The 68,038-nt window shown below is 35.2% G+C and overlaps 1 protein-coding gene across 1 annotated transcript; it reads left to right on the top strand.

The window, feature by feature from the left end:
• Positions 1-9,224: 9,224 nt before the first annotated feature.
• On the top strand, positions 9,225-54,565 carry LOC134856016 (annetocin receptor-like; the record flags this gene model as incomplete). The annotated part of the gene is given in 6 exon segments (XM_063872388.1): positions 9,225-9,274; positions 20,909-21,070; positions 51,637-51,937; positions 52,275-52,421; positions 53,231-53,413; positions 54,378-54,565. Coding segments are annotated over 6 exon segments (1,031 nt in total), but the record flags the coding sequence as incomplete, so codon positions are not given.
• Between the last annotated feature and the right edge of the window lie 13,473 nt (positions 54,566-68,038).

Raw genomic sequence — 68,038 nt, 5'->3', positions numbered from 1 at the left:
CAGAAGCTGAAACGATTAGTCGGAATTTTCATGACTTCGTCCGGATTTTGTGTGTTGAATGTTGTTGATGAGCTTCTGCTGCCCTATCTAATTTGATTTCAGCTTAACCGCGGTAATTTTTCTGTTTCAATGTTTGATGTGCGTGATTTACTTCTGATTTTGACTCCATAAGGACAAAGCAATTTATTAATAATACAACTGCTTGTATCAGGGCAAAGCCTTGAATGTCCCACAGCCCTTTAATTGGTCTCGGATAGTTTTTAGTAAATTAAACATTGGCAAGGGTATGAATTTAGCTGATAATATAAAAACTTAATTGTTGCAATTTGAGTCGTGTATGGAGTTAATAAAACCAACTAGATGCCTAAATTTCAATTTGAAAAAACTTGGTTGTGCGTGATTATAAAACAAGCAGTTTTAGGCATAAGCATGGCAGGTTACTATATTGTTGAGACAAACTCGACTGGGCCCATGCAGATCAAGAGATCGATCCCCCGAGGTACCAGAGCTTGGTAAAAGTAGTCTGAATATAACACCGCCCAGGGACTTATATTCCTAACTTTCTCCGAAAATCGGAACAAAAAGAGACAGACATCGATACGTGTATATGTTTTTGTAAAATGAGACAGACATCAATAAATGTTTTTGTATTTGTTGTGCTTATTGTTCCGACTTTCGATACGAAAGTAACGGAATATTTGTGCTCGGGGTGGGTTTTTTTTTCTTCAGACAAATTTCGACTTTTTAACTAGCCATTTTTGACGGAGTTTTTTTTATATCATTCAAATGGTATTGTTGCCTTGAGCTTAAATTTGAAAAGATACTTCACTTGTGATCATTTTTCGTAAAGTTATGAGGGTTTAAAGATTGCCATTTTGGGCATTTTGACCAATTTGAGACAATTAACGCGCTATTAACGCATAAGCGGAAATTTAATCCGTCTTATAAATCGTTCCAAATAGTTGAACGAAGCTTATTTGCCATAATTGATTTGTTACAAGGAACGAAGTCTCTCTTTTTGTACTTTAAATGGCGTGAGGGGGGATGCTTTTCAAAAAAAAATTCAAATTTAAGAAGAAAAAAAATTTTATTTCATTTTTTTTCATTTAATTTTTTAAATGTTATTACTGCTGCTCCATAAACCTTAAAAGGCAGTCGGGATATTCATGGCTTCGCTCCGCTCTGATACGAGCAGTCTTGTATTCTGTATATAAGGTTTATTGTTCCGACTTTCGGAACGAAAGTAATAGAATATTTGTGCTCGGGGTGGGTTTTTTTTTCTTCAGACAAAATTCGAATTTTAACTTATCTTTTTTGGCAAGGTTTGTTTATATCATTCGAAAAGTACTGCTATCTGAGATTGAATTTAGAAAACTGTTTTACCTGTGATCATTTTTCGTAAAATTATTGGGTTGAAAGTTTTGGGTGCTTAAATCCGTCTTAGAAACAGGTACAAATTGGCTGAACGAACCTTATTTGCCATAATTCATTTGCTACTAAGAGCAAAATTTTGTACTTTGTACTTTATATGGCGTGTGGGGGGGATGATTTTTACAAAAAATCTCACATTTAAAAAAATAATAATTTCATTTTTTGAGCAGATATGAGCAGTCTTGTTTAATATGCAGATTATTGATAGAATAGTTTCAAACCAGAAACGAAATTAAAAATTGAAGTTTGAATAATGGTTAATTTGATAGTATTTAATGTAATCCTTTTTCATGTATTTGATAATAATTGAAAACTTTTTCAGTATATAGTATATAAGAACTGTTCCTGATTATCTGTATTTTCGACGAACATCGATGGCTGCTGTGCAAGTAGCACAAAATAATACTCGCAAACTTTTAAAAAAACAAAAAATAACAACAATTTAATTTTTCACCTTGTTCGCAGTGTGATGAAAAGATCTGAACGAACGCCTAGAACTTAGGCGCACTCGATAGTAATAGTAATTTAAGAATGTTAAAAGCAGTATTCCTCGAGAAATGAATAGAAAATTACACACAAGTTTCCATGAAGAAGGCGCTTGAAAAACTTCGGGAACTATTTTTGATAATGTACAACTGACATTTCACGGCTGAGCTAGAATTAAAAGAATTCGACGATTATAATCATAATGCCTTTTTAATTGCTTGAAGTGCCCAAAATTAGATTGAAACTCAAAAGTTCAAACCGGCTGTTTGTCGAGACTGAAAATGCTTTTATATCACTCGATCCATTCCGATTATTGTTTGTTGTATCTGATTTTGCCTGAAAAAAATTAAACTTAAACGCATCCGACGATAAAATTATTTTCCAAATTTTGTTTGTCGGAACAAAATTTTTTCTTAATCTTAGTCTTAGAAAAAAATTTTCAGCAAGTTCACTAAAGCTTGCATTTAGAAGGTACTTGAAAAAAGGATCTTGTCTATTTGTGGTTTCATCTAGACTCCATTAGCGAAGTTATCATTTTGAAAGGAACTCAATGTAATAATGAAATTGAATAAAGATGCGTTGGTTGGCCACCTTGCTTAAGTATAAACAATCTTTTCTTCAATGGGCGAACGGCAATTTGATTTATTGCAATTTCGGAGGAACGAGTCTTGAAAAAAATGTATGCAGAACAACTCAAATGATTTAGCAATGCCATTTAGCTAAATCAATTGGCTGACTCGACCAATATATTTAAATACTAACAAATACTTGTTTTTCAATGTACAGTGCGATACTTTTAAGCAAATCTTAAATCCATTCCGATTATTGTTTGTTGTATCTGATTTTGCCTGGGAAAAAAATTAAACTTAAACGCATCCGAAGATAAAATTGGCAATATCATTTGAGGTTGCTTAGCTCACCAGGAAGTTCAACTTCAAATTGAATTTTCATCATTGGTTTTCGTAAGAGAGATAAATTTTTGTTCATATTTTGTGATTGGCGTGTTTTTCTTTCGGTTTTGAAATAACAAATTTTTGTTGGTTATGTTTGTACCATCAGAAAAAATTATTTATCTTGAGCTTATAGATAAACATTTTACTAATTTCATAGGCCTCTTACGAGTAAACAATTTTTTCGAAGATATCAGGAACTGAAAATTACCATTTTATGACAATTAACCGCAATAGACCTGTGTTATAAAGAGTAGGCGAGCATTTGATGGGCTCAGAAATCATTCCAGTATGAAATGAGGGGAACTAATTAACCTATTAATGTGTTTCTAGACGCTAAATACAAAAATGTAGGCTAATTATAGCACGTAGCGGGAATATTAAAAAAAGTTAAACCAATTTTAGACAAAAGTATAAAAAATGGCTAGCCATGAAATATTTAGTTCCTAAACTGATACAGTCAGACCTACAAAAAAAATCTACATAAGTTTTCTGAAAAAAAATCCAAAAATCACAAATCGAGTTTTTGCAAATCCATATTGCGTTTTGTAAAATGTCATTCAATTTTTTTTTATGGAAAGCGGATCTTGTCTGCTTTTCAGTTCTTCTAGACTCCAATGGCAGTTTAGTTTTTTTGAAAGGATTTCATTGAAGTAATGAGTTTTTTGTTCTTTGATTTCCGTTTGCCATGCTTCCTGATTGATGATGATATCAAAAAAGGGGCAAAAACTGATGGGCAACGTAAAATTGGAAGAACTTCTCCTAGGTTATTCTTATTTAGATCAACTTAATCAATTAAACAGGCTCTTTTCAGCAGCACTTCCAGTAATTGAGTGGTTTCTTCGACCGAATGCTATAAAGCTCAAGCAAAACAGAGCAAAAATAGAGAAATATTTGTGCTGGAGTGGTTTTTTTTCTTTTAACAAAATTCGACTTTTTAACTAGCTATTTTTGACGGAAAATTTTTATATTATTCGGAAGGTATAGCTGTCCAGAGCTTAAATTTGAAAAGATGTTTTCATAAAGTTAAAATAAGATTTTTCGTAAAGTTATGAGGGTTTAAAAAGTGCCATTTTGGCCAACCGGGGACAATTAATGCGCGATATAGTTCGCGCTTTTAACGCGTAAGCGGAGGCTCAATCCATCTTAAAAATGGTTCCAAATTGGTTGAAGGAAGCTTATTTGCCAGAATTGATTTGTTACCAAGAGCGAAATCTATCACTTCGTACTTTATATGGCGCGTGGGGGATAAATTTCACAACAAAATCTCAAGTTTAAAAAAAGTTCGTTTTATTTTATAAGAGTTGTTTTTGCATGTTATTACTGCTCCATAAACCTTAAAAGGCAGTCGGAACATTCAGAGCTTCACCCTGATACGAGCAGTCTTGTTAATTTACATCCCAAACACTCGTGGTTAGGATCATGGCTTCAGTGATTCTTGGTCAAAGGACCTTAAAACGTTCCTACACACGGAATTTAATGGATTTCAGCAACTGTTTATTTTTAGCCGTAAATTTTGCGTTGTGCTCCTAAAAAAGATACTTCCCAACAACATTATTGTTCTCTTACATTGTCTCACGATTGCTCATCGCTCCGTTGATCTGCTAAAAAATTCAGGAAAATGATCAATTTTTTGTTGTTGAACAGTCGATATTTCCATCATCTACACGTAAATCACGGATGCTTTGATCAAAAGCATTCAAAAATCAGGAATTTTACTTTGCAAAAATAGACAAATCTGAAGAAATCTGACAACAGATAATTGTATTAACTCTTAAGTTTTGTTTTTGTTCAACTGTTTTCGAAGAAATTAGATAATTTTTTATTAAAATTATGAGGGTTTAAAGGTTGCCAATTTTGCCAATTTTGCCAATTTTGATTGAGCAGTCTTGTTGTTCCGACTTTCAAAAGAATATTTATGCTAGGGCTTTTTTCGGTCAATTTTCGGCAATCAAAAAAATAGTTTTTAACAAAAAAAATTTTGCCCCATTGTAAATATCGACTCCTTTAAATTTTGCCCCATTGTAAATATCGACCCATTGTAAATATCGACTCCTTTAAATTTTGAGAATTTGAAAATGATTAAATTTGGAAGTGCTCTGGATTAGTTTATGCGCACTTTCTAGACTTTGTCCATAATAGTAGAAGCCTTAACGCGAATTATCCCGCAAAAAAACTGTTTCAAATTGAATTGAGGCTAGCTAATTGTCCTTTTATTTTGGTACGACTCAAATTTTCACTCTTGATCTTTAATATTGTCCAAAATTTATAGTTTTTAAATATTTTGTTTCCCAAAAACTATTAGATATGGATTATGGGGCGGTCTGAATATTCAGGGCCTGGCCCTGATGTACAAGCAGTCTTGTTTCGTTTTGAGTTTGTTTTAATAGTCCTGCAAAAAAAATTTTTTAGTGCTGAATGGTTTATTGTGAGTTCGCATGAAAGTTACAACAATCCCTGAGGAATTCACTCCATTGATCAATTTAAGGTTCCACTTTTAGTATTGTTTTACATTAATTTTCGTCAACCAGACCCAAAAGTTTTTCGAAAGGCAGTTTTGGCGCCAGTAAAACTTAATTTTGGGGATCTGCTCAAAAACTGAGTTTTTTTTTATTTTAAAAAATTCATCAAAACGCCTAAAAAATGATCTTTTTAAGTCAATTGTCTGCTGATGCTCAAATCTAAACATATTCGTTAATTATTTTGAGACTAGTTTCAAAGGACAAAATTGAAAGACATACGAGATGTCTAAAAAAAGAAACCATTTGTCTAATAGCAACAATCTCAAAAAAAAAGTTTTCTAAATTAAATGAAAAACCAACTCGAAAGACCAAATTTGGCGATATACTGCAAACAACTTATTTTTTACATTTGAAACAATTTTTTGTTTTTTAATACAGTCTCAAAATTAAAATAACTTTTTAATCTATTTTAAATAACATAAATGAGCTTTTAAACTTTGACGAGAAAGCATTTTTTATTGTATGCACTTATTCAACTTCGCAATTTTTTTGCTGACTTTTTCAGGAAACAGGAACGTAGGTTCATCAGCTTTAGAGATAATTATCGTTGATTCGGTTAAAACTCAATGAAGTACATCAATGATTCAAGTACGTTTAATTGCCAATTGATGATTAGCGTTGTTTTATTCATCGCTGCTTCATCGATAAATCATCATTTAATCATCACATCTATGAAGAACTATGGTATTTTTCGGCAGAACTTTGCATGGAGCAGCAATCACTTCAAGATTATGTATTTCGCAAGCCATAAAATTTATGGTAATCCCTTTCAATTTTCATATCTTATGGCTCCTCTGGTAAGAAAGATTTAAATTCAGCTTTTCTTTCAAACCCCCCTATATTTTAGTTCACATTTTTAGAGCACTTTAGAAAAAAAATTGTGTGCATCAAATAAAAAATCTTATTTGTTTCCTTGTTTTCCGTGTGTCCAGCTTTCTAATAGCTTAGTTTTTTACTCGCAGACTGTTCCAGTTTTTATCATTTCAAATCCTAGCTACACAATCTTTTATAACAGGTTTTGTCATTTTAAATAAACAGAAAATTTCTACGAACCCAAACTTTTGCAGCAGCTTTTTACACAGTGTCTCCGCCTCTGCGGTTTTGTCTCAATAACCCGGCAACCGTGGCATACATGAGCATTCATGATGAATATGTACGTTAGATTCTAAAAGTTGTTGATGTTCATTTGATATTCTAGTTGTTCAATATCAAATGATTCGGCTAGTGACTGATGTCCTTCACATCGTCGTTGAATAATTTTAAGCAATAAGTTATGCTTACATCTTCCACAAAATCTAAAAATACAACTGTTCTTATAAACTGTACTCAGCAATTTTCCAAATAACTCTGACCACATGGCCAAAACTGACTGAACAGTTACGATAAGCTTATCGGGACCACGATACTTGTTTGAAATGGGAAAATCTTAAGCACTTTATGATGTAACATAAGCCATTTTTGTCACATGGCAAACTGGAGTTTGCATGGCGAAAAATTCAACATTATCCGGGTCGGGTTTGCTTGATTGGTTACTCAAGGGGAAAGCGCTTGCAACGAACAATGGGCCACACAGGTTTGAATCTAGAAACAGCGCTTTTTGCGTTGCTTTACAAATGATCCCATTGACTAGTACCACCGATGCTAATATTGGGTCCCTTTAGATATCAATTTTTTGGTGTTTTATCAATAAAATACCTCAAATGGGTTTTAACAGCCTGCTCTGTCCATAAACCATGCAAAATTATTTTCAAACTAGCTGTTAGTGATATCATTTTCTCTGATTCATAATTCAATGGCAGTCCTTGGGCGAGTATTTCAATGTCCCCGGCAGCGGCGTGCTCAGAAATGTTTTTAGGAAGGTGGTTTTTCGAAAAAAAAAAACAATTCTTAGGCCGATCAATTTGATTTACTGAGCTCTCCGAAAATACTAAAAAGACCCTACAAAAAATTTTCTTTGCTGCTGGCAATCTTTAGAAAAAAGTGGCTAAAAATGACGTTTTGAGCTTTTTTGAAAAATATTTGACCAAAAAATTGCGTTTTTTTCGGCGCGCGCTCCGCCCTCAAATTTAGTTATATTGGCGCCCAAGGCGCCTTTTGACAATTTTTGATGTTTGCCGGCCAAAAATTGATCTCAGAAACTTGTACCTAAGGGGGGACCAGGATATGTAGAGTTGAAGTTCATTAATAAGCATTACATTGACTAAAAGTTCATTGACTTTTTTTACTTTTTAACGTTAAATTCTAATTGGGCTTCATGTATCTTTAAATATAGTGAGCGCTACATAAAGCGGGTGAAGAACATCATCGCCCAACCCCCCCTCCCACGGTAAATTGCTGATATAGAATATTGGTCTAGTCCTGTGTTAATTTAGGGCGTTTTCCAATTCGAAGAACCAAGATCTAATCAAGTTCGTGTTAGGTAATTTCCATGGTCTAATTCTTGTTGAGTGTATTTTGTGACGTCCTAGAGTTCCCCTTCTGCCGGTACTAAGTTTGTACAACTGAAACAATGAAAATCTTTTTTTTTAACAGAGTCGTACAAACACCATCAAAAGCGTACCTAATCTGGGGCAAGTGCTATTCAGGTTTAATATCATAATTGCTTCCTAAGAGAATAGGATAATTAGCGTAGTTTTTCATCTTTCTGTTATTTTTAGGGATAAAAAGCTAAGAAGGGAATAAAGTATTAGTTGATTTTTGATCTTTTCACGTCACGAAGTGACGAGAAGGAACAATGGAATTGGCAAAGAAGAATAAGAAAAAGAAAGAAACGAAGAAGAAGATTTTATTTATCTATCAGTTCCAACAAATTTTTTCACTAATTTGGAGACGACAGCATTAACTCACACAAAACCATTGCGCTATTTTTACTCTAAATTTAACTTCCTTGCAAATTTGTTACCTATTCAATTGCCATTTACGGTAAAAGAATTCAAGAGAAAACAAGGATAGCCGGGTACTGTGTAAGTAGCACAGAATGTTCCGATCATAGTCTATAGAAAATTACGGTTTAGGAAGTCTTTTTTCCAAATAAATGTAGTTTTTTTCTGCTTGGTGTGATAAAAGGATATGACATAAAAATATAATTTAGGCATATTAGACAGTCATAGTAATACAGGCAGAATGGACAAAAATTTTTGTCAGAAAAATGTCTAAATAAATTTAAAAAATTTTAAAATTTTTTAAAAGTTTTAAGTTCTTAAATTAGGCATAATTTAGCTGTTGTAAGCCTGCTCGCTGGCTTTATTCGCTTGAATTAAGACGAAAAATAAAAAGTTTCAAACCGGTTTTTCTCGACACTGGGAAAATTTTTGGAAATTTTTAAATTTGGTTCGAATCACAATTGAAAGGGCCTTAATATGATATATCACTCAACTTAATCCGATGATTGTTTGTGATACCCGGTTTTTCTTGAAAACAAAAAGAAAAAAAACTATAACACACCCGAGTACAAAATTCCTCCTCATTTTCAATGGTCGGAACAATTATAAAATGAAAAAAAAACAACAATTTTTTGAATTTTTTCGAAAGACTTTTTCGATTTTTTTATTTTCCTCATTTTTGAAATTGTAGTTGAAATATTGAGATCGGAAAATTATATGCTATACGGACAGCATCTGGCTATCCTTGATTAAATCTTCGGCAAAGTTTTGAACAAACGAGGAGAAAAAACTTTTTGTTCTGCGAGATTTTTCAATAGATTTATTAGAAGAAATTGGATGCAGAGTAAAACGACAAATGGGCCATACATGGTACAAGCTATATCACCTAGATTATCCTCAAAGTGAAAAACCGATGAAAGTAACGTGTAATATTCTCCAATCTTTTGTTTCAGTGGAGTGGAAGGGAGGAACGCTGCTCTGCAAAGGGTTCATGATGGTCAAGGTAAATACAACTAGCAACTTAATCAAAAAAAAACATTTGACCCAATCTAATACACAAGGCCGTTTGATTTCAATTCACGTCTCATAATAGTTTCTCTTAGATAGAAAAAAGCGGCTAACAACAGGGGTAGAAAAATGAAAAAAAAAAAGGCAGTAGCTGAATGGTTTTTAGAGAGAGGAGGAAAGTAGTCGACGAGGAGGTCAAGTGAGTCACATCAAGTCAAAAACATAACCATTTTTGATTCAGAAAATTTGTCTTAATTTTTTTGAGCGATGGATTAGGCGCCATTTCAAGCTTTGAGAACTTGTTATTATCAGTTTCGTACTTGGAGGTGGCCGTGTAAATTAATCACCGCGTGATGATTTCAATTGTTTTAATTTTTTAAGCTGATAAGCTCAAGTTTTCGAAAAGTAAATTAGTGTTGACTCCACCAAAACCTCCCCCCCCCAAAAAAAAAGCAGAAAATGAGTATATTTTTTCTATTTTTTGAAAAGAGCGCTCAAAAGACCTGAACTACCACATTGGTGAAAATTAAAAGTCTCAACTAGTGCCAAAATGGCAAAAATTTAGAATTCTAATTACTTTCGCTCTAGCTGATAGTGCGTGAAAAGGAACATCCAAGCACAAAAATTTCTTCCACTTTTCAGTATCCGTATCGAGGCGTGCGATTTACTTTTAAACTTTCAAAGTTGCGCCGATTTTAATTCCTTGACCGAAAATTCATAGTCTGGACATGTTTGTATAGTCGCAAGCCTAATCTAAAATTGTCGAATTTTGGTTTCGATAGACTAAAAAAAAAGATGGCGGTAAGCTTTTGGCGGAGCCGAGCCCAGTTCTATTGCAACAAAAGAAAATCTCGCCGCTATATTTTCTCAGACTGATAAATTGTGACTTTTACTCTAATCAGTTCGAGCTGATTGCTTCGCGCAGTAACTATCGGATTCATTTATGCTCCGGCTGCGGAGAAAGTTCATCGGTCCCGTCGGTTGCAGATAACTTTTCCTGGATCGCGTCGTTCGCGGACGCACCTCCTCGATCTGCATAATCTAAAAACATCAATTTTCAGTCTCGACAGTCTAGAAATTTTAAGACTAGGTCGCAAGGGTGTAATCGAAAACCACAAACTCGGCTCGGAGCGTCAAAACATCAATTATTTTCAAATCTCTACGTTTTGTTGGAACTCATGCAATCTTATACACTAAAACGACTCATCATTTTTCCAGAGAAGCAGCATATTTACACAATCACGCGTCATGATGAATTGAGAAAAAAATGAACACTAAATAAAGACTAAATAAAATAAAGACTAAAGAACACTAAATCAAAACGAACATTAAATTTGATGAGATCCATGAATCCAAATCGATTAAATTTGAGTTTTCTTATCAGTGTATATGGTAGTAAAACATAATCGATTATAGTTAAACGATGTATTTATTTTTGAATTTTTGAATCCATTGCAAATCAACTATCTTCTACTCATTTTTTCACTTTTACAGATAAGAACAAAAAAACTCCATTATAATTGATTATCCTTATTTTTGATACGCTAGTTTCAGCGCGCATTTAGGCTATGAACTACAGTTGGTTGTTGGTTACTTGTTGATCAATTGCAACTTTTTTCTTCGCAACTTTACTGTTTTTATGTTACTCAATTTCCCATTTTTAATGCTTTCAACAACATTCTTAGATTATTTATAATAAAGTATTCTGTTGATCTACGACTTACGTACAACTAATGTACAATTACTTAAGAAGCTAAAACAGATAAAATAGAGTGTGTGAATTTAAAACCTTCTAAAAGAATAACGGAACGATCACTCTATGATCGACCGATGGTCGTATCGATCAAAGTTGACCGGTATTTAATTAATACCGAAGGTCATTTAAATCAGCTAAAAACAAATCACAACATTTACCACCGGAAAAAAATAAAACTACAATTTCACTGACTAATTCTACATACACCCATTTTTCCCTTCAAAGTAGGAACGAATTTTACAAACTGCGCCAAAAAGAAGTACAGCAAGCAAAATAGCATCTACGAATGAAATAGGAAAGTACAAATGTACAGGGGAATACACAGAGTTTACAGTTATACAGAAGATATGATAAAAACAAATTAACTAAAACTATAAAAAAAACAGCACTAGTCTACAAGATGTACAGTTAACATGTACAACGTTATCTACAATAAAAGGATCGATTAAGTGTGTTCAATATAAAATGAAATAAAAGAAAAGTTTCTGCTAGTTTTAGGCAGATCAGTTAAAATTTGCGTCAAAATCATCTAGTCTGGTTTTTACATCTGGGTCGATAGTCGAAGTTATGTCGCTAGTTTTGTCTTCTTCGTCAAATGAGTCATTGATGGTAGGTTGAATTGATGAGTAGGATCCGGAGGTGGTATTTTTTGAAATTGATATAATCGGTGTATAATTTGCTCTTTCAGATGGGCAGGATTTCTTTGAAGACCAGGTCAACGCAGTTTCTGCGACCAGGGTAGGTATTCGTGGTGCCTCCGCTAACCGCAAATGGTGTTAACAGGTCTGAAGGTGAGGGTATGGAGATGTTTGTTCTGTTTTGGTTGAAATTGTAGTCCTGCACTGTAACTGACTCTGTAGTCCGGTAGTCTTTTTCCAAAACCACATCTATAAATCGCCGATCTCCGAAGAATTGAGGGGATCCAACGTTCCTGCGCAGTTTGGAGTGTATTGGTTGGGAAATCAATGGGGCCACACCTTCTGGGGCCTTGTCCAACAAGATTGGACTGTTCTCCAAGCCTTCTATCTCAGTAGAGTCTGGCACTTCTATGATCGCCGGTTGGTCTGTGTTGACGGACAGGTTGGGTCTAGTTTGAGGAGAGTGAGCATCACCTGTAACACTTAACCAGTTGTTAGACTCGGCTGGGTGGCTGAGAGGTAAGTTATTGTTGGTCATGTCGTCAAAATAGTCGTCTATTATCCCGTCCCAAGAGTTTAAGCTTAAAGAGGACGAAGACCCTGAGGAAATATTGATGAGGTCTTGAGTTGTCTCTGCGTCTATTGGCGAATCAGACGTCTGAGTTGGCTTGCCCGCTCCTGAGGTGCCTTGCCTTAGCTGGAGGTTGTCTGTCACTATAGTCTTCTTTGGCGGAGATAGCTTACTCTTACCGGCTAAACTCGAACGTACATGTGAATTGTGCCCGATGGATGGTTGGTTGACCGAAATTTTTTTGGGACCGGGGAGTAGTTTTCCTTTGATAGCCATGTCCGATTTTTGTAAAATATTACCGTTATCGAGAGTTATTGTGTGATCGGATGAGTCAACGATGTCCTTCTTTACTAAGTTAAAATAAGGTTCCCCATTTTTTCAGTTGGTAGCCCTTGTATATAGTTTACCTCCAGCAACTAATTTCTTCGATTTTCTTGGGCCTCTGTACTGGTTGTGAACCTCTGGTGTAAGTGTGCTCGGGATTATCTGAGCTAGCGGTAGGTTGTCTTCCGGGTCCGATGGGCTGTTTTTGTCCTCGTCAAAATAACCGTCTTCCGCACCATCGTGCAATTCCCAGTTTCTGCCCCGTCGGTTAGATAGAATCGATTTCCCTTTATCTAAACGGTTATCAAAGGAAATCAGATTTTTTTGTCTAGTGTTAGCCGTTCGATTAAAGTGTTTCTCGAACGGAGTACAACCGGTTGAAGCTTGTTTTTTGATTCTAAGGTTCCAGATAATTTTTTCGATCAAGGAGTTTAAAGAAGGTTTTGGTAAATAAATGAAATTGCTAATAACTTAGACTTTATCGTATAAACCATTCGTTCTACAAGCCCATTAGATCGATGGTCGCCGACTGTACAATAAATGATCTCGATATTGTATTTTTCGCATAGAAAACCTATGGTCGACTCTAACCTTCCTTGGTTATCCGTGAAGGTGACAATAGTCGTTTAAAAATAAAATAACCGTGTTCGAGGAAGTATTATTTACTATCATGGCCGATAGGAATTTAAAGAATTGGTCAATACATGAGAGAATGTATTTTTGTGTTCCCCAAAACGCGTCCAAAGGTCCTGCGAAATCCAGATTTATTTCTTCGTCAGCAAAAGTCAGAGTCGGCAGTTTTGTAATGTTGCCGGCTTTCAGGCATTGACTACAAATCTTACCGTGATAGTAAATCTCTCGATAAATGTAAAGCCACCAACTGTATTCCGCGAGAGACTTCATCCCAAACTGGCTTTTGGGTGGGGTTCGTGTAGCATTGCGCTGAAAGTTCCCCTGATAGTAGCCGGTACGACTATATTGTTGTCTAGAAAGAGTAGGTCGACTTTTATTGGAGGTCCTTTGAAAAGTTTCTCATATACGTTCCATGAATGCCCATTGGTCATTTCGTCTTTATTGTCTCAATCAAGTCCCAAATAACTTTGTCTTCTCTCGTCATCAATTGTAGAAGTTTCTTAGATCAGTGATTGTCGGGGAATATCGGAGACGTGGGTAAGTTTAAGTGCCTCCGTGGGTAAGTGCCTCCGCTAATGGTGTTAACAGGTCTGAAGGTGAGGGTATGGAGATGTTTGTTCTGTTTTGGTTGAAATTGTAGTCGTGCACTGTAACTGACTCTGTAGTCCGGTAGTTTTTTTCCAAAACCACATCTATAAATCGCCGATCTCCGAAGAATTGAGGGGATCCAACGTTCCTGCGCAGTTTGGAGTGTATTGGTTGGGAAATCAATGGGGCCACACCTTCTGGGGCATTGTCCAACAAGATTGGACTGTTCTCCAAGCCTTCTATCTCAGTAGAGTCTGGCACTTCTATGATCGCCGGTTGGTCTGTGTTGAGGGACAGGTTGGGTCTTGTTTGAGGAGAGTGAGCATCACCTGTAACACTTAACCAGTTGTTAGACTCGGCTGGGTGGCTGAGAGGTAAGTTATTGTTGGTCATGTCGTCAAAATAGTCGTCTATTATCCCGTCCCAATAGTTTAAGCTTAAAGAGGACGAAGACTCTGAGGAAATATTGATGAGGTCTTGAGTTGTCTCTGCGTCTATTGGCGAATCAGACGTCTGAGTTGGCTTGCCCGCTCCTGAGGTGCCTTGCCTTAGCTGGAGGTTGTCTGTCACTATAGTCTTCTTTGGCGGAGATAGCTTACTCTTACCGGCTAAACTCGAACGTACATGTGAATTGTGCCCGATGGATGGTTGGTTGACCGAAATTTTTTTGGGACCGGGGAGTAGTTTTCCTTTGATAGCCATGTCCGATTTTTGTAAAATATTACCGTTATCGAGAGTTATTGTGTGATCGGATGAGTCAACGATGTCCTTCTTTACTAAGTTAAAATAAGGTTCCCCATTTTTTCAGGTGGTAGCCCTTGTATATAGTTTACCTCCAGCAACTAATTTCTTCGATTTTCTTGGGCCTCTGTACTGGTTGTGAACCTCTGGTGTAAGTGTGCTCGGGATTATCTGAGCTAGCGGTAGGTTGTCTTGCGGGTCCGATGGGCTGTTTTTGTCCTCGTCAAGATAACCGTCTTCCGCACCATCGTGCAATTCCCAGTTTCTGCCCCGTCGGTTAGATAGAATCGATTTCCCTTTTATCTAAACGGTTATCAAAGGAAATCAGATTTTTTTGTCTAGTGTTAGCCGTTCGATTAAAGTGTTTCTCGAACGGAGTACAACCGGTTGAAGCTTGTTTTTTGATTCTAAGGTTCCAGATAATTTTTTCGATCAAGGAGTTTAAAGAAGGTTTTGGTAAATTAAATGAAATTGCTAATAACTTAGACTTTATCGTATAAACCATTCGTTCTACAAGCCCATTAGATCGATGGTCGCCGACTGTACAAAAATTGATCTCGATATTGTATTTTTCGCATAGCAAGGCCTATGGTCGACTCTAACCTTCCTTGGTTATCCGTAAAGGTGACAATAGTCGTTTAAAAATAAAATAACCGTGTTCGAGGAAGTATTATTTACTATCATGGCCGATAGGAATTTAAAGAATTGGTCAATACATGAGAGAATGTATTTTTGTGTTCCCCAAAACGCGTCCAAAGGTCCTGCGAAATCCAGATTTATTTCTTCGTCAGCAAAATTCAGAGTCGGCAGTTTTGTAATGTTGTCGGTTCCTAACAAAACTTTGAGGTTGTTGCCGGCTTTCAGGCATTGACTACAAATCTTACCGTGATAGTAAATCTCTCGATAAATGTAAAGCCACCAACTGTATTCCGCGAGAGACTTCATCCCAAACTGGCTTTTGGGTGGGGTTCGTGTAGCATTGCGCTGAAAGTTCCCCTGATAGTAGCCGGTGCGACTATATTGTTGTCTAGAAAGAGTAGGTCGACTTTTATTGGAGGTCCTTTGAAAAGTTTCTCATATACGTTCCATGAATGCCCATTGGTCATTTCGTCTTTATTGTCTCGATCAAGTCCCAAATCACTTTGTCTTCTCTCGTCATCAATTGTAGAAGTTTCTTAGATCAGTGATTTTCGGGGAATATCGGAGACGTGGGTAAGTTTAAATCTGCTTTGTAACTCTTAACTAGGCTTGCATGATCGTCTGGGAGGTGGTCATCTTTCACTTTCAGGGCGATATTGTGTTCTTCGGGAATTATGAGTAAAGGGCCAGTAATATCCTCCATCTTCGTAATTTCGAATTTCTTTTTCTTTTGAGGTATGAACTGTATATTTTTAAAAATGAAATGTAAAAGGACCTTGTCCGAGAAAGTGATGCTCCTGAAGTTAAATTTACAACTATCGATAGGTTAACACTTGGAAGTACAATTGTCTGCTCGTATGGGGTATTTATCGCAAACTTTTATTGACTGAGCTATTCAAGATATAATAGCGACAAAAAATTTGAGTTTCAAATTAGCTACAGAGCTATTCGAAAAACTTTGACCAATCACGTCACTTGAATTTTCTACTCCCGGCTGGATATTACTATTCACGACAAGATTAGTATTTATTGCGACCGACGGTCTATCTACAAAATTAACATATACAGAACTAAAATTTGATCTATAAGATAAAATATTCTGAATTTTGTCGATTGAAGCGACAAAAAATTCTTCGTCGTAGTGAGAAGGTGGGAAAATTCTTCGTCGTAACCCAAATTTTTTCCTGGGATATGGGAAATTTTAAAATTAAAAGATATTGTCTGTTTAACCACGTTTAACCACGGGTAAATTGGTTATGCATAGTCTTATTTCCGTGGTTTGCCGAAAGTGCAGAGAGTAAGGCTTTTTGGTCCGTGACAATTTCGAATTCTGTCCCGTAAAGCTAACTTCTCGAGTGTTCTGAGGCCCACACCACACCCAGTAATTCTAGTTCGTTCGTAGAATACTTCATTTCATGGTTATTTAAAAAAACGTTGAGGCGAAGGCAATCGTTTTCCACTGGCCCCCTTGTAATTGTTCTAGAGTTGCGCCTAGTCCGCTATGCGAAGCATCCGGTTTTAACCTGGTTTAAGTGGCTATTTTCTGTGATATTTACAATTTCGGATTTTACTTTTTCGAAGGCTGAGGAATGAACAATATCCCATTTATCTACAGATTTTTTTGTTCAACAGTAGACGTAGTGGGGAACATAAAGTTGAAAAGTTCGGGACGAATTGCACATACTGATTTATCGAGCCGAAAAACGATCGCAATTCCGAAATGTTCTTGGGGATTGGTAAATTTTTGATGGCGTCCATTTTACCGACCAACGGTCGTACTCCGTTGGTCGGTAGGAATTGTGCTACTTTGCTACTTTGCTACTAAACGTGTGCTACTTTGTGGTCGTTAGAAACTTTTTCCCTCTCTGGTGAATAGTTCTTTGAACTCGCTAAAAATTTTGTCATTTGATGAGTGCAAATTTATACACCTACTCTCAAATGGTGGTTGGTTGACCATGGTTGACCATGGGGCGTTTCTTCTGTTTTACTTTGATGCTTAACTTAGGTAAGTTGTTATTCCCCAGAATGTTGCGTTCATATCCTCTAGTTATAAAGAACGGAGTTTCTTCGCTGATCCACCAGTTGGATTGTGTCCTAACGATGATCTTTCCTAAGATGTTGGTAGTACCGTCAGTGAAACCACAATACAAGTTACAAGTCTTTAATCCGCTTCTCCACGAGGTAGATTTTCAGGTTGGTGTATCTTAGCTTGAGCTGGTGCATCGCGTTTTGTTTCAAAAAGCTTACAGGGCTTGCTGAGTCTATCGGGATATTCATATTCACGATTATCTCCCATATCAAGCCTATGTTTTGCAGTTTCTTGGTTTCCAGCCCGTTTTCGTCATAAATCGTTCTCACGCTAAGTACTGAGAAGTCGTCGTCGTCGCTCTGCCCGTATTTGTTCCAGCCGTTTATCACATCGCAAGATTCTTGATTTTCGCCCCACGAGCTTTCCGGTGAGGCGTATGTACAATTCTCAGTATTTACATAGTTATCAATTACAGTATATACAGTGGGTCGTTTGTTACGAGATTTACATTGTTTGGCGAAGTGTCCTTTGTAATTACAATTTTTACATGTTATATCCTTCGCTGGGCATACGTTTAGGTGTCCTTTCGTAAATGGGTTCCCACATTTCATGCACGCGTTGCTTCTTTCTATGTTGAAACTTGGTTCCTTCTTGATCTGATTGTGATTGTTAAAAGATTCAAAAAATGGCCCATTGGTCGGCGATTTTGCCATATTTGTCATTTTTGGTGGTCAAAATATACTTTTTCGTCGATCAAGGCCTGGTTGAGTGCTTCTGTCGGACTTATCGTTGCTGATTGAAGTTTCTTTTGGGTATCTGTGGTTCTCATGTTACAAATGAAAACATCTCTTATCCATTCGGCTTCGTCGTTCTCTCTTATTTTACAAGTACTCGCCAAGTCATTAGTGCTCCCCAGAATTGTTCATATGATTCCCGGTCTTTCTGTTTGCGGTTTAGTAATTTATACCTCTCGAACGTTGTGTTAGGAGTTTTGTTGAATGCTGCGTCAAGTAAGGTCCAAAACTCTGTGAAGGAGATTGCTAAAATCTTGAACCTCGGGTTTTTTTGAGTGAAGACCCCCTTTTTCTTTTGCTCCCTAGAGCTAAAAAATAAGACTGAACGCAGTTTCTTATACGCTTCCGTCCGTCTCATTCCGTTGATTTTTCTTTTCTCTTCATTGATCCGCTTTTCTTTGGCGGCTTGGTTTTGTTTCATTGCGTTCTTATTTCTCGTCTCTCTACTGGCTCTGTCCGTGTCCGACTCGCTTCCTGTTACTTGTTCCAAAATGGGGATTTGCGTTTCTGGTACCTCCGGTCCTTTTAGGCTCTCTATGTCCAGATTTTCTTTTGCAATTATCGCCAATTGAATTGGTCGCTCCATTGAGTCCAGGCATGCGGTGGCTCTAGAGTGTGGTTTGGCCAGAAGGGGGGATTCCACGTACGTTCGAATCATTAGACTGACTCATAATAAAGTATTCTGTTAATCTACGATTTATGTACAACTAATGTACAATTACTTAAAAAGATAAAACAGATAAAATAGAGTGTGTGAATTTAAAACGTTCTAAAACAATAACTGAACGATCACTCTACGATCGACCGATGGTCATATCGAACAACATTAACCGGTATTTAATTAATACCGAAGGTCATTTAAAACAGCAAAAGACAAATCACAGCAATTTAGAATTCTTAGGGGGTAGTAAAGTTGTAGGTTGACTGTTTTGCAAGGGTTTGCGAGCCCAAAAATTGAATTTGATCAAATCTTTCCAAAAATGTCTTTTCTGACCGAAAAAAAAGAAGAAAAAAAATAAATGACCGGTGAAACGCTTGGGGAGAGAAGGAGGATCAAGATTAAAAACCGCGTGGGAGAAGGGTTAGGTTTTCGCGGGGGTATTGGTTTAGGTTGGTGTGTTGGTTTAGGTGGGGGTGTGGACAAAGGGACAAAAGTTGGGGTTGGATGGGGTGAGGTTAACGAAATTGTTTTTCAATTTAAAAAAGTTTAGGCGTAGAAATCTCGCTTTGCAAATTTTCTGCATTGCTCATTTAATAAATGTAGAATTTATGGCAAATTTTGCGGAAACTATTAAAAAGTGGAAAAAATCCATTTTAATTCATTTTAACTGGATTATAATTGATCCATTTTGTTGTCTGCAACATGCAATCGATTAGACTGATAAATTTTTACAGAAAAAACGTCTGTTAAAATTATTTCTCATCATTTTTGTTAGATGCGGGGAAGCCAAGCACAAGAAACTGTTCTGAAAGAGGATATAGCTCCTGTAAGCAGCATCCTGTAATCGAATCAATAGTTCCCAACAAACGTTTTGCATTTTTATCAAAATTACAAATTTATAAACCGGAATATGTTCTTTGTAGAGGACCTAGAATGTGATTGAAAATTGATGATCTTTTCTGTAAAAAATGCAGCATTTTTAAGGGGGTCAGAAAAACTGAGTGAGAAAATTGCAAATTTGTGTCGACAAAAGTTTACAACTTAAATTGAAGCCAGTGTCTCATTATTCTTAGTATTGAAAACGGGGAGGAAATTTGTATTCGGGTGTGATTTAGATTTTTTTCTTTTTGCTTTCCGCGCAAAATCAGGTACCACAAATAATCATCGGACTATGCCTACTTTAAGAGGTTAAAACTTATATTTAAGCAAGTAAAACGAGTTTTTTTAGCTTCATTTTGGAAACCAAAAACTTCAAAAAATTCAAAAACTTTCTCCAAAGAGTTTTTTTTTATTTAAATTTTTTTTAGTCATTTTTATAATTAATAAAAATTTGTGTCCTGTTTGCATGTGTTGCTATGATTGTCTAATATGCCTAAATTATTTTTACTTCAGATCCTTTTATCACACCAAGCAGAGAAAACTACACTAAATTGGGAAAAAAATTCAAAGCGTAGTTCTCTAAAAACTATGGTCGGAAAAAATCTGTGCTACTTGCACAGTAACCAGCCATCCTTGTTTCGTTTTGGTTTTTTTTGTAAATTTTCAAAATTCAACTATTTTGAAAACAAAAATAAACGGGTAACACTCTTAAGGATTTATATTCCTGGAACAACTTTTTCTTTTTTTCCAAGTTATGAAGACCTAGTTTTCTCCAACAATTGCGATGACGACAAGTGTTTTTTTTTTAATTTGCTACGTGTTTTATAGAAAAAAAAGTAAAAAAATATTATTAGCAATCGGAATGTTTTTCTCAGGCAAACAAAGTCTTAAAACAAACAATTTTTGTTTTCGACGCTTTTTTGCACCATCTTAAGATTTTGACGTTTTGGGCTCAAATTTACTAAGAAGTATCACCTAGAGCATTTTCCGCATAAAGCCACGTGGGTTGGAAAACATGCCGGAAAAAACTTTAAATTTTTTGAATGACCTTTTTAAGGTTTCTTTCTAATTTGATTTGGTAAATTGGAAAGAGAGTTGGCTTAGCAGATGTCAATTTTAAGCCAGCCCTGACAGTTCCCTGATGAAGTTTTTAATTTGTCTAATGAAGACTAAAAAAGCATGAATATGATCGCATTCAATTGCAGCATTGGTCAAGAGAAAACTCACTACAATAACTACTTCTTAACAATAGAATCTACACTGCTATATATGAAAATAGTCAGAGAAAAATATGTTGCGTTTGATGATGAGAGGAGAGTCATCTCTTACTAGGTAGATATCTTGATTTATTAACATTCTGTGGTTCCACTCTACAGGTGTTCCTGGATCTTCTGTCGACCTTTCTCATCCTCAGCCTATCAGTGGACAGATGTCTCAACCTCTCCTTCCCCCTCACACAGAGACTGTCCAACCCCTTCAAGCTCCGATTCCTCATCATCGGCAGCGTCGCAGTCGCCCTCGTCTCTTCCATTCCACAGGTATCACAACAGAATTCACTAATTAAAATATTGATTAGAAAAAATCTCGGCCAAAACCCTTTTTAGTGTTCAAAAGTCTGAAGAAAAATAGCGTAGAAAGTTCTACAAGTCCTTGATGTATTGTGCTTTAAATTAAATTGATTTTTCGTCTTTGCAAACGTAAGAAGGGTCGAAATTGCAATTTTATTGGATCAATTTACGCGTGCTTAGTATCCAATTAACCCAGTGCGCTCTCTTAAGCAACTGGAATCCAACAATTATAAATGTATTAGGGCAAAATTTTGAAGGGTTTCAACGTATAAAATAATGTTTGATCTGAAAAACCAATGAAGACTTCAAATACGTGTAAATTGTTGAGCTTTCTCCCTGATTTATATTGAAAGTTTTCCCCGACACGCTATGCTAAGTGCTAAGTGATATATTTTGCACGAGGCCTGGGAAATTAGACGATATGCAAATTAGACGGATGCTACAAAAACTAATTTAGACGACATTTTTTTTCAGATCTGGCATTTTAGACGTCACTGCTATGAAAAGGAAAAAGCCAACAAAATTTTTTCTTAAGAGTCAAGTTTCACAAGTACAAAATGAACATGAAATGTCAACTCCGAAAATTGCAGGAGAGTTTTGAATTGAATAAGTTATGCATGATTGACATGTAAAATTTTTAGCCACCAAAACTTAACTGCTATCTGCAAACAATTTTATTTTTTTCACTCAATTTGTCTGTAAAGCAATTTTAATCTCTCTCACTTTCATCTATTCTCTCATAATTGCAGTTTTACAAAATCGTCTAATTTCCTTTTAAGTGCTTCCGTCTAATTTGCTTATCGTTTAATTTCTCAACCCCTATTTTGCACCTATCAATCTAAAAAACAATTGGTTGACGAATTTGATTGGAACCCGGGTCGAGGTCCGCGAGTTAAGAAAAGACTGGCGCGACCCAAATTTGGCCTTTCCAGACCGGCGCGACTTTATATTGGCAGTTCCGAACCGGCGCGACTTTATATTGGCAATTCCAGACCGGCGGAACCGAAACTTGGCAATTGAAAACCGGCGCGACTGAAAAAACTACCGCGACCGGCGCGACTCAAAACACCGTCGGAAACGGCGCGACTCAAAACACCGTCGGAACCGGCGCGACCTAAGGTAATGGCTCGACCGGCGCGACTGAAAACTTTCAAAACCAGACCGGCTTGACTGAGAATTAACCGCCGCGACATGAGCGACTGAACAAAATAGTAAAAGTATTTTCTTAAATCGCGGCATCGGTCTTTTTTTAAGTCGCCGCGCTTCAGTCTTTTCTTAAGTCCCGCCTTTTAGGTCTTTTTTTAAGTCGCGCCGATTGAGTCTTTTCTTGAGTCGCGCCGTCGGTCTTATCTTAAAGCGCGCCGCTTAAGTCTTTTCTTAAGTCGTGCCGTCATTCTTTTCTTAAGTCGCGCCGCTTAAGTCTTTTCTTTAGGTGGTGAGAAAAGTCCGCTTAAGTCGTCAGAAAAGACTGACGGCGCGACTTAAGAAAAGACTTAAGCGGCGCGACTTTAAAAAAATACTTAAGCGGTGCCAATTAAGAAAAGACTTAAAGGGCACGACTTAAGAAAAGACCGACGGCCCGATTAAGAAAAGGCTTAAGCGGCACGACTTACAAAAATACCTAAAAGGCGCGACTTAAGAAAAGACTGAAGCCGCGCGACTTAAGAAAAGAAGCAGCGAACATAGCAGTATCTGCAACTGAGGTTCAGGGGGCTATTGGCAGTGCTCAATCGCTCTGGGGAACAGAAATGTCTGTACAGAGTGTCAAGTTACGTGTCGAACCAATATTGCAGCGGCGAAAGCTACTTTATTCGAGTTTCCCATTTTTATGACTGGATTGAACAAAACATGTAGAAAACTGACTCAAAATAAAACATTTAGTAACTAAGTTGATATGAACAAACTATAATATTTTTAAGTTGCCGCCAGCATGAGTTGTCGCGCCGATGAGGTCAAAAATTCGAAAGCCACTCATTTTGCGTTATAGTAGTTTTTTTGCGTACGGAGGTCTTTCTGGAATCAAATAAACTGTCAATGGTCACAACAATCGGAGTATAAAAATCAATAGTTTCAGCAGAGAAACCGCGATTGTTTTTCCGGCTTTTTTCCAATCGCCTAACTTTGAATTTCCATTATGAAAAACTACTTATACTTGGCGATTATGCAATTAAAGTTGAACAAACTAGCAACCGAACAAAACTAGCAACCGTGAACAGATTTATGTTTCATACCTTACATCCCAACATTATGCGTTCAGCCATAGTTACATTCAAATCAACTATGAAAACAGAAAACTCAAAAATTGGGGGTAGAAAGCCATTTTCTAAAAACAAACTTTCCAATTCTGAGCTCCAGAAGACAAAAACTTTACGTCAAGTAAATCATATACAATTTTTGCTCTTTTCACTCCCCCCCCCCCCACATTTGAATTTAAATTTTAGAAACTATTTTGAAGTCGCCACAATGTAATAATTTTGCACGGTGAACACACTAATTATTGTGAACAGATTTTAAATTCATACATTAAATCGTTACATCACTCATTTAGCCGTAATCACACGTAAAAAAAACTAAGAAAAATGAAAAATGAAACGTGGGGTTGAAAGAAGAAAAGAGCCAATTTTTCATACGTTTCCTACATTTGAAAGTTTTATGAGCACTCAGTGATTAGCTTTGTTGATTGATGATGGTGCTTATTTTTGCAGAACTTGATTACACATATTGAAATTCAAAACAACTAGCTATTTTCGCTCGGCTTGTTGCGGAACCCTCGGCAAAACTTTTGTTACGACAAAACCTACGTTACAGATGTTTTTGCGCGGAATCCAAAGACATTTTGTATCATAATTATAGACTTGTTTGTGGATTCCAATGATGACACATAGCTTACACTAATTTATGCGACACATAGTGCACTGTATGGCCACCTACTGAAAATTTTATGCTTTTTGTTTCCTGCCATTAGCTTAAACTTTTTCAAGATTGTCTACTCTCAAAGCTTACAACGACAAATGAAAAATAGAAAAATTGAAGTTTGTAACTATTTTTGCCTGTGATAAATTTTAAGTGATTTTAATTGCACGAATTGTCTTGCACCGATCAAAAACAAAGCTTACGTGAAAATAAGAGATGCAAATAAATTTTTTTGCAAAGTTTTTGTGCAACTGGATAAAGTTAAGAACAAGTACTATTTTGTACTTATTGATTACCAATACCTTAAAAGATTAAGTTCACTACATTCAACTAATCAGTGTCAAATAATTTGATTTGACTTTCAAACACTGAAATAAAGATTTTGGGCCTTATAACCGAAAAAAAAACCGGTGAAGAAAAAAACAAGGGCTCCACTTTGATTTTTGCGACAGACGAATTCATACAGACGAAGTTTACAAGCAGCCCTTAAAATGGAAATCATTTATCGAGCGGCGTCAAAGTTTGGGTCGAAACCTGTTGAGCAGAAGATAAAAGTGTTGTCTTTAAAAATTTCCTTTAACTTAGAAATATTTACGACCCACCAAACTGAAACACCTAATTCCAATTGGATAAATTTAGCTCTCAAAATTACGCAAAATAATCTGACCTAGTTGAAATAACATAAACAGCTACTGTGTGAGTATTTAATAAAATAGAAAAAAAATTTAAATCAAAATCAGGCATAGTAGCTTTATATATTTGTAAAGTTTTAGTCCTAGTATAATCTATTCAAATTAGAGCAAAACGCATCCTGTAAAAAAGCTGCAAAGTATAAACCCTACATTTTAAAAAATTTGCTTTTGTAAGCTTAAATTGAACCGATAGAAACTAGGACGAAAACCAGTAACCCGAAAATTTGGGAATTTTTTTTGAAAATTAGTTAAAAACTGAAACGGGCTTAACTTAAATTTAGCTAACTCATAGTTCGTTTATCTAAATTTTTAAGAATTTCAATGAAGTGAAAACCCTCTAGAAAATGTCCGCAAAACTTTGATATCAATTCAAAATTTTGAAAAAAAAAATCAGTGTTGATTCAGTGTTTTATCATTGCTTCGCTAAAAATATTATAAAGCTGGTATATGCCTAAATTACTTGTGAATTTTTCCACAAAACTGAGATATTTCTGAATCAGCGATAATGTTTCCTGTCAACAGGACCCAGGAGCTCTCATAGTTTTACAAAAGAGATGGTGAACTGGAAAGAAAAGAATATCGAGGAAATTTCGAGGGAAATTAAATATAACACATTTTGTCCTCGTTGTATCGGCCTCATCGGTCAGGTCCGGTTTAGGGTAGATCAGGGTCGGGCAGCTAGCTGATTGTCAAGGTTTCGCTTCCCGTACCTTACAAAAACTTGAAAATCAGATCTTGTCCAGACATGGTGCATGTTTCGTTTGGACATTGACATGTCTGAATCAGGACTGAGGCAGGTATATATTCTATCACAAGACCTGGAACATACCTGGAACATATATGGGTCAGATCTGAACATATCTGCACCAGGTCTGACCCATGTGTGCCCCAGGTCTGAATCAGGCCTTGAGCAGATCTGCTTTTGAGATAGAATCCATACCTGCCTCAGTCCTGATTCAGACATGTCCATGTCCAAACGAAACATGCACCATGTCTGGACAAGATCTGATAAAGGCAAGACTTTAAGATGCTCAGATCTGGTTTCCAAATTTTTGCTGCATAGATTTCCACTCACTAAAATTTCAAAAAGACTCCTGGACAGATTGATTCAAGGGTCTAAAAACAGTTTTGATCATTTTTTTTTGCAAACAATGCGAAAAAACAAGTTGTTTAAAAGATTTATTGAAGTGTATTATTTCCAATATTTTATCTAAAATACTTGCCAGATGTTAAAGAACAAGAAAATCAACCACATAATTGGGCTCTTTTCCAATTTCCCAACCCTAACGCAGTTTATAACATTAGAAGTCGTTTTTAAAAATTTTCAAGTATTGAATTTGAGAAAACAAGGGGATGGAAACTGGAAAAGAGCCCATAAATCAGATTTTGAGCTCTAAAAAATGCAATGCACTCAGAGATAATTATCATTGTATATCAGGTATTGGGCTATAAAACATTTGTAACAAATCAGCAAATTGTCGAGATATATCAAACTTTGAGCTCGAAAAATTTTTATTTTGTTAATATTGTTGTTCCTTCTTTTTCAAATATGACGTTCATTTGTTTCACTGCGACTCATTTACTGCCCTGGACAGACCAGACAGAGAACCAGCCGAGCACCAGTGACGACTCCAACTGCTCCGGTGGTCTAAACAGCATAGCAAAATTTAATATAATCTAAGAAAATCACTACACAACAGACAACAAACTGTGCGCGAGCAAATGCACAGTTTGTCAACCCCTCAGCATAAATCAAAGCCTCAACAGCGCAGCGAACGAGCAAGAATCCTTTATCTTACACACCAGACTAAGCAAAAACCACTAGGGCTAGGCAAACAACGCAAAAAACACCGAAGCTAGCACTAGGGGGAGGGGAGAACATACACACCTGAGGTTGAAGAGTCGGTCCAGGCAGACAACTGCTGCACTAGGCAGCCCAGACAGAGAACCAGCCGTGACCCCTGGTTTAGACATATTCCGTGCCTCAATGTCGCACTCAAAGTTTGTTCAAAACTTCTGATTTCTCTTTCGTCCAAACAGCAGTAAAAAACCAACCTTCAATAAAAGTATACGAGATAAACAAATTATGAATTGCACGTTAAATAAATAAAAAACAAAACAATTACCCCTGCGATTGATCAAATAAATAAACCAATTTAGCTTTCATTCAAACTTCAAAAAAACTTTATCTCTCTGATTTCAGGGTGGTCAAAAACTAGTTAGTTTCCAGAAGGACGGATGTGTTTTAGGCGACTCCCTCGAAATATCTATAACAACGAAGCTACGCAGATTTTCTCAACAGATTTTTTTTTTATATTTTGCTTTTAGTTGCGCAGAACCAAGTAATTGGATAAAACGTCAGGCAAGCCGCTTAAGGGCTTAAAGCATAGGGTTTCCAAAGAAAAAGACACTTTACAGACAAAAGTACATTCGAGATGAACCACATTTACGGACAACCGCCGTTTTTTTTTTTTTTCCAGAAGTTTGAAACAGAAAAGACCCAATTGATCTAATTTGTTATTATAACAGAAAATAGCGTTTTTCGGCGTGCACATTTACTACTTACGCCTTCCCTAAAATTGAAAACACGGACGTGATTTTAAACAAGTTTTAGTTTTATTTTTTTAGTGTTATTGACCTACAGTAATCATTGCAAAACGAAGAACTGAATAAAAAAGAAAAATTAAAGTTTGGTTAAGGTTCACTCAACACTTAATGGAGTTTTCTATACATAACTCTGGGTCGAGGCAATCGTGTATAGTTTTGAGGAAAATTGGCGCGAAAGAAAAATCTATACAAAATGATGAATTCCAAAGTCAAACTTTAGTCGAGCCTGGATTTTTAATTTCTAAAAAAAGTGTTCGAGGAAACATGATCAATGACAAGACAACAAACGCATAATCGAATTTGGAGCCCAGACATTGCCGAAAAAGTTTCGACTATTAAGCAAAAGTAATTCAGGACTTCGAAATAGTTTTGGCCATGTGCTAAAACAGTTTTAGCTGTTCATCAGCGAATATCGCCATTCATCATGTAGCCATTAAATTTCAAGACCAACTATCGGTCAAAACGCCAGTGCAGATAACACAAAGCCAGCAAAACTCACTCACTGATAAATTTTAAACGGTTCAAGGTATCATTTTTTGAAATTCTGGTCAAAGCCAATGTCAAACCCGCCATTTGACTGGGAGACGGGGCTTCGACAATCTTTTCCACCATCCAAATTCCGATAAAATTGCAGTCCAAATCTAATCATGACAGCACCAAGTTCGAGACATTATACCCCAAAGAGGGACGTGATTATAAACGAGTTTTAGTGTTATTTGTTAAAATAACTATTTTCAACGAAAAAACAAGACACGTGACAAAAGTTGAGAATTCGTTCGAAAATTTCAAAAAATAAATTTTTCAGATCTGATCAGGTCTGAAGCAGTTCAGGACAGATATGCATTCTCACAACAAATGGATTCAACCTGGGCATATCTGTATTTTTATTTTTTTCTGTAACATTAAACTTGTTGTATCTTCCAGGTCTGATCATGTCTGATGCAGTTCAGGACAGATATGCAATCTAACAACAAATGGATTCACCCTGGGCATATCTGTATTTTTATTTTTTTTCTGTAATATTAAAATTGTTGTATCTTCCAGGTCTGAACATGTCTGATACAGCTCAGGACAGATATGCAATCTCACAACAAATGGATTCAACCTGGGCATATCTGTATTTTTTTTTCTGTAACATTAAACTTGTTGTATCTTCCAGGTCTGATCATGTCTGATGCAATTCAGGACAGATATGCAATCTAACAACAAATGGATTCACCCTGGGCATATCTGTATTTTTTTTTCTGTAATATTAAAATTGTTGTATCTTCCAGGTCTGAACATGTCTGATACAGTTCAGGACAGATATGCAATCTCACAACAAATGGATTAACCCTGGGCATATCTGTATTTTTTTTTCTGTAATATTAAAATTGTTGTATCTTCCAGGTCTGAACATGTCTGATACAGTTCAGGACAGATATACAATCTCACAACAAATGGATTAACCTGTATCTTTATGTATTAACCTGTATCATATCTGTATTTTTATTTTATTTCTGTACGGGTTCGTACTTAAACTAACCGCACATATTTACAGTCAAAGAGACAAGCAACCCTTAAAAATTTCCCTTAACCGGTTTTTGCACGAATTAAAACAACTTTCCAAGTTATAGTATGGAAGGTTTGTTTTAATTCAGTAACCCGTTATTGATTGAATCGGTCAGTCAAATTCGAAATCAATAAGGTTGTTACTTTGTTGCCAAGTCTTGAAAAGTACCATCCTTATTCTAAGTTACTTTTCAAGACTTTTAAGTTCTGTATTTAAAAGCTGAAATCAAGGTCCCAAAATACGCAAGCTGAAAGCTCAATTTTATCGATTTTAAGTCGTTAGTGTCCAGTCCTGCCTGGCTCAATTCTCATCATCTTCTTGCTCATTATATCCAGTTTGTTCTGGTTTGCATTCATCCCTGGGATGAAATCCATCGGCGCAGTGAATTTATTGATTGAATCTGTTTTCGGACGAGGACAACATGAAATGATTTTTGAACTGGATTGTTTTCTCGCCTATGCGTTATGAGAGCAAAATATCTTTTTGAATTTTCATATCAGTTTCTCATATTCCGATGCTGTAGAAAACTCCTCTAGAGTTCAAAGATTAGAAAAATCGTTGAATTAAAGAAACCACACCGAGCAGAAATACTCCATCATTATTTTAAGTTACTTTTCAAGACTCTTAAGTTGCTCGAGTTGTTTTTCGAAGAAGACATTGAAATAAACTGACATCAAGTTCATAAAAAAAATCTGGATAAAATTATCATATAATACTTGCTTTTTCACACCTTTTGATCGTGAGAACGCTTTTTGAAAAATTGATTACGAGTTTACCTGAACTATAAGACAATTTGTTGCCAGAAAAAAATCAAGATCAAAAACGAAAAGTATGGGTAGCTAACATCATTGAAAATGGAGCAAATAGAAACTATAGGCTCTAGCAACTCAATCAGAAACAAAAAACTACTCTTAACAGCGAAAAAAGAGCAGGCAAAAAAAATATACAATTTCTACTGTACAAGAAAAGATCACACTATCAACATAAACTTAACACAGAGGCTAAAAATAGGTAATTGCAGAAAATTTTCAATTTTGTCAATGGAATATTCGGTAGAAGCAAACAAAACAATGAAAACAATGAAAAAGATTTCGATGACAGAGAGGTCGGAGGCTTCGATAACTATTTGTCACTCAAGCAGCATAGGAGAAAAAAAAATAGCACAAGCGAAAAAAAGCGGCCTAGTTAATGAGTAACGACAAAACTTACAAGGAATGTTGAAGCGGCTAAAAATTTGAGAACAAAATTTTAAATCAAAATATATTACATTTTGAATCATGTTTTTCAAATCAGCAGTTAACAAAATTGCCTCAGCGCTGAAAAGTTAATCACAAGTGTTCTTAAACTGCTATTTCCCAGCGTGCATAAAAATTGCAAAAACATTTCCGGTTCAAAAGGATGTTTCAAATCAGATAATTAAAGACTTATTTTTTTACGTATCGCTTTCGATAAAACTTTCATAAGTTCCACAAATTGGCTTCGGACAAAATCGAAGTTCAGTTGATGCCTTAGAGTCAATTATCGAAACGATCCGACTCGAGGGGGGAATTAAACAGAACTTATACCACTGCCTTTTCTTGATTTTGATAAAGGTTCCGATAAAAAAGGTTCAGAAAAATTTTATATTTTGCGTGATGGCATTTTTGAAATTTTGATGTCCTACCTTGAGTTTTCTTACTGTTTTATTAAAGAGGGTTCAATAAAGTTTAAAACTGTATTCGAAAAAAAAAACAACTTTTTTTTCTTTGCATTTTTTGTTTTTTGACTAATTCAGTGGAAGTTTTTGCAGTCAATTACAAATTGATTTTCTATAGTCGAGTTTTTCCTTCACACTGCCGAGGTTGATAAAATTTCCCAGGAAGGAGCCAAGCCAAAAAACATAGTTCAAAGGACGCATCATACGTAATAAGATGACAAATTGGTACTGCGGAGTTGAGATTGGTGATGCATGCCTCCCTATTGGACGCATTAATCACTATTAATCACTACCCATTATGATGAAAATTTGGTAAAAATTTGTCTATAAGACCATAAAAAAACTCTAAAAATTTATCATTTCTCAACCAACTCAGTGTGAATGCCAATGGGAATACCAATTCCATAAACTATTCAGATATCTCAGGTCGAAAAATAAGGAGTTTCCAATTTTTTCTCATCAAAATCAATAAGGATAAATTAAAATGATATTTACGATGCCTAATCCAACATCGTCAATATTTTCTTCAAAATTTTTCCTACTCGTTTACTCTTGAGAGTTTTTACCATTCTTTAAGCTTGCAGTCAAATGAAAAGCTAAGATAACCACTAAGCAATAAAAATGAGTTTTAACAAGCTCTCTGATCTTTTTGTTGGTTTGAAAATAATTGGTTTCCTCGAAACTGACGAGTCGGTGTTAATATCAGCGTAGAAAGTTCTGGATTCTCATTCCAGCAGGCGGATTCTGGATTCTCATTCAATCAACCTTTATGATAGTTTTGGGCCAATTAACAGAAACAACTCCAGCTTCCGTTGAAGATATGCTATTGACTGAGTTTGTAGAGATATTTCATATGCCACACATCCAAAAAATTGTGCATACATCCGAACAAGACTGCTCGTATCAGGACAAAGCCTTGAATGTTCCTACAGCCCATTAATTAGTCTCGATTAGCTTTTGGTAAATGAAATATTGACTACTATGAATTTTAGGCTGACAATAAAAAGGGTGTAAGAATTTGAGTCTTTTATGAAATTATTACGACCAAATATTTTGCATCAACTCAATTTGGAATGAATTTCAGCGGGATAATTTGCCACACATAAATAATCGCGTATTAAAACAAAATATCCAAGTATTTTTCCAGCTGCCAATCCGCACTTTAATCGGAGGCATTCAACATTGCCAAAAAATGAAAGCATTTGAAAATTTTTCAGTTCTGTTTGCAAATTAATGGCAATTTGCTTGAATACTGCTTTGTTTTTGAGCAAAATCGAGAAGAAAACTCGACAATTTGTTGAGTTAATTGTTCGTTCGGAAACAATAATGACGCCGCGCTTGTACCATTTTTTGTTTAAAAAGCGGCGTCAATTAAAATGGCAATTTATGGCTTCTCAACTTCCGCAGATTTTGGTATGATAATGTTCTCAGTGATTTGGGATGAGTAAAAACAATATTCAAAATAGTTTTTGGCATTGCTGAACAGCATTTTCGTTTTTGGCACGGTTGTTATTCGGCACTGTTTTATTGCCCCTTTTTGTCTAGTGCAAGCTACCCAGGGCATATACATTCCTCACTTTCTTCTAAAGCCGGAAAAAAATGCTTTACTTGTGCAAAGACAGAAAAATGCTCAGAATTTAGAGCACACATCCAATTTACAAGTTTTTTCAAAATAGGTTTTTTTCTACAACGAATTGAAAACACTAATTACGGCTGATTTGTCGAAATTTGAGATATTTGAAAGCCAGATTACAAGAAACGAAGTTGTTGATTTCAAACCTTCGGAGTGTTTTTTTTTTGCAGAGTAGCATTTTGCCTCCCGGAAATGCTCCTCGATAATTGGTTGAGCTTTTTCTAGCAAGATGTACAAGAGCATATTAACCCGCACTAGAGTTTCATGAATAAAAATCGATTATAATTGAGTTCCTTGTCAGTGTCCACAAAAGGGAAAACAAATCGATTATGATCAATTAAAAATAGATTTTATTATTACTTTTTTTTTGAGGCAACAAAATCCTTTTTTCATCCATTATATTCGATTTTTTTCACTATTGTGGACACTGACAATGAAACTAAATTCTAATCGATTTTCTTTCACCTCTGCTGAGATGCGGATTTCAATGCACATGAATTCTTTTCTACATTTTAAATTAACGCTGATACGTTGGTTACTTGTTGTTCCTTGTTGATAGTAAAGTTGGAGGTGGACTAAATCCCCTTCCATTACCCCCTAGCGTTTGCCCATTTACAACAAAGTAACGTTTGGTTCACAGCTTAGGAGTGGGGGGTTCAGGTGGGGGAGGGGTGGGATCAGGTGGGGGGTGGGTGTTCAGGTGGGGGGGTTGTTCAGGTGGGGGTGTTCAGGGGGGGGGGGGTTCAGTGATGGGAAGGTGGGCGTGGGGGATGTCTAGGTGGGGGTTGTTCAGGCGGGGGGTGTTCAGGTATGGGGGGTTTCAGTGGGGGGGGGGGGAGCAAAGGGGCAAACGTTAGGGGTGGGGTGGAGGAGCTTAACGAAATCTTTTGCAAAACTTTGCCCGACGCGCGAAACAAAAATAAAGAGGCAAAAAATCCATTCTAATGTGATTTCCTATTTATAATAAAATCCATTATAATGGATTCGAAATGAATTACAATGCATTTTGTTTTGGCGAGAACAAATGGATTTAAAAATGCATTTTTAGTCCAATTTTGTTGTCTGAACGTAACATGGGAATCGATTATATTTACAACACTTTAGACCACAAAAATCCATTATAATCGATTTGTTTTCACTTTTCTTAAATGCGGGAAATTACTATTTGGACTAGATTATGCAATTGTTTTCAAAAATTGACTTCACCTTTTCTTGATTAATATTGAGATTTAGCTGCATTTTAACCTCAAGCTGACTGAAGACACTAATGCGTCCAAATAAACTAATCACTCAAAAAAAAGGTTGGGCCTAGCTGAATGCACATTTCTAACATTAAGAAAACCACGGCAAGTCGAAACAGTTTTTAAATAGCTTTTACTTTCAAAATAAACTTTTTGGATTATCATTTCCGTTTCCACCACAAATTGTGAGGTAAATTAGCGTTAAGTAGAATCAAACTTGAACAATATTGAATCCCTTCAGTTGTACATTGACCTGAAATGGAACTGCAGTAATAATTTCAGGGAAAATGAGAAAAAACACAGTTCAAATGTTTTGTTACTCAGACTAATTAGAGTGAAAAAAAAAGACTTAAGTCAAAGAGTTAATGAATTGGCGCCTCAAAACAAAGAAGTTATAACCAATTTTATCGATCAAGCACACACTCGAATAAAGAAACATCTGGAACTTGAACTGAAAACAAAACAGTTTGTTGTTTTGACTTTCAACGAATGAATGCAATATATGTGCTCGGTGTGCTTTGTTCTTAAACAATTCTCAAAGTTTTCCCTTTTTGAGTGAAATTTTTTACCATCTGAATGACGCTCTGAATTGACGCTCTGAAATCTAATTGGGAAAATTTTTTTATCTGCGATCAAAAAACACAAACTTTATTGTGATTTCAAAACCGAACAAGACAGCTCGTATCAGGGCCTTAAATGTTCCGACTGTCTTTTAAGGTTTATGGAGCAGTAATTACCTAAAAATCATTAACTTATTAAATGTAATGATATGAAATGAAAAAATATTTTTTCTGAAATTTGAAGTTTTTCTGATTTTTTCTAAAACCATCCCCCCACGCGCCAAATAAAGTACAACAGAATAGATTTCGCTCCTATTAACTAATTAACTAAGGCAAATAAGCTTCCTTGAACCAATTTGGAACGATTTCTAAGACGGATTAAATCTCCGCTTACGCATTAATAGCGCGCATTATATCGCTTGTTAATTGTCCCAAATTGGCCATAATGTCAATCTTTAAACCTCTCTAAACTTAAAAAAAAGATCACAGGTGAAAAATCTTTTCAAATTTAAGCTCAGGAAAACAATACTTTTCGAATGATATAAAAAATTCCGTCAAAAATGGCTAGTTAAAAAGAGTTTTGTCTGAAGAAAAAAACCCACCCCGAGCAGAAATATTCCATTACTTCCGTATCAAAAGTCGGAACATTTATCTAGTTTGGGAAAATCAATGCTCAAAAAAATATAATTTCTCTTTGGTTTGATGCGTTTTTTGCAACTAGTAGTAATAATGCAGACGCTTTTTATTCATTTTGTTCTTTAAAATGCGTGTTCTAAAACATTTTAACCCTGTAGAAAACATCAAGGTTGTTTTCAATTTTTCTTTGAGGTTTTATAATGTTTTAAATTTCCTTAAAAGATGGTTTGCTTATATGAGTTTGAGCAGCAATTGGATCAATCAAGGCTTTATCCTGATATGTGTAGTCTTGTTAAAAATATTAGACTCATTTTTGTTCAGCTTTGTGCAAGAATAAAGAGCATCCTATGACTGCCACAGTTTGCTTACCGCCTATTTAGTTCTAATTTCCGACAAAACGCATGTTTTTTTTTCATGCGTACTATATGCTTACTGAGATCCATGCGCAGGGTTCTCATGAGAAATTTGGTTGTCTCTAATTTTTGTTCAATTATCTGGAAAAAAGTGTTCAGAAACTTTCAATATATCTTTATTGCCAAAGTAAATACAAACTTTATTATTTATTATTTTTTTTTTTCAATTTTTACTGAGGAACTTTTCCCAGCCGTAAAAGTTAGTCAAGTTGTTAAAAATTAGTTTCTCAAAAACCAACTTATGTTACTAAATTCTTTTTTACTTCCTTGGGTTATGGATAGAGCAAGGATATTTCCAAAGCAAAAACACGTGTTAAACTAATTGCGGTTGACCGGATATTTCACGCCTTCAAGTAAATATTTTTTGCAATTTGATTTAATTGGCTTCTTTGAAACAGTTTCATCTCACATGCGTCAAAATTTTAACCCTATATTTGGAATTGCTTCGAAGAAAATGATTTAAAAAAAGTCATTGGATCGTAGAAACTATAAAAGCAAGTTCTATGTCCCGTGACTGTAATTCTGGCAGAACACTATTAAAATTTTCAAACAAAAACTTATGTCAAAAACAAATATCAGTTTCGCGCCTGGTAGTTAAAAACTTTAAAAAATTGGTCATGACTTTTCTAGAAAAAACTTTTATTAGCTTTTACACTTAGGGCACGAAGCCATTAAGTGTTGTGGTCTGTTTCTCACCCTCTCCATATAAAAAAGAATTACGTTCAAAAATAAAAAACATTACTTTTAAAAAAAAATCAAATACTACGAAGTTTTTTGCTTAGGTAGAAAATCATTTCAGCAAAAAAACTGAGGATTTTAATTACAACAGAGGTCAACAATTATTTGGCTTTTTTTTCTGCTCTACAACAAAAAAGAAGTCAACCTAGCATTACTGAAATGATGCTGACAGACATGCTGTGTGAAAATCCGAAATGACAAATAATCAAAAAAAAATTAACAATCCTACCTCCAAAAATTTCACTCATACAGAAAAACCGAAAATGCTAGAGAAAAAAGGCAAAATGTCATACTTGCTTTCCAAAAAAGTTCGCTGAAAATTTTTCCAGCTAGAGCAAAGAGGCTTTCTAGGTAGCAGAGGGTATCAAAAATGGCAATTTGAAATAGAATGCAATGGTTTTCTTAAATGAACACCACCTCACCGAATTTTGGTTTGTTTTCGAGATTCTTTTTTCTTCTTACGTAACGATTTGATAAAAATGTGTATTTCGACATCGGATTTTCAATCTATTGGACATTTTCTTTCATAGATTTATAGCAATTTGAAGTGGTTTCTCAAAAATTGTACGAAATTTGAAAGCAACCCTACGTCAACAACAAAAGCCATTCAAACAAAATGAACTGATAATTTTCCAATTACCTTTTTGTTTCTGGTTATTGAATAAGCTTCTATAATTTTGCAGCAAAACTCTAGGAAATTTCTAACGAATTCAATTTCTTTATTTTTCAACGAGAAAGAATTTTTCTATAGGAAAAAATTGTAGTGATAAATTACATGTAATCCAGACAGCGTCTTCATTGTAAGAAAATAAACTGTCGGTTCTGAAAATAAACTTTAGATTCTGTCCCTGTAGGTTCTGTTTTTGCTCATAAAAACGAGAAACAGCTGCTTTTCAACCTAACCTTCATAAAAACTATCAACAAACATTTTAAACCAAAAAATCAGAAAAATTTTAGTTTAAATTTTTTTAAAAAAAATTGTAGCGTCTGTTTGTACAATACCCACTGTGACAAAGTTAGATAAAATCGATTAACTACAGTAAAAAATACAGATTTCAGATACTTAGGTGAAAGTCAATTATATACTTTTAACAAGACTGCTCGTATCAGGGTGAAGCCCTGAATGTTCCGACTGCCTTTTGAGATTTCATGAGCAGTAATAACAAAAAAAAATCAAATAAAAAAATAATGAAAACTTTTTTTCTAAAATTTGATTTTTTTTATGAAAATCATCCCCCCACACGCCATATAAAGTACAAAAAGATAGATTTCGCTCCTATTAATATATCAATTATGGCATATAAGCTTTCTTGAACCAATTTGGAACGATTTCTAAGGCGGATTAAATCTCCGCGTACGCGTTAATAGCGCGAAAAATATCGCGCGTTAATTGTTCCAAATTGGCCGAAATTGCAATCTTTAAACCCCCATAACTTTACGAAAAGTGGTCACAGGTGAAATATTTTTTCAAATTTAAGCTCAGGACAACAATAGCTTTCGAATGATATTTAAAAATTCCGTCAAGAATGGCTAGTTAAAAAGTCGAAATTTGTCTGAAGAAAAAAAAAACCCACCCCGAGCACAAATATTCCGTTACTTTCGTATCGAAAGTCGGAACAATAAACTATTCTGTATCAATGCACACTACAAACAAATCCTATATAATTTGTTTACAGGATATCGACATTTGAAATATTTATTATCTACAAAAGTATATAGTGATTACATACAAGTTACAAACAGACTATATTCAGAGTGTATACATATTACACACAAATATATACTGATTCTCTCAACATACCAGCCAGTTAAAAAATTGGAGTAAATAAATTAAAGTGAAATTTTACAGTTAATACTTTTTGCCAATAGTTGATAAGAAAACAAAATTAAAAATCAGTAATGTGGAAATATCTTGCAGCAGCAAAAACTTGTCGTTATAATTTAACTTTTCAAATTTGTGCTGATTTTCTTCCAACAGAAATGCGCTGGACTGGTTATTGTTATAAATGACTGTGAAGAAGTTTTGCATTAGTAGTAAAAAAATTTTCCGGGCGAACCCTTCCCGCTAAGTTATAAATTGATAAAGATCTCTTTTATAGAAAAACCTACAGATTAACGTGAGTGTAATTTTACGCAATTCCTTAGGAAAAACATCAGAAAAACTAGGAAAAACATCAACTAGAAAAATTTAAACTGAGCAATTAGTTTGTCCTGCGACTCATTTCACAACTCTGATTTTAATTTTTTTTTTTCAGAACAAGCATCAGTACAAAAATTTAAGCAAAAGCATTCTTTACAATTCAAAATCATTATGCGTATAATATCTGGTTGGGCAGTATGTTGAGATAATCAGCATATAATCTTTATATAATATGTATAGAGGTTGTATAAAACCTGTATAAAACTGAGTATAATCTGTAGAAACCTGAATATAATCTAAATAGAATCAGTATACAAGAAGCATCAATTTAATTTCAATGTACTCATAATATCTGGTTGGCGAGTATGATGTTGAGAAAATCAGCATTTAATCTGTATTTAATATGTACATATTTTTGGATGATCAGAAATAAAACTGCTACGATATCTATAACTTTGGACGAAACAAGCAATTTTACAGACTAAACAAGACTGCTCGTATCAGGGCGAAGCCCTGAATGTTCCGACTGCCTTTTAAGGTTTATGGAGCAGTAATAACATTAAAAAATTCAATGAAATAAGAAAAATGAAATTTTTTTTTCTAAAATTTTAAATTTTTTGTGAAAATCATCCCCCCACACGCCATATAAAAAAAGATAGATTTCGCTCCTTGTCACACCAATTATGGCAAATAAGCTTCTTTTGACCAATTTGCAACAATTTCTAAGACGGATTAACTCTCCGCTTACGCGTTAATAGCGCGAAATATCGCGCGTTAATTGTCCCAAATTGGCCAAAATTGCAATATTTAAACCCCTGTAATTTTACGAAAAATGATCACAGGTAAAATATCTTTTCAAATTTGAGCTCAGGACAACAATACCTTTCGAATGATATAAAAAAATTCCGTCAAAAATGGCTAGTTAAAAAGTCGAAATTTGTCTGAAGAAAAAAAAACCCACCCCGAGCACAAATATTCCGTTACTTTTGTATCGAAAGTCGGAACAATAAAGATTATCTAAACATTATGAGCAGGTTTTGTTGTACAAAGATTATATTCAGACTAGAAAGATTATCTACAGATTATATACATGTTTAAAAAAAATAAACACTTGAATATTTTGGCACTAAAACTTAACAAGACTGCTCGTATCAGGGCGAAACCCTGAAGGTTCCGACTGCTTTTTAAGGTTTATGGAGCAGCAGTAACTTAAAAAAATAAATGTAAGAAAATAAAATGAAAAAAAAAAATTCTAAAATTCTAAAATATTTTATGAAATCATCCCCCACACGTCATATAAAGTTCAAATGCATAAATTTTCCTCATTGTAACACATCAATTATGACAAATAAGCTTCTTTCAACCAATTTGGAACGATTTCTAAGACGGATTAACTCTCCGCTTACGCGTTAATATCGCGAAATTCATCGCGCGTTAATTGTCCCCAATGGGCCAAAATGGCAATAATTGAACCCCCTTAGCTTTACAAAAAACAATCACAGGTGAGATATCTTTTCAAATTTAAGCTCAGGACAACAAAACTTTTTGAATGATTTAAAAAAATTTCTGTCTAAAATGGCTAGTTAAAAAGTCGAAATTTGTCTGAAGAAAAAAAAACCCACCCGAGCACAAATGTTCCGTTACTTTCGTATCGAAAGTCTGGACAATTAATTTTGGTGAAAATATAATGATTATATTTGTTGAGATTCGAGTATCGTTTGAAAAATGGTTGTAGATAAATCGGTTCTCTAATTACGTTAATCTGTAAAAATTTTAAAATATAAAAGTTCTTGAAAAGTTTCCGTGTATAAAGTTTATGCGGTCCGTATAAATTCTCCATTGCTCCAACTGTCGACAAAACTGATGGAAAAACTGAACTCGGGATGGTTTTCTTTCTCCCCACAAATTTCCACTTCTTAACTGTTGTCGTTTCACAAAATTTTCTTTTCTTTTTCGAAGGATATTGGTGTCATGCGTTTAATTTCAAAAAATGTTTCACCAGTGATAACTTTTTGTTAAATTTTGGGTTTTTAAATATTGTCATTTTTGCCAATTTAGGACGATTAACGCGCGACAGTTAATCCGTCTCAGAAATCGTTCCAAATTGGTGATATAATTCGCGGTATTAGTGCGTGAGTGGAAATTCAATCCCTCTAAGAAATTGTTCAAAATTGAATTGAGGCATGCTATTTGATACATTTAATACATTTAAAACATGCAAAATATATTACTTCGTACGTTACATAGCGTGTGGGGTTTGTTTTAAAAAATCTCCAAAAAACTTTAATTTTTTTTTCATTTTTTAGAAATGTTTTTTTTTTTCAAATTTTTCTTGTAACACGGCGTCATATACCTGAAGAGGCAGTAGAATCATTCAGGGCTTCGCCTTGAAGCGAGCAGTCTTGTCTTTCTAACTTCGTCTATCATATATATTTTTAAAATTTTTGACGAAAACTTGAAATATTTTTGCTAAGGAGCGTTTTGTCTCAATTTGACCTATTTTGCCGATTAAAATAATTGTGGTGTTCATCCTTAGACTTTTAAACGAATGAACATAATAACTGCCCAAAAAGACAATGAGTTCATGACTGAAAAAGTTTTTTTTTCGTAAAATTTTAGCCTCGTTAATTCCCTGCAAAACTACCCTAGTCGATCAAGGGAGGTTATCTTGCAAGATCTTGCAAGATGGAGGTTATCTTGCAAGATCTTGCAAGATGGAGGTTATCTTGCAAGAATCTTGAAAGAGGGAGGCTATCTTGCAAGAATCTTGCAAGAATCTTGCAAGATAACCATCCCAAAATTTCTGTCGAAAAACACAAAAAAAATAACAGAAATTAGGTGTAAGATCAAAAAAATTGTTTCTAGAACGAGATGCTTAACGAATAAAATTTCTAGAACGAGATGTTTCTAAATGCTTAACGAATAAAATTAGACAAAAATCATGCGTTAAAAAGTAGTCGCATATTTGTTGTTAATTTATTCAATGAGATTAAAAGTATCAACCAATCAAATCTTTTTAATTTATTCGCAATTATTGCGGCTACTGGTTTGCGAAAATTGAAGGATTATTGGCCAAAAAATTTTTGTGACGAATTGCTTTAATTAGTTCAAACCGGGGATATTTAGTTTTTTCGACTATCGATTTCTAGTTTTGAAAGTGGAATTTACTTTTTAGATTTCCAGAGAATAAAAACTTTACTTATTGATCCAGTTTTCTCAAGTCGGGTTCATGTTATCAAAAAAGCGCCCATCATAAATTGTTCTAGAAATTTAAAGAGCTTAAAGGGCTTCTATTTTTTTCTTTGAGTTTTGAAAGTTGAGATTTTTCAACAATGTCAGTGTTATTTTTTAATGTTTACTTGCGTTCATCTTGTGCTTAATCTTTACCTGTTTTTATTTCTTTAAATTTATGCTCTCAATTGATGTAAATTGTGTTTTTCCTATTTTGAGAGATTAAGGTATAAGTAGTCGATCAAAACTTGAAGATAGCCGCCTATCACAAAAAAAGTTTTAAAAAAAGAAGCTTTCTGGGGGCAACCGCCTAGCGGGCTGTGTGTATGTATGCGTAGCTAAGATTGCTTCCTTCTTCCACGAACGCTACTTGGTTGTCTTCGCTTGTAAAGCTGTTTTTGCCCAAAAAAATTGTATCTTTAAAGATCTTGCAAGAAAGATTATCTTTAAAGGAAGTTATCTTGCAAGATCTTGCAAGAATCTTGCAAGATCTTTTAAAGAGATGCATCCTCTTTAAAAGAATCTTGCAAGATTCTTGCAAGATCTTGCAAGATAACCTCCCTTGATCGACTAGGGTAGGTTGCGAATTCTGAGCTGGCCAAATGTTGACTAATTTGTGAGCCCTCTTCAAAATTTCTCCGGGATGATCAATGGGAGTTAATCGAGCGCGGTGGTGAATTTCTTTCTCAAGCCCATTCCAAATTTAGAGTTTGCTGCTAATTGCTACCATTGATTGCCCGCAAAGCCCAAATTATTTTCTGGAACAAAAACTAAAGGAATAATGATTGAATGGGAGGCCTGTTTAGGCATACGGTTGATCTTAGGCGGAGAAACAAAAAATAAAAAAAATCTACAAAGGGTCAATTTTTTCTGATATTCTATTTCGCATACATGCTTTTCAGTTAAATAATTTCTAAGATGTTTGCATTGATTAGAAACTAGCTGCGATCAAAATATAACGTGAGTGTAATGCCGTGTAATGCTCAAATAGATCACAAAAGGATTCTTTCTCTTAAAAAGACATCCTGCGCTCGCATTGATGAAAAAGAGTACATACTTTTGTAAAAATTATTGATAAACAGATGGGCGAATACCACATAAGGGAGTAATGGAAGAAACGGCACAGCCTGGATTCATTCTTCATGGCTTAACACTGTGTAATAGATTCGGCTGTTGCGGTGAATATTAGTAGGCCGAAACTCTCGCAAACAAAATATAGCCTGAACGGATTAATTATTTCGCTGCTGTAACACGAGCAGAGCAGTCTTTACTTTCATTTGTAACAAAACAACAAAACAGGAATGACACAAAAAATTACTCGGGGTGGTTTTTCCCGAGAAAAATTTCGACTTTTAACAACCTATTTGTAAGAACTTCTCTATTGTTCGAAATAAATTGTCACCTTGATTGCACCTGTGATTATTTTTGTAAAATTATGGGGTTTTAGCATTTGGGAAAGTTACCGTGCAAAGTATATTGTGCTTTCAACGCGCAAGCGGAGAATTAATCCTTTTGAAAATTGTTCCAAATTGAGTTGATCTTTTCTATTCGATGTTTTCGATACTTTGCTGTATGCGAACTATATTACTTTGTACGCAACATAGCCTGTCATGGAATGACTTGGAAAAACATCTCTAAAAAATAAAAAAAGAGTTTGACACAATTTCGCTTTTAAAAAACTATGTCAACTTTGATTTCGTAATTAACGGTCCAAAATTTTACTGGTCAATTAAGGGATTTTTTTTTCAATTTTTTCACAACAAAGTTCTCCCTGCAGGCAAGTTTTGAGAAAAAAGTGGTCGAAAATGCTTATTTTTGTCTCTATTTGTAATTTTTTGATTAAAAACTTCAGTTTCATTTTTGTTCCGATTTTTGTAACACAAATAACGGAATATTTGTGCTCGGGGTGGGTTTTTTTTCTTCGAACAAATTTCAACTTTTTAACTAGCCATTTTTGTCAGAATTTTGTTATATCATTTGAAAGTTATTGTTGTCCTGAGCTTTTGAAAAGTTATTTCACCTGTGATCGTTTTTCGTAAAATTATGGGGGTTTAAAGATTGTCATTAGGGCCAATTTGGGAAATTAATTAATGCGAGATATATTTCGCGCTATTAACGCGTAAGCGGAGATTTGATCCGTCCTAGAAATCGTTCCAAATTGGTTGAAGGAAGCTTGTTTGCCATAATTGAGTTGTTACTAGGAGCGAAATTTATCACTTTGTATTTTATATGGCGCGTGGGGGCCTGATACGAGCAGTCTTGTTGTTCCGACTTTCGATACGAAAGTAACGGAATATTTGTGCTCGGGGTGGGTTTTTTTTCTTCAGACAAATTTCAACTTTTTAACTAGCCATCTTTGACGGAATTTTTGATATCATATGAAAGGCATTGTTGTCTTGAGTTTAAATTTGCAAAAATATTTTACCTGTTTACTATTTTTTGTAAAATTTAGGGAGGTCTAAAGATTGGCATTTTGGCCAGTTTGCGACAATTAGCGCGCGATTTAGTTCGCACTATTAACGCGTAAGCGGAGATTTAATCAGTCTTAGAAATCGTTCCAAGTTGGTGGTTGGAAGAAGCTTATTTGCCATAATTGATTTGTTACAAGGAGCTAAATCTGTCCTTTTGTACTTTATATGGCCTGTGGGGGGATGATTTTCATAAAAAATTTGAAATTTTAGAAAAAAAATTCATTTTATTTTATCACATTTAATTTTTACTGCTCCATAAACCTTAAAAGGCAGTCGGAACTTTCAGGGTTTCGCCCTGATACGAGCAGTTTTGTTATTATTTTAGAGGATTTTTAGGGAACTGTACCGAAAAGGATAGTCGTAAAATTTTGAGAAAACAAGTAATTTGCAAACCACGTTTTCTGGGGAAACATTAAATCAATTTCGATTTTTTTTTCTAGAAAATCTACAACAAAATAAAAATATTTAGGAAAAAAAGACAAAAAATTCAGGTTGCTTTTCACTTTTTTCTTTAGATAAATGTTCTCTCGATTGTTCCAAAAACGATATTTTCTTGCTAACGTTTACCCCTCTAGCTACGTCTGAAACTCTAAAATATGCTCAAAACTGGTCTGCAGTCAACTCTGTTTTTTTATAAACTTCAAAATGAAAATGAAGGAAGTAGTGGTAACAACCGCTTTCAGTTTTTTTGCAAAATCGAACATTTTTCAAAAACCCTTCGTAATACAATTGTTGACAAACTAATGGAAATTTAAAGCAAATACAATGTAAATACCAGAGCAATGGATTACGTTGTTGAAGAAACCTTTTATTAATGTGCTCGTGCTCTTCTGTTATTTTTCAAAAACTTAATTTAAAACTGGATTTAAAATTAAGAACCAGTAAAAGTAGAAACAAGACTGCTCGTATCAGGGCGAAACCCTGGATGTTCCGACTGCCTATTAAGGCTTATGGAGCAGTAATGGCATTAAAAAATTGAAAGTAATAAAATAAAAGGAAATTGTTTTTTTTTTTCTAAAATTTGAAATTTTTTATGAAAATCATCTCCCCACACGCCATTTAAAGTACAAAAGGATAGATTTCGCTACTTGTAACAAATCAATTATGGCAAATAAGCTTCGTTTAAACCAATTTGGAACGATATCTAAGACGGATTAACTCTCCGCTTACGCGTTAATAGCGCGAAAATATCGCGCGTTAATTGTCCCAATCTTTAAACCCCAATAACTTTACGAAAAATGATCACAGGTGAGGTATCTTTTCAAATTTGAGCTCAGGACAACAATACCTTTCAAATGATAAAAAAAATCTGTCAAAAATGGCTAGTTAAAAAGTCGAAATTTGTCTCAAGAAAAAAAAACCCACCCCGAGCACAAATATTCCGTTATTTGTGTTACAAAAATCGGAACAAAAATGAAACTGAAGTTTTTAATCAAAAAATTACAAATAGAGACAAAAATAAGCATTTTCGACCACTTTTTTCACAAAACTTGCCTGCAGGGAGAACTTTGTTGTGAAAAAATTGAAAAAAAAAAATCCCTTAATTGACCAGTAAAATTTTGGACCGTAAATTACGAAATCAAAGTTGACATAGTTTTTTAAAAGCGAAATTGTGTCAAACTCTTTTTTTATTTTTTAGGATGTTTTTCCAAGTCATTCCATGACAGGCTATGTTGCGTACAAAGTAATATAGTTCGCATACAGCAAAGTATCGAAAACATCGAATAGAAAAGATCAACTCAATTTGGAACAATTTTCAAAAGGGATTAATTCTCCGCTTGCGCGTTGAAAGCACAATATACTTTGCACGGTAACTTTCCCAAATTGGCAATGTTAAAACCCCATAATTTTACAAAAATAATCACAGGTGCAATCAAGGTGACAATTTATTTCGAACAATAGAGAAGTTCTTACAAATAGGTTGTTAAAAAGTCGAAATTTGTCTCAAGAAAAAAAACCCACCCCGAGCACAAATATTCCGTTACTTTCGTATCGAAAGTCGGAACAATTATTCATTTCGTTTTTCTATTCACTGAAAGATTAATTAGTAAATTCTGTATTTTGGAACATTTTTTTGCAAATATTATGACACAATATGTCTCTCAGTTTGAGGGCCATTCAAAAAGTTACATAATTTTCTCTCCACCTTCCATTAACGGTCAATTGCTTGTTTGTCAGCTTGTATAATTTTTTATGAGGACTCACTTTTAAACTCATACGAAAAGTAGAAAGTTCGAAAGTCCAGTAGCTCAAAACGTTTTAGCAACTGTCGGAATTGGCGGGTGTGGGAAATGAATACTCAATTTTTTATACAATCTACTACGGAGAAGCGTTGGTTTCAGTAGCTTAAAAAATTATCTTTGCTGAACACAAACATGGAGGCTAAATTATCCGATAAGAGTAATGAATATATCGAGTTTTTTCTCCCTTGAAAGTTTTTCCTGAGGTTTTGGAGAATATTGATTTGAAGTGAATCATCAGTAATGAAATAATGCAACATCAGTAATTATCTAACAAGTATCATGCACGACCCTCGAAGTTTGTCGAGGCAATACCCCGGAGAACAAAAAAGCAACGATGATTCAAATCTAATGAATCAGATAGGCAGAAAAAATTTGTGAAATGGAATTATCTGTAACGAAACAGTTTTTATATATTTTTTTGGTTTTAATATTTATGTATTGTATTTACGTTTTAATGCCTTATACTTTCATTAGTACTTTGTTTGAAGATGAAAAATTTTAAACTGTTTTTTTTTCTGACTAAATTTCCATTTACTGGTTGCAAGTTAAAAGTTTTTACTAACTCTCGTAGTACAACTTTCCAAAACTTGTCGTCTTCCTTTTAAGACTGTTAATTTTTTAAACCAATTAATCAATAGTTTTTTCAGTAAATGTTAGAGAACATTGGAACCAGATCTAAACTAGAATTTATTAATGGATATTATTCGATATTTTATATCTATAAAATATTGAATACTAACCAATCATACTCAATCAAACTAACAACCCACTTGTTTGTAAGTGTTGAAATTACTTGTAGTTTCAAAGCCAGAACAATGTGAATTAAGCTTAGAATACAGTTGTTCTCATCCTGGAAATAACTCGCATAAACCGGTGTACACTAGATCTATTGAGACTAGGAGATATAAGAGTAAGACTAAGATTGGTATTAGACTAAGAAGTTGCACGAATCTATCCGGCCGAAAATAAGATAGCGCGAGGAGCAGACGGTGTACCTTATCTGAAATTACTCTATGAGTACACCCAAAAGGTCATAACTCATCTGGTGCGATCAAAGGTCTCGGACAGATCTAAACTAACCTAGATTTAGAAAAAACAGATTAGAATTAGACAAATACAACATTTTACAAAATGTTAAATGAGAAAAATTTAGTAGAAATGTCTCTACGACTCAAAAGATCAGATGCAAGATTCCGAACAATACGAGAACTACCCGGTATTGGAAGAAGACCTCGGACAAGAGACGACATACGACTAGGAAGAAATCTACCTATTGATTTCATGATTGTAAGACAAAAACGAGATCAAACTTTTACATTTAGAATACTTCTAGCAGTAAATTTAAATTTTCATTTACTGACATAAAATTTTGAAGAAACATCTTCCATAATCTTTCATAGCGCTAAACCGAATAATTATACAATAACGACAAATAAAAACCACACTAGTCGTTCTTCTTTAAAAATCTGCAGTAAATTAAAAACATCTTGAAAAAAATATTTATTGATTATAAAAGTACAAAAATTAGTTAGTATAAAGCATCAATTGTTAATATTTATAAATCATCCCTTCATCCCAGCTGCATTACCTAAAACATAACAGCAAATCTCAAAAACTAAGAATCATCAAAACTAAAAACTTAACCTTTTTATCTTAACCTTTTGTCGAAAAACTATCAAGGCTTATCTTTGTTTTCACTTAAATTAATTTGATTTAAAATAACAGATCATCAAGGCTTCCTTTGGATCTTTAAATTAAATGAAACGAAATCTAAATTTCTGATCATCAAGGCTTCCCTTGGATCTTTATATTAAAACAAAATAAATCTTAATTTCTGATCGTCAAGGCTTCCCTTGGATCTTCAAAATTAAAAAAAACTTAATCTAAATTTCTGATCACCACGGCTTATCCTTGGATCAAATAGAACAATTTTGTTCTCCCCCTCCCATATTAATTAGTGTCTAACGACCTAAAATATCAATTCACTACCCAACCCTTATTAAAGACCCAAAATTAACAGAAATTTTTCAAATAGCTAACCATTCTAATTAGGATAAAAAGTGAAGATCTTCAAATATTCATCCTTCACTTGATCCCTTTCCTCTTAAATGACCCAGGCTAAAAACAATTAAACCTAGTAAGTCATAAAAAATATCTAACAAACTACTTTCGTTCTAATTATACCTGAACATTGTGGATCGATTTACTATTCTCCAACCCTTGATCACAAACCACAAACCCTAGGTAAGATTAGTTTAGTCTATCTTAACTTGGAATTATTCACGAGAAAGTAAAAATCATTCTTACGAATCGATATTTGTTTTTCTCTCCAACCCGACAAATATGCCTCAAGTTAAACTAACAACAAAAAATCGTAAGAACTAACAGTTTAAGACACTAGAAATCACTATATTGCATCCATCAATCTTATGTCAAGAGACAATGTAGGAAACAAACAAACAATTATATTACACAACTGTATAATTAACGACGAAAGATACGATCTCGTAATCACACCACACAGACAAACAATAGGATGCATAAGAACAAGAAGACAAGCACTAAGAAAGGAAATCATTAACAAACAAAAACAATTGATTAGAAAACTATTTTCAAAACGAAGAAACGCAAGTACCAAAAAACTGAATTTAAAAAATGACAAAAACAAATTACAGACACTCCTACAATGGTTGCTCATGAATGTTAGTCACCATTTTGAGCACAAGATCAAAAAATAATCTCAACATAGACAATCATCGCGACTTCGAAATCAGCCACGAAAAGATTATAAACATTCATTCCACAATCTAAAATATTAAAGAAAGTTGAATTTCAGAAACCACTTTAAAATTAATTAACGTTTTCACCTATTGAAAGATCTTTTCATAGCCCGTAAATTTTCTCAAAATTCATGCTGAAAGCTCTTGAACAAACTCGTTCAAGTTCAGCCAATAAGAACTTTTAAGAATCATCACCTCATTTCAGACACAACTTCTTTAGCCGACAAACAATCACCCTCAAGCAAATCCTTAACTATAACTAAATGATCTCTAGGTCAGAAATAAGCAAACCGCTAAACATTGAAACCTGAAATAAACAAAGTCTCAATATTACAACCTTCCCCTATCAAGTAGAACAAAGATCAACAATTTTGTTCCAACTTAGACATCAAAACTCCCTCAAGCAAAAACATTAAATTAGCCTGAAGAACAAAAAGGACATGATCATTTAGCCTAAAAGTACAAACATCTCTTAAATACCCCCAATCATCCAATAAATAAAAACAAAATTAGGAAGACCCTTAAGAGCCCTCAAAACTTCCCTTAACCAAAACCTTCAACGTAGACGAATCCCACCCACTAATTGTCCCAAACGAAGTCCTACAGCCCGTTGAAATCCTGGTCCTAGAACTCATCCATAACACCAGATATAACCATAAACTTTATAACCTCATCCAAAAAACACCTTATGAACTCTCACCTAGCACTGAAGAGCACAAAATCATTGAAGCACTCGAATTGCTTGGGCCACTTCTCCAAACTAAAAACATCATTCGTCTGATAGGTCAGTTACTAACATCATCAGAAATCATCAGCGACATTTTACCCACGGATTGTTCACAGACGAATAAGGTAAAATGAATTAAATAAATTTTACTAACGAGTTTGAACAAAAACTAACCATTCTTTATAATGTTTTCTCGTTTTCTCTAGTCTTCACAGGCACGATCATCAATCATCTACAAAAAAAAGAAAAACGAAACAAAAAACAGGAAACTTTTTTCTAGAATCATAAATTTGTTTTAACCAATTTCATAAATTGAAGCAGTAAAATTCTCCCCCAAACAGCAATAAATCGATGCATAAATTCTTTTCCCATATGCAGTAAATATTTTTACAATGAAAATAAATTGATAATTTCAACCCCCCAAATAAAGCAATAAAATTAATAATTTTAAAGTAATAAATTAATAAAAGTTGCCTATAAATTAAAAGCAGTACTAACTTTTTCAAAGACGCTTCTTTGTAGTTTTAATTATTCACTCGCCCACAATCCTGTCCACAATCGCACAGCTCGCCCACGAAGAATTGTTTAAAATAATAAATTTAAGTTTTAATTTTCACTCATAACAACTCTAACCAGTCTTAACACATTTCAAACTTTCCTTTAACCCGGTTGGAAAAGAATTATATAATAATCAAAACTAATCAACGCAGCTTACTAAACAGCACAAACCACAACCTAACAGCATGACTAAGAAAAGAAAACCCACGGTACCCAAACCGGATTGAAACAAGCTTAGAACTGGGTAAATTATTCTCATAAAAATAATCGAACTATACAATAACGCTTTTGCGATAAAAATTAATACAAGATCATAACTAAAAACAAAATTAACAAAGATTTGTATATGTAAATAATACCATGCAGTATATAGATAACATACAACTCAATGATGAGCAGCAAGGATCTTGACAACCCAATCACACTCCAACTATGAAATGGCAAAACACACCCGACATGCTGCCTACAGTCATTACACTTAACGAAATTAAAGTACGACTTGGCATCGCAGCAAAGGAAACCCATTGCAACCGAACAATGGCCATCTCGATGTTCAAGTATACGTACAGATCCAAGTCACCAGGCACTTCATCCAAATTTAAACTACATGCCACTTCCGAACGAGATTGGAACATTGCTGTTCTATATTCAACCAAATCAACACTCATCACAACCAATCAGAAATCATGATAAGATCTCCCGAAACGATCGTGATAACAATCTTTCTTCCTAATCGTAAAAAAGAATATGCTCGCAACTTCCAAAGAAAGACACCATCATCCATCCTCCACTACAATAGAACACTGAAGAACGAAAACTCTCTAAACCGCGGATGGGTGGAACCAGATCTAAACTAGTATTTATAATTGGTTAATTTTATGATAATTTATATCTATAAAATATTAAATACTAACCAATCATATTCCATAAAACTAACAACCTATTTATTTGTAAAGTGTTGAAACTACTTGTAGTTTCAACACCAGAACAATTTGAATTAAACATAGAATACATTTGTTCTCATTCTGGAACTAACTCGCATAAATCGGTGTACACTAGATCTATTGAGACTAGGAGATATAAGAGTAAGATTAAGATTGGTATTAGACTAAGAAGTTGCACGAATCTATCCGGCCGAAAATAAGATCCGCGAGGAGCAGACGGTGTACTTTATCTGAAATTACTCTATGAGTACACCCAAAAGGTCATAACTCAACAATTTCAAAAACTATTTTGATTTTGTAATCAGGAAAAATAGGCATCACGTGTTTGAAAATCATGAATAAAATTCGCCTTCCATTAGTATCTTTTAGCATCATCAGTAATTGTGAAGGAGCAGCTTTAATCGCAGTATGATTTAAAGTTATCTCGACTAGTCGCAGATTTTCAAAAGAATCTCATGTTTTGTCGACGTTCTTTAGATCCACGAAATCGTTTAGAGCCACGAAGTTTTTTCCGAGCTCTCGCAAATTATAGCAATACGTTAATTTGACCATATTTTATGCGCTGCAAGCGATTTTCTGCGCAAAAAGGCTCAAAATTAGTATGTATTGTCTACAAGTAGAAAAGTTAGAAAAGTTGTAGTAGAATTAAATAAATTTGGATTTCGTTAAATAATACCAACGTGGGTCAGCGTATCGAAGTTGTAGTTAGTTTCAAGATGGTTCAGTATTTTGCATGCGTGTTACGTGTTGTCTGTTTTCAGGCTGTGGTGTACACGAATGCGGAGATTCCTGGTCTGAAGGAGCATTTCCAGTGCACTTCAGTGACTTCATTCACCAGCAATGACCAGCGCAACTTCTACAACATCATCTACGCCACACTACATTTCTTCGTTCCCCTCCTGGTCACTGTGGCCTGCTATGCGTGCGTGGTGTTCCAGCTGTCAATCAAAGCGAGAAAGAGGTCAACCTCCAGCAAGGCCATCGGGGGCACTCAAAATGGCACCCATGATGGGTCCATATACTCCAACAAATCCACCAGGAAATGCAGTCTCAAAATGAACAGTAATTTTTACGTTAAGCCCGAAAGTAATTCTTTAAATTATCAGATATTTATATAATGTTTGATGCTTTTTGAGATAAGGAATCGTTTTACCAACACAAGGGATTTGGCTTTCAGTTTTTTACAATAACAGTTTTGACCAATTCAGCGCAGTTGACACTTGACAGGAATATTATCAATTAGTTAAGGCAAGTTTGCGTCTACAGGCGCATGAAAAAGCTAATCGAGTGATTAGAGTTGGTGAGAGGAAGCGGAATGTGTTTAATTAGCTGGATTTTAAAAATAACCGAAATCGTTGCTGCACAATTCGCTGCATCTTCTGTCTTCTTTTCTTTTCAGACATGCAGCAAGGCGGCGGAGATGCCGAGTCAAAGGGGCGGCCCCTGAAAAGAGCAGACACCCCCTGCAATTCCAACTCCACCACCCTGAATGTGAGATTGCAGCCAGCAGTAGTGCCCCAAGACAGCATCTCCGAAATGAATGAAGGTATCCAACCAAGCGGTTAATTGAAATTTGCTCTCCTTCTTACCATTAAACTATGGATCGGCCAAATCGAAAGAAACAATAAATTTTGAACAGTTTCAGTGCCATAATGCGGATTAGCTGCTATTTGGTGGCTTTGGTCTGAAACGAAATAACTCAATGTAAAAAATTAAAGTTGCCTGAAACGTTTATTGGCATGAATTTTAACTTTTGTACTTTTTCAAAAGAAGGCCGGATCAAGTTAACATCCACCACCCCAAATAGACCTAATTAAGATCCTCTATCTCACAGTTCATTTTCATTTAAATCTATTTAGCGCTGCATGTAAAATGCTCTATTCTGATTGGCTGAAAATTCGAACTCAGAACCAAATTAACATCCTCTCACCTCTCCCCTAAACGGATTTGGGAAAGGGGTCGGGGGGTGTGGAGGGCAGGATGTCAACTTGGTCTCATATATGAGTAGATTTATTGTGTTTGCCAAGATATTTTGCTGGTCGGCTGTTTAAATCGAGTTTCATCTTTGCCAAAACAAATTACAAGAAATGATGTTGTCCTCGTGTCATCTTTGTATGTTCAGCTCAGTAGCATATTGTACAAATCTAGAAATAGTTTTTCCCATATGCATCCGGTTATCGCAACTGACGTCCCTAAGGATAAAACAGGACAAGTTAAATGGTCAATCATACGTTTAGATTCTAATTCAGTAGTAACAAAGCCCAGTCTTTGCAATTTGGATAGTTGAAGGGCATTTTATAGGCAGTATATAGACTAATTAGCACTGAGGGTAAGAGGACGCTTGTATCTTTTCAGGCCTCAGACACCACTGTCGCTCCAGTAATGCCATGGCCCGTGCCCGCAACCGGATGTTGCTGATGACAGCCACTGTGACTATCCTCTTCATTGCAACCATTACCCCCTATTACGTCACAGAAGTACTTCTGGCTAAAGGCATGAAACTCAAATGGGTGAGTCTAATGCAACAGGGACCTTCAAGTAAAGCCCAAAGCTTAATTATTTGTTTCGTATTATAAGGCATATGAGAATGTGAATACAATAGGGCACTTTGTACGCCTATTTGCAAGATAGGTCGATAAAAAAAATTCAATTAAATAAGTCACTTTGGAATGGGATGATGACATTTACCGAACACAGTGGTAAAACGTGAAGTGTATTTTTTTTATAATTAGGTAACGTACATCTATTATGAGTACCTGAATAGAAGAGTATATAATATCCGAACATCTGAATTTACTCTAACTTCATAAAGTTTTTAAAGGACGAAAGTAGCGGATAAAGTTTGTTATTAAGACTAACGCAACAAAAGAATAAGTTCTGATTCGTCAGCCGATATACAGACAGATGATTTTTCTATAGCACCGTATGTCAGGTAGCTTAGCCCAAGTGGCGCCACTGCAGAAACTGCAACAAAGGATGCAGCGTAAAAACATTGTGGATGCGTGGCATGACATACCCGGGGGCACAAAAAACTTGCAAAGTAAAGTTTTTTCAAAAGAATAACAACAAAATGAAGTACCACCACCTGGGTGGGGATGAATAGAGGCAAAAGGCAGCATAAATTGATTTAACGACTCAAAAAAAATTAAGATACTGGAAAGTTTGTACAGAGTTTTAAGGCGGGAAAGTTTTTGACGGCTTGCACTAAATTGAATCATTCTTTGAACACGATGCCCATCGGGTACTGCCTTTGTTGCAACGAGCCTGGCTGTGCTAAGCTTTCAATGTTTTTCCGAATGAATTGGCGCTTTGGGGTAATTGTAGAGGTGGCAGCATCTGTAGAGGGCACTGGTGAACATCCTAAACTGAAATCACATTTTCTTTCACATCCCAAACTGAATGGCGAACGGGGCTACCGTACCTGGCCGGAGCCTTCCTATTTCGGCCTTGAGGAGTATGAGGAGCATGACGTCTGTAAATTGTTTTCATTGGGGTTGTGTAGGCTCGGGTCTAGGAAAGGTGACTAAAGAAGTGGATTTCTCTTCACTGGGAGGAACGAGTGCAGGGACCGGAGTGGATGATGAAGTGCAGGATGTTTCCGTGATTGTGTACGGGGATATGAGTGACGGCGTTTTCGGTCCTGAGGGTTCGGTCGCTGGCAGAGTGGTGACAGAGCTTTGGACACATTAAGCACCACCATAGGCGATTCTGAAAGCAATGGCGAGTACAATGGTGTCGAAAGCGTTTGCATGATATCTAGTGCCACGAGTGATTAGTGAGGAGCTGAACTGGCCCTCACTGCCCGACTGGGAGTCGACATATTTCTGGTAGACCGCGTTGGTGAGTTTGCCTGTTTGACTGCATCTGAGTGTCGAAGTCTGACAGGAAAACCACGGGGGTTCCGCTTTTTGCCTTTTTGAAGCTGGCACTATCGAGATGGGACACTTCGGAACGAAGCTGAGATTTTTGGCGCGAATTTTCATAAGCTTTTTGGTAAGCTCTGGCCGGCCCGGACTCCTTGTTTGGATGCCGCGGTACTTTTAGCTAAGACTTCACGAAAGTTAAAGTTTCGTTTTAGGATTTATGATTTTTGCAAAACACTTTTCCAGTGTCCGTGAAAAAAGTATTGTTTGTGACGCAAACTATCTTAAATTTTACAAATCTACAAAGAGGTTTTCAGACTTTCTATAAAAACTTTCTGAAAATTTTCACGCTGTTAGAATTATACAACAACAGAGATTCTAATTTACTTGAAGTAGTAAGCCTTGGAGGCGACGGGCCTGGCGAGATTGAGGACTCGGTGCTGGTGGCATCGGCTATACGGTCATAATATCTCAGGGTATCCTGACTGAGACCTTTTGTAAAGGAATTGGCCATTTCATTGTTTCTGGCACCGAGTTCGAGCATCAATTCTTGTTCCGTCTCCACATTGATGTTCCGCTTCGACTGACTCTACCTGTTAGCGACTTGTCCGAGGTCTTCGAGTTTTTTTTTGTTTTTGTCGGCATGCTTTTGGCTGGGTACTACTTACTCGAATCGCGGGACATATCTGGGCTGTTTGAACCAGTTTTCACCACCTTTGCTCTATCACGGCTGTAGTCAAGACTGTGTCTGTCTTCCGGTATCAGGAGGCTCCTTGCGAGGGTACTCTGATCTGAATTATTTTCAAGAATTGTATCACTGGCCAAAGAAAGTTCGGTTCTGGGTTTTCGGCCAATTTGTATCTCAAATGGTGATTTATTAAGAGTTGCATATTTGGATTTTCTGATATCATCAAAAATTGTATGTAGAACGCAATTAAGACCTTTGTAATGTCGACTCAACGCTTCGGTACCCAGCTTACGTTTTATCGTTTGAATTGTCCGTTCCACTAAGCCGCATACACGATGATACCCGACTGGGCAGAAGACATGTTTGGTCCCCAAATTATTGCAAAAATCTTTTAGTACAGCACTTTTAAACCCAGAGCCGTGGTCCTTGCGACTAGTTCTCGGTATGCCGTTCATACGTGTGTATGCTTCGAGTAAATTTAACTATCTTTTTACAACCGGTGTTTTTGTGAGAAGAACTTTCTCCCCCTTTTCGCCGGATAGCGGGCCCGCAAAATCTAATTGTAACCATCCTTAGGGGAGGAAATAGTCGGAAGTGTGAGTATTTGCAGTTTTAGACGACTCAAGATTCTTACAAAACGTCGTGCATTCCATGCACATTTGACACTTTTCGACTATCTACCGACTCAGGTAGGGCCACCATATGTACTCAGCCGCCTCGAACATGGCCTGTTTTCCAGTGTGAGATCGGGGTAAATGCATCAAGATTGCCGCATGCAGTTTAACCGGGATCGCCAGCTTGTTGTCAATGAGGATGCAGATGTCGACCACCGACGCTACTGGCCAGAACTAGGCGATGTATTGACCTTGTTTTGAAAAAGTTTGGACATCGTTGTCAAGAATTGCTCACGTCACCGGCCCGATCGTTGTCAGCTAACTCCGCTAACAGTCCAACGTCAAACAGACTGGGTAACCCCACGATTTCCCTCTTCTCCTGCGAAACAAATGGTTTCGTCTTGATTCCACTCAGTGACGGGAACTGACCTGACGGGCACGATTAGAGAGTCGTATTTGTTGGCACTTTTCGATGAATATCGCGATCGATTGAAGCGAAATTCTGGGAGGTCCCGATCGATTCCTCCTTGCTTGGCTTCTGGGAGAATAGAGCAGGTTGAATCTTACGAGTGGTCGGGAACGTACAGGGTTCGCTGAGGTCATTTCAACTATCTTAGGTGCAAGTGTGCTTTCATTTGGGCCTTGCGGAAAGTTTTCCACGAAGTCTAATAAGTTTTCTCGGACCGTCCTATTGTCTAGTTAGACCGAACACTCAAAAGGGAGGTCATGTTGAAATTTGAATAGTCAACTGTATTTGAGTGAATAAGAATGTGAAATTGATTCAGAAACTATTGGAAATAATCATGAGTTGCTGCATTTTGCAAACTTGATTTTGATTGGCCGAAAACAAAATCCCACGATCGGTCGCCCTCTGCCGGCTTGATGACTTTTATTGCGTTTTTTTTATTGGCTAATACGACCCGACTTTTTCTTGCGACCCTCCTGCGGCCAATGCCTTGACATTGAGTTAGAATTTGAACGGACGAAAATTTCCGTCAAAATACACGCCTCCTCAGCGGCAATTGACGTAAAATCAGTCTCAATTCTGATTGGATATATTTTTGCGACAAAAGGCCGAAGCCCTCTCGCGGCCCCCTGGCAGATTTCGTCACATGGTCGCCACCATATTTGTTCGCACCCTAGCGACATCTGACTGCAGGTTGCAGGCGAATTTGATTGGACGAGATTTGACGGTGATACTTTCTTCGTGGATCTGCGATACCACCCTCGTGAACTGATTGGCTTAGCAAATTCGTCATTATTTCTGCAATGAGGCCCAAGATTTTCTCTAATGCAAATTCTTGAGACTTACGTCGCTTTAGCGGGACCGGAAGACAACGCGGCGTTGGCTCGTATGTAATTGCATACTTACGTGGATTTTTCAATGGTTTTATTACAAACAAGTCATCATACACTGAAATGGGAGGTGCTTCGAATGTAGAATTTCGAGACAAATAGTCGGCCATACCTAAAGCAGCGCCGGGTACTTGCCTAATGTCGTAGTCGAACGGCAGTAATTGATCCACCCAACGTGTTAAACGGGATCTATACGGTTTATTTTCTTTATAATCTTTCAGGGCCGAAATTATGGCCTTGTGGTCTGTGAGTAAATCGAATCTATTGCCAAGTAGGTAGGTACGGAAAAGTTCTTTTGCCCAGACCACCGCTGTTAATTCGAGTTCATTCGTACTTTAGTTAAGTTCAGCGGATTTAAGAAATCGATCGAGAAGCGAACGAAATAGAACCCACAAACTTGTATCTGTTTCTTGTTCGAGACACACACCAAATCCACTGTGACTAGCGTCAAAATTTACTCGCGTATTCTTGGCAGGGTCATAATGGCAGGTCAGTGATTTCTGCAATGAGGCCCCAGATTCCCTATAATGCAAATTCTTGAGTAGCTTTCCAGATAAATTTCCTATTATTGCAGAGGTTTGAAGACTCTCGGAATTCGCTCGCAAGAATGAGAAGACCTGGCATAAAGTTTTGGCACAAGTTTTGTGATTAAGGGTACCCATGAAGGAATGTAACTCTCCTAAAGTCTTGGTGGAGGCAAAACTCTTGATAACGTCGTTTTTTGAAAAATTCGGGGAGTAACCTTTCGAGTGAATATCAAACCCCAGCCATTCAAGTTTATTAACCGCGAATTCACACTTTGGAAGTTTCAAGGCAAAACCTTCTTCGCCGAAACGGGAGAGCACCTTTTGTACTACTTCGTTGTGCTCTGTCAATGTACCTTTTGAGACCACGAGGATGCCATCTAGATAGCAAATAATTCCTGGGATACCTTGTAAAGTACAATCCACTGCCTTTTGAAACTTGGACGGCATATCCGCTTAGCCATTAAACCCAGTGTTGAATCGGTATGTCCTTGTTGATTCGCCCCAAACAATACTGAAATTACAATGACTACTTGTTGTCGCAGAAAGCTTGATTTAGCTGAACGCTTAATTTAGGTCAAGCGAGGTAAGTCACACCGAGCCTGGAACATCGCTTGTAGTGATCTGAGCGGCCAAGTTCTAAATAATTTTAACCATTTTTTGCATTAAACTAGGCACGAGTAAGTGTGTGAGACTCCTAGTCTCTAGGTGAAGCTTCAAAGTTGACAAATTTTTGCTATGTCGAGGCTTAATTCTAATTTTTATTAGTGCACTTTATATAGCTGCTTTTTTTCGTGATCTCGCAATTACATGCGAAGCGAAGCTTTGCTTCTACGTAAATTTTGATTTTCAAACATATTTGTTTTTAAAGAGCATAACTTTTTCTCTTTGCTAGAAAATTACTACTTTGAAAATGTTCAGTTGTCGAGAAAAGTGTTTTGTTCTTTTAACCAATTTAGATTTATTATTGCGTATAAAACGAAAAACACACTAACCTTACAAAATTATCAAACATTGCTCGCACACTTTTTTAAACTAAATTTTAATTTGAGTTTAAAAGCAAATTCTATCAAAGCAAATATACTTTAAAAACAAATATACTATGACTTGTAACAAAAACTGCCACAAATTAATTTAAAAAGTTTATAAAACAAAATGTTTATCAATTAATTTCTGGTAAACATATGGTCACCATTTTTCTATAGACTCCATTATTTAAATTCGTATCATAGGCATTTTTGGTATCGATGTCAAGCCGGGAAGTCATATACTACACTCAACATCAAACTATCAGCAGTGGTTTTGAAAGTTTTGAGAGAAGCCGCGAAGGATTCTAAAACAATCGGTAAATATTTTATTGTTCCGACCACTGAAAATGGGGAGGAACTTTCTATTTGGATGTATTTTATTTTTTTCTTTTTGTTTTCGACGCAAAATCAGGTACCACAAATAATCATTGGACTGTATTGAGCGATACAACATGTTGAAACCCTTGCAGTCGTGATTCAAACCACACCTAAAATTTCCATACGTTTTTTCCCCGCGTAGAAAAAAAACGGTGTAAAATTTTTGGTTCAATTTCGAGCTAATAAGTTGACCGTATACGCTTATAATAGCTTATTTAGGCTGAATTTCAGCCTTGAAAGCTTAGTTTTATTCAAGTAAAGATAGTTACTGCAGCTTTTTCAGCGCATTTTTGGGCATAAAGAACTTGAAAATTCAAAAAAATATTGCAAAATTTGAGAAAAAAATTGATTTTTTTTTCGTTTTTCTAGTTTTTTTGTCTCTTCAAAAACTGTTTTCCAATTGACTTATTTTACTATGACTCTCAAATATGCCTAAATTCCACTTTTTCGTTCAGATTTTTTATCATAACATGCAGAAAAAACTGCACAGTAATCGGCTATCCTTGTTTCATTTTGTTTATACACTTTTGTTTGTCAAAATAATCACTTTTTTATTGTTTTTCTTTGTTAAAATTCCTCTGTCCTACTTTTTTAATTTCTGTTTCAATCCATTGATGATTGATTTATGAAATGAATCTGTATTTCCAAAATGTGAAAATTGTATACGTGCTCTCAACAAATCTATCAGAGCTGTAACTTTGATCATCGATCTTTAATCAGAAAAAATGTACAGTTGTCATCCAAAGATCACCTTGAAAATCAATAAAACTTGTTATTACTTTCCAAAGTGTGTTAGTTTCCTTAAATATAAGCAAACTTATTCCAAAAAATTTTGAATAAGCCAGATAAAGAAGAAAAATGGAATTATGAGCAATTCTTGTGAAACTTTTTGAAATAAGTTCGTGAGGTGATCAATTGGCCATGTTAAAGCTGCGATGCACAGGAGACAATCATTTGCATCAGGCGATTATTAGGAACATTTTTATGAAGGATTTAAGATCAGTTTTCAAATTTCGTAACTATATCGTAATTAAGGGGCTTTAAAAGTGCAACTGGATTAAGAGTTGTATTAGCAACCTTTTTAATCTTTCTTGAAAATTGAAATGATATACGGTCGCGGTAGAGGTTAGTTAGCCACTATCAGTAGCAAGAAAACCTCTTGATTTAAGCGATTATCTTCTGTCTTTAACCTCTCTGGATAAAATTTTTTCTTTCAATTCTCAATAGAAGTCTTTGCAAAGTTGTGATACCCGAGGTGACAAAAGTGAACAAAAATCGATTGTGTACGGGAAAATATACAAATTTAATGCACGTTGTAATTTAAAATAGAGAAACTTCAATTATGTAGTTTTATTAATCGATTATAATGAATTTTATTTTGCAAAAATTTCATACTGTATATCTTCATTAAACAATCAGTACCAAAACACTCTAAAACTGTTTTTCTGTATCAAATTTCCTGCATACTATATACATATTGTATACAGATTATCTAGAGATTATCTATAAGATTAACTTCAGATTATCTAAACATTATCAGATAATATGCTGATTTTATTCAGACAATATACAAACTATATACTGATTTTCTCAATACTGTCGCCAATAAGATGATCAGATTGTATTGAAATTATTTTATAATGCAGGCTTTTCATTGAATTTTTCTTTCCGAAGCTTGCTTTGAAAAAAAAAAAATTTCTGAATGGGTTGCTGCAAAAACTAATTGCTTTATGTTGAACTTTCTAATTTTTTATTGATGTTTTTCTAGCAAAACTGGGCTGAGAAGGTTGATCTTTTAGTTGGCAATTGAAAAATATTTGCACAAATTTACTTTTATCAACGCGGGTACCCTTAGATTGCAAAACCTTTGGTGAGCCTCTTACAACTTGAAGTTTGCGGTAAACAAATTCTCTCAAGTGAGTTCAGCTCGCTCTAATAATGAGGAAAATTTTCCTGATAACAAAGTTTTGTTAAATTTGTGAAAAATTTATTAATATAAATTATGAATGGCCAAAACTGAAATTGTTGCGACCTATATGGTTTTTAGGCAATTTAATAAGTTCATACAGACTGTATACAAAATATGTACAGATTATCATCAACAGCTTATCTATAGATTATATACAGATTATACACAGGTTTCAATGTATAGAGATTGTATACTGACTATATGCAGATTACCTACAAACTATATACAGGCTTTATGGAGTATAGAAGAATCGATTGTTTTGGCACTAAAAACCATTTATTTTTGGTTTTGGTGGAAAAAAAAATAGATTCTATCTGTATAGAATCGAATATCGTCCGCAAAATGGTTGTAGATAAATCAATTTTCTACATAAGTTAATCTGTAGTTTTTTATGTATATAATCGAGTTTTATCCGTTTTTGTCACTGCGGGTACACAGCTTAAATTTATCAACTCTTAGCAGAATTTGTCTTTTAGCAGAAACAAACATTCAAAAATACTTTTTTTGGATGATGGATGAAATTTGGGCAAGTAATTAAAAACTGATGGAATTTGTGATTCATATTATCTATAATTCTGTTGACTTGGCTGAAGTTATACATTGTAATTTTATTTGTATTTGCCTTTTGCAACATTGTTTATTTTTTGCTATGAACCGCAGAAGGGGTAACGTCTTACAAAATTCTTTGTTTCTGCTAGCTTCTTAATTTATTGGTTATCCTTTTCTGTTTGTTTCAACCTTGTCAAGCGCAGTTTTCTGTAAATTCCGCTAAACACTGAACCGTGGCTCCGCCACTTTCGCCCTACATGTGAATTGTTTTGACAATTACTCTCTGGTCTGACTATTTTCCTATTGTTAATGATTTGATTATCGAGTATTCTACCGAATCCATGAATCATTTTCTAAATGGTCTTCACAGCAAATTTTGAAAAGTCCTCTTAATCCATCGGAATTTCTAAACAGACGTTTTGACCAGACTTTATATGCGCTAAATGGTCTCAAATTTGACTTACAAGCAATGATTCATAACAGGCGACAATTTTTATTTTTCTAAGAGGCGACTATTCGTTACAAGCGACGATTCGTGTCAATGATTTGTTTAGTTTCTAACAATCATAAAAAAGTTAAAAATTTAAGGAACATAAAAAGATTTAAAGAAATCAGAAATCAAAGATAAAAGCTAGTTCCTGTAGTATATTACTAATTCGATTGTTCTGTTAGTTTTTTTTTATATCTCAGACAATTCTAACTGCGCTTTTTTGTATTTCGCTGTTTTTAATGCCTTTTCTCTGGATTTTGTTCTCACTAGCTTATTTTCAGCTAAACTTTGTTCGGGCTGAATAAATTCAATGAGTTTGTGGATAGTTGGGTGCGTATAGCCAATTGCTGACTGGAAAGCACGTTGTCAACCATCCACCGAGTTGTTCATCTCTTGCTTTTGATCTCGCGCGTCTCAAACTGACTCCAGTGATCTGTGGGGAAGGAGTTTGGTTGGCGTTTTGTGCGAGACATTGGACCAAACCATATCTTTTCAAAACATTCCACATTGGAATGATTAAAGAACTTTTGCCCAATTGATTGTACAGGCATTTGAATCCCAGCTTCAGGTCACATATGGGGATAAGTACCAGCAAAAGGAATAATTTATTTAGAATTCGCAGTTTTTCGTTAGATCTATAAAAAATAGCCAAGCTAGAAAAAGCAGCCTTTGATAATGGCACGTGTGAACGCTGAATTAAAGGCATTGATTGACGGTTTTCCGAAATTGAGCAAAAATTTGGCAGGCTCCAGGCAATGATTTGACTGTTTCTGTTATTCAAAAACCCGAACTGCTTCAGTTCTTCAAAAGCTTGGAAAATGAAGAACTGTATCGGAAGAACTGTTTTTAGTTCTGCAAAAGCATGGAAATTCCCGCTCCCTCTATGGTTATTTTCAAGAGAAATGCTGGTCCAATTTTTCATGGGTTTATTGGTATCGTTGCACATACCAATTTTACTTTCCATGAAGTTGTTTAAGGTCCAGTGCAAAATTCAGTTGTCTGAGACCGACTGGAATTGAAAAAGGACAAATTTGGACAAAAAAATTCCAAAAAATGCCTGAAAACATGTTGTTTATTCGGCCTCTTTTTTCAAAATTTTGCCTGCGGCGCAGAACATTTGGCGAAAACAGGGCCTTTTCAGTGCTTTAAGGCAGCCCGGAAAATCAGTTTTGGCAACCTAAAATTTTTTTAACAAAATTGTTGATTTTTTTAAAATTCAACTCCCCTCCCCCTCGCCCTCGTATCCTATATCTTAGATCCACCCCTGCTTAAAAAATATGGCCGTTTGCTCTGAATATTGCTCTTCAACTACATTTAACACTCATAATTTCACTTAATAATTATGGAACCTGATCTAGACTACATTTTATGATTGGATAATTTAGATATTTTACCAATGTAAAGTATTTAATATTAACCAATCATGATCCATCTAACTAACAACCCACTTATTTGTAAGTGCTGAAGTTACTTGTAATTTCAGCACCAGAGAGATTTGAATTTAACTTAGAAATTAGTTGGACTCTCCCGAGCACTTCAGCAGCCGCAATAAACCAGTATACCCTAGATCTATTGAGCCTAGCAGAGACTAGTTAAACAACCTGAGACTAGATAGTATAAGAGTAAGATTAGGATCGGTATTAGACTAAGAAGTTGCACGAATCTATCCGGCCGAAAATAAGATAGCGTGACGAGCAGACGGTGTACCCTATCCGAAATTACTCTATGAGTTAACCAACTCGGTCCTAACTCATCTGGTGCGACCATAAGTCTCGAACAAGACCTTAATAGCTTAGAATTAACCAAAATAGATTAGAAATTAGACAAAAACATTTAAAAAATGTTATACGACAATAATTTAATCGAAATGTCTCTACGACTCAATAGATCAGAGCCAATATTCCGAACCATAACAGAACTACCCGGAATTGGAAGAAGACCTCGAACCAGAGACGACATACGACAAAGTAGAAATTTGCCATATAGCTATATGATAGTTAGGCAAAAACCAGAACAAACTTTTATATTTAGAATACTACTGGCAATGAATTTAGATTTTCATTTGCAAACATAAAACCTTGAAGTTAATCTTCAAAATCATTTCAGGCGCTAAACAAAATTATTAATATACAATAACGATTGATAAAAAGATCTAAGATCGTTTTCCTAAAACTCTGCAGTAATATACAAAACATGTTTGAAAAATATTTATTGAAAAATAAAAAATAAAAATTAGTAGCATGACAATAAATGGTTAGTAATCATAAATCATCCTGTTGTTCCAGCTCCATCACCTAAAACATAACAGCAATCATAAACCCACTAATATCATCAAAACACTAAATCTTTCCTTTACACACATTTAAAATTTTATTAAAACTTAAATTCACTTAATTTTAAAACCAGATCATCAAGGCTTATCCTTGGATCTTAAATCATTTTCTACTTAATTAAATTTCAAATTTGATCATCAAGGCTTATCCTTGGATCAAACAGAACAACTTTGTTCTCCCCCACCCACTTAATTAGTGTCTAACGACCTCAAACGTCGATTCACTACCCAACCCTTTCTAAAGACCTAAGAATAATAGAAATTTTTAAACAAAACTAATCATTCAAATTAGGATAAACAGTGAAGAACTTCGGTTATTCATCCTTCACTTGACCCCCCCCTCTTACCAGACCCAGGATAAATCTTAGACTTAGTAAGTTTAAAATAGTATCTAACGAACTACTCGCGTTCTAATTATACCTGAACCCTGTGGATCGATTTACTATTCTCCAACCCTTGAACACAATCACTACCCCTAAGTAAGATTAAGTAAGTTAACACCTTAACTTATACTAGCCACGAGAAAGTAAAAAATCATTCTTCGGAATCGATATACTTTTCTCTCCAACCCTGAACAAATAGACCCAGGTTAGGCTAACCAAAAAATCGTAAGAACTAACAGTTTAAGAAAATAGAAACCATTTAACAACCTTTTGCATCCGTCATCCTAAACCTTATGTCATTTAAAAACCTAGGAAATAAACAAACAATCGTTTTACACAATTGTGAAATAGATAACAAAAAATACGACCTTATAATCACACCTCATACACAAACAGTTGGATACATTCGAACAAAACGACAAACACTAAAAAGAAAAATAATAACGAAACAAAGACAAATAACACGATAAAGATTTTCAAAAAATCGAAACGCATTTTCAGAATCAGAAACCAACAGTTTAGACGAACTTTACAAACTAAAAGAATCAATAGATAAAAATTGCCCACTTCACGATCAATTATATTTTTCTGACTCAGAAACAACTTCAAATTCATCAAAAAGAGGAAAAAGAAGAATAAAAAAGCAGTATAAACACAAACCAGTACATTTATACAATTGGAATCAACCAATTCGACACATTAATAATTACATATTAACAGTCATCGAACGAAAAAATGAGCTCAACGCACACCCCAGGTGAAGAAAGTCCAGATGATGATGAAATCTTTCCTTTTATAGTAGATGCAACCACTGATAGAGGACAGCATATATTTTGCAAAAATTTACTATTAAATTTATTTGAACCCGGAATCAGTCCATGTAAAACAGAGTTCCCAGATGTAAAAATCAAAAGACAAATCATAGACCACTACTTAAAAGATATATGCAACATAACACAACAGTATGGAATCTACTCCATAGAATTCACCTCACCAAACCATAATAATAGAAAATATACAATCCAAACAGACGATCTTGATTTAGAATTTTCAAAAGTTTTTTCAGAATATATAAAAAGCATCCAATATCATAACTCACAAAGAGCAAACTCCATATTCACCAATGAAGTTTTCGCAATAATATATAGTTATATTTCGATATTAGAAAACGAAATCCCAATAACAAATGTCTCACCGACAGAAACATCTAAACATTTGAAAGTACGACATGAAATCACACTACTCTCTAGTTATTTAAACATCATTAAAGAAAATTTCACGAAAGACGACGTTTCACAACATACAAAACACGATCTACAAAAAATTTTGGCATGGTTCATAATAGATTATTTCACACACAATATTGATTTAATTGCACAAGCAAGAAAAAAATTTAGACCCCAAAACTCGAACGATTTACTATTCTCCAACCCTTGAACACAATCACTACCCCTAAGTAAGATTAAGTAAGTTAACACCTTAACTTATACTAGCCACGAGAAAGTAAAAAATCATTCTTCGGAATCGATATACTTTTCTCTCCAACCCTGAACAAATAGACCCAGGTTAGGCTAACCAAAAAATCGTAAGAACTAACAGTTTAAGAAAATAGAAACCATTTAACAACCTTTTGCATCCGTCATCCTAAACCTTATGTCATTTAAAAACCTAGGAAATAAACAAACAATCGTTTTACACAATTGTGAAATAGATAACAAAAAATACGACCTTATAATCACACCTCATACACAAACAGTTGGATACATTCGAACAAAACGACAAACACTAAAAAGAAAAATAATAACGAAACAAAGACAAATAACACGATAAAGATTTTCAAAAAATCGAAACGCATTTTCAGAATCAGAAACCAACAGTTTAGACGAACTTTACAAACTAAAAGAATCAATAGATAAAAATTGCCCACTTCACGATCAATTATATTTTTTTGACTCAGAAACAACTTCAAATTCATCAAAAAGAGGAAAAAGAAGAATAAAAAAGCAGTATAAACACAAACCAGTACATTTATACAATTGGAATCAACCAATTCGACACATTAATAATTACATATTAACAGTCATCGAACGAAAAAATGAGCTCAACGCACACCCCAGGTGAAGAAAGTCCAGATGATGATGAAATCTTTCCTTTTATAGTAGATGCAACCACTGATAGAGGACAGCATATATTTTGCAAAAATTTACTATTAAATTTATTTGAACCCGGAATCAGTCCATGTAAAACAGAGTTCCCAGATGTAAAAATCAAAAGACAAATCATAGACCACTACTTAAAAGATATATGCAACATAACACAACAGTATGGAATCTACTCCATAGAATTCACCTCACCAAACCATAATAATAGAAAATATACAATCCAAACAGACGATCTTGATTTAGAATTTTCAAAAGTTTTTTCAGAATATATAAAAAGCATCCAATATCATAACTCACAAAGAGCAAACTCCATATTCACCAATGAAGTTTTCGCAATAATATATAGTTATATTTCGATATTAGAAAACGAAATCCCAATAACAAATGTCTCACCGACAGAAACATCTAAACATTTGAAAGTACGACATGAAATCACACTACTCTCTAGTTATTTAAACATCATTAAAGAAAATTTCACGAAAGACGACGTTTCACAACATACAAAACACGATCTACAAAAAATTTTGGCATGGTTCATAATAGATTATTTCACACACAATATTGATTTAATTGCACAAGCAAGAAAAAATTTTAGACCCCAAAACTCGAACGATGATACCGCTATCACAGAACAATCAGATTATGTTTGGGACCCCGAATGGTCTCATCCCGCATTTATAAGCTTCCCACAATCAATCTCAAGTCAAGCAATAAGTACGATATCTTACATAAGAGATTATGTAAAAGTAATACCATTAACCATTGATGCAACACCATTAAACTATAATACATTTTTGCCCGATACACAAAATAATAGTTTAAACTCT

The sequence above is a fragment of the Symsagittifera roscoffensis genome, unplaced genomic scaffold (genome assembly GCF_963678635.1).
Source record: "Symsagittifera roscoffensis unplaced genomic scaffold, txSymRosc1.1 SCAFFOLD_242, whole genome shotgun sequence".
Classification (NCBI taxonomy): domain Eukaryota; kingdom Metazoa; phylum Xenacoelomorpha; order Acoela; family Convolutidae; genus Symsagittifera; species Symsagittifera roscoffensis.
Note: the sequence above shows the minus strand (reverse complement) of the source record. Positions and strands in the feature narration are given on the sequence as shown.